The sequence below is a fragment of the Neltuma alba genome, unplaced genomic scaffold, assembly GCF_004799145.2.
Source record: "Neltuma alba isolate B1F8T4 unplaced genomic scaffold, ASM479914v2 tig00011748_pilon, whole genome shotgun sequence".
Classification (NCBI taxonomy): Eukaryota; Viridiplantae; Streptophyta; class Magnoliopsida; order Fabales; family Fabaceae; genus Neltuma; species Neltuma alba.
In genome coordinates this window covers 1,932-74,020 of record NW_021636376.1, presented here as the reverse complement: position 1 = coordinate 74,020, position 72,089 = coordinate 1,932, and the positions used below count along the sequence as shown (strand labels likewise).

The 72,089-nt window shown below is 32.8% G+C and overlaps 3 protein-coding genes and 1 pseudogene across 4 annotated transcripts; 1 reads left to right on the top strand and 3 right to left on the bottom strand.

Moving 5' to 3' along the window:
* Window positions 1-6,047: 6,047 nt before the first annotated feature.
* Window positions 6,048-8,257, bottom strand: LOC114717530 (heavy metal-associated isoprenylated plant protein 20-like). The gene is made up of 3 exons (XM_028902692.1): window positions 8,075-8,257; window positions 7,821-7,896; window positions 6,048-6,519 (listed from the first exon to the last, which is right to left on the bottom strand). The coding sequence occupies exons 1-3, from the start codon at window positions 8,144-8,146 to the stop codon at window positions 6,227-6,229; spliced, it is 441 nt and encodes a 146-aa protein (XP_028758525.1). The 5' UTR covers window positions 8,147-8,257; the 3' UTR covers window positions 6,048-6,226.
* Window positions 8,258-22,065: 13,808 nt separating this feature from the next.
* Window positions 22,066-27,692, bottom strand: LOC114717532 (beta-glucuronosyltransferase GlcAT14A-like; annotated as a pseudogene).
* A 7,263-nt stretch (window positions 27,693-34,955) lies between these two features.
* On the bottom strand, window positions 34,956-39,576 carry LOC114717531 (ELL-associated factor 1). 2 transcript variants are annotated; one of them, XM_028902694.1, is made up of 5 exons: window positions 39,495-39,576; window positions 38,901-39,325; window positions 38,357-38,721; window positions 37,492-37,534; window positions 34,956-35,727 (listed from the first exon to the last, which is right to left on the bottom strand). In XM_028902694.1, exons 2-5 carry the CDS (start codon window positions 39,016-39,018, stop codon window positions 35,288-35,290), a joined length of 966 nt encoding a protein of 321 aa, XP_028758527.1. In that variant the 5' UTR covers window positions 39,019-39,325; window positions 39,495-39,576; the 3' UTR covers window positions 34,956-35,287. The 2 variants fall into 2 exon arrangements, with proteins under 2 accessions (XP_028758527.1, XP_028758526.1); XM_028902693.1 differs by having other exon boundaries at window positions 38,901-39,573.
* A 12,627-nt stretch (window positions 39,577-52,203) lies between these two features.
* LOC114717529 (ABC transporter G family member 7) lies at window positions 52,204-58,972 on the top strand. The gene is made up of 11 exons (XM_028902691.1): window positions 52,204-52,538; window positions 52,948-53,138; window positions 53,239-53,386; window positions 53,666-53,783; window positions 54,656-54,857; window positions 55,640-55,916; window positions 56,349-56,480; window positions 56,646-56,866; window positions 57,383-57,595; window positions 57,725-57,809; window positions 58,375-58,972. Exons 1-11 carry the CDS (start codon window positions 52,269-52,271, stop codon window positions 58,672-58,674), a joined length of 2,157 nt encoding a protein of 718 aa, XP_028758524.1. The 5' UTR covers window positions 52,204-52,268; the 3' UTR covers window positions 58,675-58,972.
* Window positions 58,973-72,089: the final 13,117 nt, after the last annotated feature.

Below are 72,089 nucleotides of genomic sequence, written 5' to 3'. Positions count from 1 at the left end.
TAAGAAAGAGTGTGGTAAAGGAGAGAGAATAAATAATTTTTCATTGATGTTAAGTGCTCAATAATATTGTGCAAAGTTAATGGGTAATTTGTATTTTTTTTTAAAGACAATTTTATTCAAATCAAATATAAATTAGGGACAATTAATTTATAAGTCGTTATATGTTCTTATAGTTTTTAATGATTTATTAATGAGGTCTTTGTATTTTTTTTTTCTTTGAGTTCTTGTAATTTCCTCAATTATATGTTGCTTCCTGTGCTTATAATTCTCTCACCTTTGTTCTTGTCATATTCTGTCCACTGGACTAAATTTCTAGCTGAAAATACGTTGAGAAATTAACAAGTGTAAAGAAAGCCTGTGAAACTTGTTAACGTAGGCCCAAAACCTAGCCCAAGAAATGGCCCAATTAGAGAAGTTTGTGGTGACTAGGCCTCTGTTTTGACCCAAAAGCGAAAGGGCAAGTTTGACGACAATTGGTAAAAAATTATGCATCTTCTTAAAAGGTTTGCATAAATACATGGTTTGGATATAATGAAAAGTAGTTAAAATTAGTTTTAAAAAATAACCAACAGGGGTTGGTCCAAGTGGTAAGCGGCTTGGTACCGCTTAAGTGAGGTCTCGAGTTCGAGCCTCAGCATATGTAGAAATCTCTGTTGGGAGACTCACCCACCATAGCTAGGTGCGCGACGCGGGTCGGATCCAGATGTAGTCGGAGCAAAGCTTCAGTGAACTGGGTGGGCAACCAAAAAAAAAAAATAGTTTTAAAAAATAGGTAAGTAAGAAATATTTTTTTTCTAAATATGCCCTTATTTATAAATGGGGTAAAGAAAAAAGACAATAAATAAGAAAGAGTATGGAAAAAGGGAGGGAATAAATAATTAGAGACAAAAGTGGACAAAACACATTAAATGCTGAAATAAATTTAAATTGAAGCTTATAAAATGGACCATATTTTTCTCAAATTTAGAGATTATATATAGAAATGGTGGGAATATGTTAGTTATTTGGGGGGAAAATTTTTATAAATTTTTTTCTAAAAAATGCTTTCTTTAATTATTTATTTAAAACTCTGTAGTTAACTGAAAAAGCCCTCCTAATGCATCTTCCTTTGGAAGGAGATTTTTTCGGCTAACAATTTACCTAAATATTTGATTGTTGTTAGCACAGAATAATACTGTGCGATTTATATAGCCAACTCCATATTGTAAAATAAAATTTGTGCTCAATTTAATTATTTATATTAAAAATTATCTTTATTAATAAAGATTCCTCTTTATATAAGCCACCAATAGAATAATTTAAAAAAAACAAATTTGAAAAAATAAAATATAATAATATTTTATATTTAAAATAAAAACTAGCCTTTTAACTAACTCCTAAGAGTGGAAGGAATATTTTGAAAATATAGTTACTGAATTAATAATTATCAATTAAATTGAAAAGTAATATGGTAAGAGTTAAAAAGAAATACATTCAAGCATGAGACGTAGCATAATTGGCAATGGGCTCTTTAAGTATCTAATGAGGGGTTTGATTCTTGGTGATGTGTATGGAAAGGGTTTCATGGCCAACACTAAAATCTTTTATGGTACAAGGAGATTAGCCATTGTTATCTGCAATTAATATCCTGAGCTGAATCCAAAAAAAAAAAAAAAAGGTGCATTTACAAAGAAATGCAGTTGTAAAAGAGACCATTAGGATACTGGAAATATCCCCAAGGGACTTTATGGTAGATTCGATCATGGGATCCAAAAGTCTCCCTCACTAGTCATTCAATAACTTCAATCTAAGAAAGATATGAATATAATAAGTAAAAAATTGTTCCTTCGAATTCTAAATTTTTTTGGTAGACGAAGCAAACACCTTTTTTGTTCACCAATAATTAATCATTTAGCTAGGTACATGAAAGTGAACATTTTCTTTATTTTTAGGATGAAACTTTTGTTTCATTCCACCGACCCCCCTATCAGAAATGAGGAATAAAATTAAAGCATCTTCTAAAGTTCTTCCCAATATACCTAAAGTTTTCCCTTTTCAATTTCATATTCTCAAGAAGCCATGTCTCTTTTTCTCCTAAAACATATTTTCTTAACACATTTATCCATTTTCAAAAAGATCGTGCACCAAAAAGCGAATCCTTTTTTTTTTTTTTTGCCTGAACACCCAAAAGTGAATTCAATTAAGAAAGAATGTGGATTTATATATTTCACTCCCAATTGATATAAAAACTTCATTAAAAAATGGTTGACGATTTATTTTTTTGCCGACAATTGATAAAAATTATGCATCTTCTTAAGCTTTGAAAGTTTATGATAAATCCTCTCAAACTCTTACATTTATCTAAGTATATAACTCTAAATTTGAGAAAGTTATATACATATAAAAATATAGTTTAAGCGGGTATATAATTGATAGTCGGGATTTGTCCATACATGGTTGAAAGTTTAGGTAGGTTTATTATTAAGTTTTGAAAGATTAAGAAAGTTGTTTGTAAATGATTCGAAGTTTACACCAGTTTTGAGTAATTTAACGTAAATAATTTATTAGAATTTTTATAAGTACTCTTTGAATCGTAAAACCTGCTCTGTACTTAATACTACCTCCGGTCCTAATTATAAGACCTAGTTGACTAATTTGGAGAGATTAAGGAACTTAGTTAAGTTAGTTATTTGTAATGAATAGGTATTATTTTTCTTAAAATATCCTTACTAATCAAGTTTGTTATCTAGAACTATCATTATTAAAGAACTATCTTGGAAAAAAAATAGATAAATATAAAAGACAAAGTAGACTGGAGTCTTATATTTAGGACTAAAATAAAAGTCAAACAGGATCTTATATTAAGAACCGAAGGTAGTAAGTTAGAGACTTAATTCATCAAACTTTCATTTAAAAGAAAATCAAGACTCAAAAAAGGCAGAGAAAAGAGCTAAATTAAAGTAGAGAATACCTCTTTTTCTCTCTTCTTTTTCTTCCTTACGAAGACAAATCAATACATTTAGCTTTATTCATCGGACTTTAACTAACATCGGAGAAATTAAAGCAGAGAGCCTAAAAAGCCTACCTGACTTGGATATATACACACACACATCCATAGACACACAAGTGTATCCCATATAAATATATATATATATATATATGTATATGGATCCTAATAATATGAAATTATGTTGTTATACTTTGAATCATGCACTCTAATAACTTGTGGCCAAAATCTTCTACTTTTTCACTCGACAAATAATGGATCACCCACTCATATTCAACAGTGAGCTCGACAAAGACAACAATAACATTTGAGTAAGTGAACGTAATGATGATGATGGAGTTAGATTTGAAATTAGACATGAGATGATATAATTTTTTTTTAAAAAATAGTTTTATTTTTTATGATTTATATATTAGGCAAAATTGGGGAAAATCTCTTATTAAAAATCTTATCAGTAGAAAGAACTTAGATAAATTTGTATACAAAGAGAACACTTAGCTTGTGGTTTGCAAAATTTGTACGTACAAAATACTAGCGGTCTAATATTTAAATTGTTCTCATTAATAAAAATTTTTTATCTGAAGAATTTTTTCTAATTTCTATACCTATTTTGGTGGTGAAGCAATGAACATAGTTGGTGGGAAGTTTTGAAACGTGTCAAAATCTTATTAATTAGCGTAGACGTGACTTGTTCTTTATGGTAATGCAATGTCACGATCCAAGTTTTGCACAATAATTGCTTTATTTTTATATTTGTATACCCCCTCGGGTTGTCCTTATAATAACATAATAACTAAATTTTGGTGATTTAAAAAATAATTAAAAATAATAAATAGGTAAAAAAGTAAAAAAAATTTTCAAGCATGCTTTTATTTATAACAGGCAAGTAAGAGAGAAAAAGCATAGTAAGGTAAAAATGATAGAAATATATTAAATGCTCAGAAAATAATAAGTGGGATCTCCTAAAAAACAACAAAATAATTCAAATTTTAAGCTCTTATAAAAAAAAAAAGACCATACTGAAGTTTTTTTTTTTCCTCGCAAAGATACAAATATCTCAGAAAGTCAAACAAACACACCATTTTAAATATGTTTTCTTTTTCCTTCCATTATGTGCTGCTCATGCAATGCACTAGACATTTCCTCATGATGCTATAGTAAAAGGACAGTGATCGCCATGCATATGAAAATTAAAGAAAAAAGAACCACAATTTTTTTAGTTTGAATTTAATTAATTTCATATTAGTTGTTTGCGAAGTTTAATTAAATTTGGCTTGAGATCTTACAAGGGAGATGATATTATTGTTATTGTCAAATTAGTTACTTTTCTTTTATCTATATTTTCTTCTCTTTATCCTAACACCAGATAAAATGTTTTTTTTCCCTAATTTTTCTCTTCCTGCCATCTTCTTTTCTCTTATTTTCTCTTTTCATCTAAATAAAGCTGGTTATTCTTTTTTGAACCCACCTAAACCTAATCAATAAACTATTAGAGGCATTAATAAAATTTAGGTCAAGTAGAATGCACTCTATTTGTCTTTAGGAAAGTCAGGAATTCAAACTTTTAGAATAGAAAAAATAAAATAAAATTATGAGAGTAAACTTTAATTAGGCTCAACAATACTAAATTAAAATTGGAGCCTTCAAACTAGATTTTTTTCCCTCATACATTATGCCTATTTTATATTGATGATACTGATAGTCACTACTTAATATTATTTGAATATAAAACTATAAATTGATGTTAGGCGCCGTTAATTGTTGTCAAATTTAACATTATTTAATTATAAACATATTAAATCTCTCCAAAACGTAGTGCGCTTTGAAAGAAACATAAATTATAGATTTGGCTTCCTTCCATTTAAATAATTCACATTTAATATTTTATAAAATTATGAAAATTAGATAAGAATAGAGTTGTATCTAACACCCTAATCTAAAGAGTGTAACTAAAAAAAGATAATATTAGAGTGTTAAACGCACCTTTACCCTTAAATAAAAATAAATGGTGAAAATGTAATCTAAAAGTTTAGAATTTCAATTGAAAAATATTTTGCAAAATATTAAATTTAAACCGTTTAAATTTTATCAATCGTTTGTGATAAAAAGTGGGGAGAGAAAAAGAAATAGATAAAAGTAAAGTATAAATATGTTAACGCAAGATTTTTGACAAACTCTACCTTCCAATAATGCATTAAAAAAACCCAATATGCCTTGTCCTTTTGTCGTATAATCCCAAAATTAAAGGAAAAGCAAGATCCCATGATGTTTTACTTTGACAACAACAACTTCCCATAATTTTTTAGACACCCATTAATGATCTTTTGTCACAAAGTATTCAATAATGGATACAATTGGTTAAAAAAATTTTTAAAAAAATTACTCTGCATTGTTTTTTCAGTTGTTCTTATCTGAATGTTTAAGTCCCTTATCTGAATTCATGATTGCTCCGTTCTCAAACCTACGTCCAATTATAATATTTTATCCAACACTGTGATTCAGTGTTTTTTTTCCCCTCAAGAAAAAAATATGGGGTATTTTATTTTAATGTTTTAAAAATTAAAAATATAGGCTAAAGTTACTTTTAATACTTTAAAGTTGTATAACATTTTAATTTGATCCATTAAATTTTATTAATTAAATTATACCATTAAAAATATTAGCAACAAAAATTCATACATCAAATATATAAATGTAAATATATTTATAATTTAGGAAACTAATAATTTTTTTTATAAACAACTAACTTAATAATTTTATTAATATCTATAAATTGATTATCTAATTAGTGATCAGTGAGAGTAATTTATCTCTAGATAGAGCATTGCTCACAATTCCATACATTTCATCCATTATGATCAACAATATTATTTTTTTATGTTCATTTTTTTATTACAACAGCCACCCAAACATCACCCTTTTTATGTTAATTTATTTATGTTAATTTACATAAACACAAATATAAAAACTACTTTGAAAAGATTGAAATGATTGTTCTTTCAAAAGAGTGTCAATCAGGTTGCTTTGAAAAAGCAAAAAAAAAAAAAAAAAAACCAACCCAAACTAAGAAGTGATATGACTATAATTCTCAACTCATACAAAAGATCCTACACCAAAACAAGAAACTTTAACATCTCTACAAAACACAAAAAACAGAGGCAAAATCTTACATTACAAGAAGCAGAAAACAACAAATTGAATAAACAAAAACACACATAGTTAATAATTACTGAGTGGTTTTCACATAACAGAACAACCATTAGGGTTTTCATCACTGAAGAAAGAAGTGAGCTTTTCATCAGGAGCATGAGGGCTAGGAAGTGCTTGAACTGTGTTCCTGACATACCCAGAAGGAGCCTTCTTGTCATAAGCCTGAGCCACATAAGGATATGCCACTAAGTTATAGGGTATGTATGGCCAAAACTCTGCCCTCTTCCCTGTGCTCTTCACTTTCTTTAACACCTTGTTTGGATCCACATATCCTGTGACTGTTACCTTGCTTTGCTTTCTGTTCACCTCCACTTGCTTCACTCCTGCATTATTTATTCACATAAATATTGGTTTGGCTCAATCACTAGAATAATATAAACAGGAAACCCAAACATGACCTAAATGCCCTTGTCATGTTATACTAACATATTACAACATAACTCACTCAAAAACCTAGTGGTTATCAAATTTTCTGTATTAGTATGTTACTGTAGACCAAGAACAGCTAAGAAGACTTTAAGGAGATTGAAGATATTAATGGCTTCTATTGTGTGCAGTAGGGCTGAGCAATGGGCGGGCTGGGCTAACCCGAAGGTTAGCCCATAGCCTGCCCATTTATTCATAAATGGGCATGGGCTAACCCATAACCCGGTAGTAGCCCATATTAAATGGGCTACGGGGCAGCCCGTTTGGACTGACCGGGTTATGGGGTAATCCATTTATTTTTTTAAATTTTTTCAGTATAATTATTTTATATATGTAACCTTATGAAGCTGTCAATAAATTTTGCATGCCAAATAGCAAATCAAATATGAAATAACATTAACCATATTCAATCACACAACCTCACTTAGATTCGCAAACAATTAAAGTCTGATAAAATCATAAAAATAGTCACCAATCATAAAGTCTCATAAACTTTGAAAGTTCCAACTTTTACCTAAAGGATAAAATAAAAACTTAGACAAGTATGAAGGTTTGATAAAATATGAATGAGAAACAATATCATCAATTAAATAAAGAATAAAAATATTTTAAAAAACTTAAAACTTAAATGGGCAGGTATGAGCAGCCCAATACCTTGCCCATAGCCCAACCCGTTTAATGGGCTACCCCGCCCATTTAAGCCCGCCCGTTTATAATCTCTTATTTGGGCTAATTGGGCGGGCTTAAATGGGCAAAAAATTCATGGGTTATAGGCGGGCTAACGGGTAATGGGTTTATTGCTCACCCCTAGTGTGCAGCAGTTTTTATGCTAAGATGGTCAGAACTTTTTGTGCTACTTTACACTTGTTCTGATCTCGGTGTCTCTTATTTTTTGTAAGGATCCTTGAAGGAAATTTATGATCCTGGTCAAACACTGCTCCACATAACAGAGATTATGTCAGAATTCAAATTAAGGGCTGTCCTACGTGAGTTTATATCAGGTGTCTCTGATTGGTTTAGTTTCTGATTTTACTGTTTTTGGAAGAGAGTGAGATAGATAGGGAGATATCCTCCTTTGGTCTTATGTAAGACTTACTTGCACTATAAATAGTTTTTATATCAAGAAGAGAAAGTTGTATATACATATATATATATATATATATAGAGAGAGAGAGAGAGGAGGGAGTGAAGTATGAACCTTTCATGCCGGAAACAGAGTTCTTGACTCTTCTTTCACAGCCATCGCAGTCCATTTTCACCTTGATTTCAACTGTCTGGATAAACATAGAGAACAAGAAGAAAAATAAGAACTTGCCAAAAATTCTGACCATTTATTTGCATGCAATTACTTCTTCAGTAGAAATATGTCTATCATTAAGGCTCACACAAAACAGAGTGGAAAGTAACACAAAACAGAGTGGAAAGTAAAGTAGGAGCTGATAGATAATTAACCTGCATTGCCTTGCGTTTCTTCTTTGGGGTGGAAACTGAAAAGTAATCTGAGAGAAAATCAAGAGCACCCATCTCTCTTTGTTATTGTTTTAGCAAAGAAAAGGCTCAGAGAGAGTTCAATTTGAAACAACGGAACACAAAAGCAGAGTATTTGCAGAGAGAGAAACAGAGGAAGCTTAGAGAAGAGGGATTTTAAGGGCAGAAAGTGTAGGTTAGGAAAGGAGATGGCTCATTAATTCGTGTATATATAGAGGAGGAAAGTTGTGAGAGGATTGTGGAATAATAATAATAATAATAATAATAATATAAGATGGTTTGAATTTGATAATGACTTGTGTTTGTGTCTTTGTAAATCATACTTTCCCCCTGAAGATGAAGAAGGACAGCTGGGCCAGTGTTACCTGACAACATTGTCTAAATTATTGAGCGTAGTTGCTAGAATTTATTTTTCATCCCCACTTGCCCTTAATTTATTCAATTCTCATGTTGTTAATTTATGAACAGTCTCATTTATATTAAAGAATTTTTTAACATATAATGTCCGATTAATTCTGATATTCAAATGTTTGATATGCTTTTTTTTTTTTCCAAGACATCAACCTGTGTTTAATTAATATAATATTTATTTTAACAAGTTTTTTTTTGGTTAAAAATATTCTTATGTTATGGAAGTTTTTGACAATTTCTGATTATCATCAACCAAACAGCATTTTAGGGCTATTTGGGAGGGCTTAAGAAATTTCTTATAAACACGTTTCATGTAAGTCGAAATAAAATTCTTTTTACATACTTACCTCGTATTCCATAAGTTATTATTGAAAAGCTATTTATAGGCTATTTATAAATTGTTTCAGACAGGCCCTTAATTGATTTGATTAAGCGGATTTGCTCATGAATTTACTAATAAATGCCTTGAATTCAAGTCGTATATATGAAAGAAATTTTTGTTACGTAAGTTTTTGATCCAATTAACCTCACATGATTTAGTCGAGTCAAGCTCGAATGAGAGTTGCATCATCTGAATGTAATGCCAGCAATTTATTTAAAATTTTTAACTAATAAATTTTAAATAAAGATTATTTTTTTAAAAAATTGAGAATTAAGAGACTATTTTAATTTTAAATTTGTACACATTAAAATATTTTTTAAAAAAAGATAAAAGTGAAAAAAGAAATTTATATTGTCAGATGATTCAAATTTTAGTGCTCATCACGGAAACCACTTCCTGTCAAGTCCCAATAAAGTTAGTAGAAATTGGTTAGCAAGCTTTTTTGAGAAAAAAGTTGATCTTATCAAAGTTAATAGATCATATAAATCGAAAACTAATTATCTCAAAATTTCGATTGTTACATTAAAATATGAAGAAAGAAACTAATTATGCTTGAGTTATGTAACGTAAAAGTGATTTGATGCTCTCAAATATTAGGTCAAGGGGGATGAAGGATTTGAATCTTACGAAACTACTTTGAGTTAACCATCTCCTATATACTTAAATCTAACTATGTTTTGAATCTACATTGGTTCTAATTAGTACTCCTTTCTATGCAAAATGTACGGGAATTAATCTGTGTTTTTTTAAATATAATACTTCAATTTATTTTGTCTTCCAAATTTATAATTTCCCTCCAAATTATTTTTATTAATTGTACATATTAAAAAAAGGAGTAGTCTCCAATATAAATAATTAAATAAAATATTTTAGGGAAGTTGATAACTAACTGCCTTTATCTTTATAAATTAGCTTGTATGTTTTTTTTTTTAACTAAACACGTATATTCTTTTATTATAGGTAATCTTGTTTAAGAGGTATTATTGAGCACTAAATGTCGGCATTACTTTTCCAGTGGGAATTCAAGCCTTAATTTACCACATCGTAACAGAATAACCCTTCAAATTTGTAATTAATTAGGTCATATGTTTACGATAAGAGACGTGTGTCACATACTATTGTTTAAAAAACGAAGGAAGATCATGCATCCATGAAACACGTAATTAAAGTAAAATCTACAAGAAAAAACAATTGAAGGAGGCTAGCTGGTTCCTTTAGGCCCAAGAAATGGAGAGGAAGGTGTTATGAGCAAGTTGATAAGTTAGCTTAGCTTTGATTTTTCTGGAGAAAAGGCCAACGTCAACGTCATGTTCTGCACATCTGTATTACGTTAATTTGACTTCCTAAACCCGCGGTTTCTGTCGGATTTATTTATTTTATTATTATTTTTTATTCACATACTAATAATTATTATTATTAATTATTATTTATGGTGTACTGCTCACGAAATGTACTAAAATTCTTAATCAATTACCTACTAACAATTACATTTGGTAGAAATCATTGAGAAATATACATTAATTATCAATATGTCCTAATTATAACTCTATCATTGATCTATTTGACTCCATCTTTTCTTCACTTCATTCATTTTTTTTTATTTGCATATATAGTAACTTGACAATCTATTCAGTATCTCGATTATTTATATACCACATCGCTCTTGATAATTATATTTAAACTTGTAATTAAGGTTGAAACTTGAAAGGGGAAAATAAATAAAAAGGAAAAACAAGAAGAAAAATCTATCGTCTTAAAAGAGAAAAGGAGCCGTAGTCAATCATGAAATGAATTATTGCAAGTGGCATTCCTAAAAAATGTGATGGATCACAGAGAAGGGTCAATCTTGATATCTATCAAAATAATGTATATGTGAAATCAATTTCATGAGGGTGACGTTTGTTGGAAAGGCACATAAAACAGGTAAAAAATTTGAAATATGAAATAGCTTAGATTTGATTTTAGGAAAAATTAATCCTCAAGTCCTTATAATTTACTTCAATTATGAGTTTTGGTCTTTGTAATTTATTTTATTTGAATTTGCCTCTTATTGTTTGTTCTGTTAATTTTTATTTGAGGATTATATGAAATTTCATTTATGGAAATGCAAATTAAAAGGGTTAAAACAGTGCAAAATTAAAATAAGTTATAGGAATCTAATTAAAAACTTAATGTAAACAATAAGGACCCATAGATTAATTTTCCTTGATATTATATAATATAACACAAATAATAAGTAGGGTGAAAATGATCTGGAGCATGTCTGTGTTGCATGAGTTGGAAGCCATGAAAAGGTTTTGAAGGGACAACTATATATGAATGAATATGATGAGAGAAATGGAGAATTCAGAGCTTTCGATTTCGATTTCTCAACTTTACACTTTGATTACGCGTCTTCTTAGCTGTTGACATCATGATATATATGTCCCATGTTTTGTAATCTAATAAAATAATTAGGAGAATTACGATTAGGTTTCAGGAAAGATATTTAATTACCAAAAAAATTAAAAGACAAATGAGTAATCTAAATATGTTGTTATTGCATGCTCCTAATAAGTTGTCAATGGACTTCTAGGTAATTAAATCGTTTCTTTAGAATTTTCATAAATAATTTAATGTAAAGATAAATAATAGTAGTACCATAATATCCTTTCATATATAACACACGTTAATGTTTAAAATTGTGTGGACACAAACACACACATATAGGGACGTCTATTTTTATTTACTTTTTTTTATGTATAAGTATTCTTCTATTAGTGATAATCTTATTCGAGACACTATTGGACATTAAATATGATACATCTCCCAATGGGATTCAAACATTGATTGCGTTTCAAACATGATTTTTTATATGTAAATTCACGGTTGACCAATAAAACCCAGGTGTGTTGTAGCTAACACTTCAACCAATGGAGCTCTCAGAAAAGGAACAATCCTTAATCATGGATTAAGCGATGCTAATCGTATAAAGGAAAGATTGAATTTGTCAAAGATTACTGCAAATCTCTTTTATTTTTAGTAATTTTTTTGATTTTATTATGTATACATCAATCTAAACATATTTTAAACTTTCAATCTCTTTCAGTCTTTCATTCAAATATTTTTATTGAATACAAATAAATATTTGGGCAAAAAAATGGATCTCATGTGAAACTCGGCATCAATCAAACATTAAAAAAAAATTAATTACGATCTAAACTAAATCAAATAAGATAAGTCATAATATTATATGCAATAGATAATGTTCAATGGCATAAAACGAAGGAGGAAATTATCGAATACATGCTACAAATTAATACTCCCCCATTCCAAATAAAATAGTTAAATAATTAATTTATAGAAATTAAGAAACTTAGTTAAATCAGTTATTTATAATACTCTTTAATAATTTGTATTGAAATTACTCTAATTGATGAAAAATATCTTTATTATGAGGAATCAATATGATTATTTTGGAAAAAGATACTTATGATTTTGTGAGACAAAATAGATTGGTGTCTTATATTTAAGACAAAAAAAACTTATTTTTAGTCATTTAACTTTAGATAAAGCTTTAGTTTAATGCGTTAACTTTAAAAAATATACTTTTAGTTTTTTAATCTTAAATTTGTTAGCAAAAAATAATAATATTTATATCGTAAATGTTGGTAAAATATTCTCGAATGGTAACATATCAAGTTTAGTTTTTAAAACAACCATAATTGTTACAAAAAAAAATCATCATTTAAGACTAGTTATTTTAAAATTAAAGAGCCGAAAATATACTTTTGAAAATTAAGCAGCCAAACTAAAATTTGTATAAATTTAAAGAATTAAATGTATATTCTAGCCAACTAAAAACAAATACTACCTCTGGTTCTAATTATAAAATCTCGTTTGTTATCTACAAATGAATTCTTATTATTAGGATAGGGGGTAGTATCTTAATTAGCTAGTTTTTACATGTAAGATCGGATGAAGTATTAATTTGAAGAAAAATATCTAAGATTTTTGGGGAACAAAGCGTATTGTCAAAGCAGAAAGAAGATGGGTCCAGTATGAAAGTATTAATATATGAAATTCAAGTCCACATATGGTTGCTACTTGGTGCTATTCCCTCCATTATTAATGGGTATGCGTGTGACTATACCATTCCTGGTTTAATTTGTATGGAGTAAATAAGCCACAAAACATAACCTACGTGCATTAATTCATGGCACTTCTTCATTGGGTTTCTATAAACCAATATTATTTGTTTGGCTGTATTTCTCACGATTTTCTTCACTTTAATAATAATGTTGGTTCTGGATATATAGACGATAATGTGGGGAGATAAGAATGACATATATAAAATTCATAAATCATATGCATGAAATAATCACATTGGGCCCATGCGATATGTGAAGTTTCAACATTATCTTGTATAATTTTCTAATATTTAATATCATCAAATCATATCAGAAGTAAAATTGTTGTGAAATTCATTACTGAATGGATGAAATTATTTTAACTCATCATCATAAAATATTAAATATTAATCTATTTTGGTACACATACACGTACCATTTTGTGCTTGAAGCTCATGATGAGGAGCAAGAACATGTTTGTCTGCTTTTATTATCAATCTCATCTCGAGCATTCCAGCTAGAAGAAATGTTTCGCATTAAGTGTTTTAGTTTTAAGCCACGTGGTATTGGGCGGTGACCTCAGTACAAAACCTAGCTTGAGTTGGCTGGTCAGATCAGTGAACTGGTAAATCACTTCTTATCTAATTCAATTAAGAGTTTTGGATGGAGTCAACTAGATTGGACTATATATATATATATATATATATATATATATATTCCCTTCTTGCTGTATCTAAAACGACATTGTTGAATTTTTGAAAAAATTAAAAATAGCAATCCTTCGTGTTTTTGTTTTAGTAAATGCTTTGTTAGATTATGCGTGATTTATATATAAATGTCTGCGTGATAGGTAATTTGTGATTTGGCCTCTCATAAATTAGGAATATTATTTAGTATCTATACATTAATTTTATGACAATCATACTTTTCAAGTTAAAAATTTTTTTGATGTAAAACATATAAATTTATTTCAGTTTATTTCATAATCAAAATTTTCATGGTTTCACATAATTGAAGTTTATTCCATCAGTAGGGCACTTCAATTCCAATATATAAACCTACTTAGATCCTGAATTTTCAAAATAATATCAACAAAGTCAAATCAGCCTATAAACTTTGATCGACCAAAATTGATCCAATTGACAAGAAGTGACAAATAACCTAAAAACACGTGGGATTCAAATTTTACTACTGAGAAAAAGAAATCAACAGTTTCGATTTTACTCTCATCTCTTTTTGAAAGTTTGGTCATACGAGCTTATATAAAATTAATTATGATGCAAAACAAGACGTCTTAGGCCAATGTGGTTATTAGCCCTAAAAGTGAGACGACCACGTTTCCTTCATTTGCACAATATAATGCTAAAAGCTAAGGCATAAAATAAAGTAGGAGAATCATGGTCACTAGTTAGAAAAACACATAGAGGGTTGTAGAAGAATATCCTTATAGGGAACAAGATCATTGTCAAGATCAATAAGAGGGGTCCCAAGATGATTCAAGAAAGAAGTAATACTAATAGTGAAAGAAAGGAGCGTGACATTAATCTTTCATTCAAATTCATGGTTCCACTTTGGTAGTTGCCATTCTCCATTATTAATGTGCGTGTTTATGCGTGTGACTGTACAATATAATGAATTATATATATATATATATACACACACATATTCCACTACTGGTTTCTATTATGTGAAAGGAACTAGCTAGGTCGTGGCACTTGATCGTTGTTAGGGTTTCGACATCAATCAATTATCTCTTTTTCATCATTTGTTTCACCGTGCTTCTCACAAATAGTTCTCAGTTTCATACGAAGAAGCTTAACGGCATGACAAACACTAGAGAAGAAATTGTACGGAATCTTACGATGCTTCAATATCTGTGTTGCGAAAAAGGATTTCATAATAAATTAATTTATGTATAACAAAAAATTAGTTAAACGCGATAAATGGATAAAAAAATATTTTTTTCCAAAAATACCCATATAATAAATGAGAAAAAGAATGAAAAATTGTATAGAGAAATGTAGTGAGAGAGTGTGACAAATGAGAGAAAATAAATCATTAAGAATAACATCAGAAAAAATACAATAAATATTCATACAAACCAAATTGAAACTTATAAAATGAAGGGAAAATGACAAAAAAGGATATATGAAATTGTGAAATCCCAATTCAAGAAGTTAAGAATTGAAAATGACAGGAAGGAAAGTAAATCAAAATTGAAAATTTAAAATTTAAGTGAAATGACAAAAATATCCATTTATTTTTTTTTAATTTTAAAAACTTTAATCCCTTGTCAGACGCCGGCTGCCACTGCCACACCGGGCACTAACATGGTGGCTGCGGACATGATTTTTTTTTTTTGGCAGCTACTTGTTTTTTCATTCAGAAATTATTTGAGAAAAATAGTGGGACGGAATTTGATCCCATCACCCTATGGTTATTTGATGACCATTGGGCCACCAATAATTTCTTAACATTATAATGAAAAATATATATATAAGTTAACTTCTTTGCTCTGGTTCTAGCTCGTGACAATAATTTATCTGAAATGACAAGTCTAAATTTGAGATTAATAAATTTTTTTTATACATAACCTGAAATAACATGTAAATTAATTAAAAATGATAATAATTTATCTAGGAATGATAAGTCTTGATTGAGAAATAATAAATCTAAACTTAAGATTAATACATTATTTGTTTCACTGTGCTTCTGACCAGTAGTTCTCAGTTTCATAGGAAGAAGCTTAACGAGATGCTGACAAACACTAGAGGAGAATTTGTACGGAATCTTAGAATGCTTCAATATATATATGTGTTGGGAAAAAAGATTTCATAATAAATTAATTTACGTATAACAAAAAAATTAGTTAAAAAAATAAATAGGTAAGTACGCCCCTATAATAAATGAGGGAAAAAAGAAGAAGAAAGAATTGGATAGAGAAATGTAGTCAAAGTGTGTGACAAAGAGAAGAGAATAAATAATTAAAGACAAAATCAGGAAAAATATAATAAATGTTGAGACAAACATAAACTGAAACTTATAAAATAAATCATACATCTCTCCAAATTTAAAACTTATAAATAGGATAGAAGGGAGTAGTAGCTAGAGGAGTTCGTTTTGATCCTAAATATATTACTTCAATTTACTTTATCTAAAAATTTATAATTTGTTTTCTAAAGTATCACTATTAATTGGATTTATTAATAGGGTTACCATCACGGGTATTTTCAGTGTTAATCCTTTCCTGGAATATTTATGAGAGAAAATATCCCATATCTTGTTCGCGTTTTGGGCATATTGGATAAGTGGATGATCTTATGAACATCATCCAGCTAGTTACAATATTTAATTAAATAAAATATCTAGGATTTGGATATGATCAATCCATATATGATCATTTATTCAGGCAAACTGGTTTAACTGATATTAAATTAATTACTTATTAATTTAGTATTATTTAATTCAGCCAACAACAGCTTCATTAAATTGTTTGGACTAACATATCCGAATTCCAACAATGGATGTCTCTGATTTTTATATAGTCAAGTTGATGGTGAACCTGAGGTTGTAGACTTGTAGTTAAGAACTGAAGTTGTGGTGGGAACAAACCTTAATCATTAATTAATTGACCTTAATCGGATCCTATAAAGGAAGGAAGAATCATAATGAACAATTGAACTTGTCAAGATTACTGCAAAGCTCTTTTATCTATAGTCCTTATTTTATTTTATTAAATTCTATTGTCATGATCACCAACCTCAACGCATACCCCTTGGTACTATTTATAAGGTATTTTCAGCATATTTTATATAGATAAAGAAAAACTTTAAATTTTATTAATTTTTCTTTAAAATATAACAATTTTTTAACTTTATCCTTGTTTAATGTATGCATCTTTAAAAAATAATCATCCACACTATAATAAATGAGGGACAAAATAGTATATTCATACTAAAAATTTAATAAGGTGACTTATAAATAAAACTAAAAAAAACCTTCTCTCTTTGCCTTGCAAATAATACCAAAGGAGTATGCTTTAAACTTCTCTCATTAAGACCTCTTAAATATGACCAATAGGATTCGTGCATGAGAAAAGATGTTAGTCCCTCCCTCACAACATGACAAATGAGAGTACAAAATCTCGTTGGAAAAAGGCAATATCTAAAACAAGCCTCCTACAGAACCTATGCGCAATTGAGGGGGAAAAAACACTTAAATAGGAAAATGAAGAGTAACTAATAATATTAGTTTGTAGGAAGAATAGCTCAGATTTGTAGGGAACAAGATCACTGTCAAAGTAAATAAAATGGGTCCAAAGATGGTTCAAAAATATTAGTGAGGATGACAATCATTCAAATTTTGGGGAGCTACATGTTAGTGTTCTCCATTATCAATGTGTCTGCCTTTGACTTTACAGAGTGAATTCACAAAGTGGTTTCTATCGCTTTGGCCGTATGAACTAGGCAGTAGACACATTGATTGAAGGCATCCATCAATCTCTCTCACTTTTTTTTTTAATATAATTATTTGACATTTGATAGTAACAATTAATATAAATTCCAACATTATTCAAACTCAAATAAAAGGTATCTTTCTCAAAGCGAATTTTTCATTTGTGAAGTGTAAATAATAAAATAAACTTAAAAAAAAGTATTGAATCCCCAACCACTATTTCTACCCATCAAATGGTTAGTGTCAGTATTGGCCCAAGCCCATTTTGATTGGTGTGGCTTATTAATTAATTAAGTAAAAGCTTGGGTCTACGAAGGTAATATGCCCTATTTGTTTGAAAGGAAGGGGATGGTCGGGTTGCGTACATTTTTTTTTTTTAAAAACCAGCACACGTGAGGTGAATACAACTCCCACACCATGAAATTATTAACCACTAATATGTTCTTCTCTCCCTCTGCAATTCTCTCTCTCCCGCTTCCGTCAGGCTGTTTTTTTGTTGTACTATTCTGGTCCTTATTATTTTTTTAGGAATTTCTAACATATACCAATTAGAGTATTAAATAGATGAATCTTTTATTCTTATCCTTATAAAGAAGAATATTAAATACTAATATATATTTTTTCATCCATTCCCTCTTTCTTCACTTTGACTATAATTAATAGGAGTAGAACTGAAAATGAACATTAAAATTGGTACAAAAAACAAATAAAAAGAACCGACTTAGAGTGTCGCTCGTGCCCTTATGGTCATAAGATTTAATTGTATACTCATAGGGATACGATAACGATGAATAAAGGAATTAAGTGCGATCTATTAAGATTTATTATAGAGTATTAAATAAATTGCTTGTTTGGGTGTGTAAAGTAAATTAAGTAAAAAGTGATATTTACAAATAATTAATTATAGCTGGGCATATTTAGAAGGCAAGATAACACTAAATATTATAGATGTAAAATAAAAAAGGGGTAAAGTACAAATTTAGGTGTGATATATATATATATATATATATATATATGAGTTATATAATATTTAAGAGAATCTAATCAATTTGAGATATCTCCTATTTTTCTGGATATTAATTTATATCAAAGAGGATAGTTTTTTTTTTTTTTATATAAGCATAATAAGATGAGATAACATAAGTTAGTTTAATTTTTATTACTCTTGAAAAGTGTATTTAAGCACTCAAGCCTAGTAGTCAAGTTGTCCACTCGTCCAATATTTCCTTCCACAGCTGCTAGATTTGATTCCCGGTGGGGACTCATCCGGTTGTGAAGTCTAATTTTGTTTTTACGAAAGTACTTGTTGGAGTACTAGGTAACTCTCTTCCTAGTGAGGTTTTTTTTTTTTCCCAAAATCTCAAAATGAAAATTTAGTTAGTTGTGGATATATTGGATAATTAACTTCTATGAAAATTGTCGTGGTGGGACAACTGTTGGTTTAGGAAACCTTATGGTGTAACTTAAGTGGTTTAGCCTTTATTAGATTAACAGGTTGATTTGTTAATAGTTTGAGAACTGTCGTGCTAGGAAGTAGTTGCTTAGACTGTTTGAATGGTGACTAATATTGATTAATTAATTGTTAATACGAGAGGGGGCTTGTGATAGATAAATGATATTTGTGACCATGTGGCACGGTCACTATATGACGCTCTGTGATTGACTATTTTCTTTTACATGGTTAGCATCCCCTAAGCTTACAACACGCTGATGGTTCATACCTGGGTAGCATGTCTTACTAGAGGAACCCATGCCCCTGTGTGCTTTGCTGATTTTGGCCGGTTCCCATCACATCGGTGGGTAGCAATCAACCTATGGGTCATGTCGACAGGAATAAATAGGAGATAAGGTTGAAACTAGTAATAAAAGAAAATGTGAAATTGCATTATTGATATAATTGTTTGTTTTGCTTTACCTTGAATTGTTATGATTATAGCTCTATTACTGTAATAAATACACTAAACTGTTGATCTAATCATCTGCTTGAATTACGAGTTTTACCCTTCACCTCATAGGTGGTGTCGGCAGGTAAGGCAAATAAGAATTGAGTTATTTAGATGTTTTGTTTCACCCAATTACTTTTATCACTTTTTAGGTGAGAGCAGTAAAGGAGGTATAATAGGAATAGTTCTGAAGGCATGAGGCTACTCGCATCAATAGTTAGCCTTCATTAATTGTTATGCTTTGACTTACTATTAGTTGCTAAGTAGGACACTTTGATTTGTTTCTGTTCATCTATTTAATTTGAGGAATTGCATTTATTATGATTCTGTCGTTGCTGAATTGGACTGTACTTGATTAATAGGCTAGAGACCAGTGAACTTGCCTCTTTTTCATTTATTTGTGGATCCTAAAGAATGTGAACCAATTCATTTAATAAGTGAAATTTCTCCTTAAGATAGCAGCCCAAGACCCTTTTATGAATATTGATTATGATGTAACTATGTCTATCAAGTGCTTGTAGTTCTTTTTATAACCATGTTAGATAGGCAGCATCCCTTCCTAACATGGTTAAGGTAGTGATAAGTAATTGCCAAAGGGGCGGTGTCCCTCTTCTACACTATGTTGAAGGGCAGCACCCCCTTCCTTAGAACTTATTTGATTGCTTACTGTTAATTGATAATAGGTACCTCTTTGATAATCATGATGGACTGGTGTGTAAGTTGTTTCCTTTTCTATCATGGTTCTTGTTTAAAGAGAAAATTTCTGATTTGTTACTTTTACTATTGCAATAATAGATACTGAGATTATATGCGGAGCTAAGTTCAATGTTTTAGAGTAGAACGTTTCAAAAATCCCTTCATACAGTTGATAAATAATAAAAACCAAAAGTAGTATACCATAGGCAAGATATCCAAAAAATGACTGCTTTTTTATGTGGGCTGAAGCTTACATCCTCCAATTCTAAGATATATGCTATCTAATATAACAGTGGTATCAAAGCGATGGTTTTTCCCTGTCATGTGTTTTTCTGTGTTTCATTTTTTCTGTTTTTATATATATTATTATATATATAAACATATACATTTTTGTTTGGATGAACATATGTGTATGTATACATGTTCATTGTCTTCCTTCTCGGTTACTTACTGAGGTTATAATGAAAGTATTCTGGTCACTTGTTTTCATATTGGTTTTGGCTGGAATTTTGTTTAATAATAATGAGTTAGGAAAACCGAGAATGAACCTACAAATACACTTCTCTGTTTATCTTCATTAAATGATGGGGTTTAGATTTCTTGAAATTGCATAAAAACATAGTTTCCAGGCCAACTGAAATTTGTTAATGAGATGATAACGTCTTTATGGGTACCCAGAAACTAAAGACCACAGGTCTTTTTTTTTTTTAAAAAAAAAAAAACCACTTTTCAAAGCCTGAGACTCTCAAATGTCAAAACCGCGAAATTATCTGGCATTTATTTATTTATTTTTGACCAGAATCTGGCATTTATTCTACTTTGCAGCATATTTTTAATGTATGTTTGAATTTCCAATTACTGCGTACATATTAAACTCTCCCTCTCTCCCCCCATTTTGTAATTTCGACTAAGTATATGTATTCTTTTATTAAAGGCAGTTATATTGAAATATTATCAAATACTATAAACATAGACACTTTTTCTAGTAAGAATTCAAACTTTAATTCACCATATTGTAAAAAACTAGCTCCTTTCTATTAAATCTAACCGTAGTTGGCCCCATTTTGCATCAGAGGTAGCCCATGTGAGTAACAAGAGATTCTCGGTCTCTATTGTTGAATCCGTATTTTTTTCACTGAAATTCCAAGAAAGCATCCATTATAGAGGAGTCTCACTCTCAAAACTGGAGTTGGGCCAATATCAGTGCGCGTCCAACCCTCATGCCCAATACTGATGTATGGGCGGCCTCATCAAGATATTCTTAGAAGTGAGGTAACCTATAATGAGTTTTGAATTTGTTACAAGAAACCTCGATCAATAAGAAACCTATAATTCTTTTCATACCAAAACCCTTAATTTCTCCGCTTCTTTATATGCACAGTAATAACTCAAGTGGAGCCCCAATAAATTTTGAGTAATTCTCGTAAATTTGAATAAGTAAAGTGTGAATTGGTGAAAACACGTCGAGGGAGAATCCTGGGCACTGCTGTAATCAAGCATAAGATGCTTACTTGAAGGAACATGGATTTTCAGAGCGAAAAGGACACAATATTACAATCATATCTTGAAAGAATGAACTATCTGCTCTAATCGCTCAGAATCGCTATGGAAATGAGACAAATCAGAACATACAACAGACTGAAACATCTTCCTATTGATCATAGTACGTGTTGGAGGATCCATCTCAAATATTACCTTCCTCCAAAAAAAAATACAGCTCAAAAACTCAACACCATTTTCCCTTCTACTTCCCCAACTCTTCCCAGTTATGAACAACCATTTGCAAAAACTGCTATGAGAGGAGTCCCTTCCGCCCATGAACTGCTTTTACAAAAAAATTATATTACACTTGTGTGACCAAAGAATATATATATGTGCGTAGCAAACTGAGAATTTTAACCGGCCGGTGATCATTGAGGGTGCAAGATAATGCACGGCCTCTAAAATTGTTCCTATTCGTATGTGTTTCTTCATTGGCACTGATTGTTGTGTGAGCTCCAGTCATCAAGAAGATTTGAAAGAGTTTCTTCGAGCTTCTTAGCTTGTGGACCTGGCTTGAGGATATTGACATCACCCCACTGGGAGCAAGGATCCATCCACCAGGACTTACGTCCGGAGCACCATGCTCCAGGTACAGCATTATTACGCCCACGCCGAAGGATCTTTTCATCGATAAGGTCTAGCACAGGTTCATTAACTTCGAACTGCCTTGCAAAAGCAGCTCCACTTGTGCCATTTGATTATAAACAGAGGAATTAAGGAAGTGTGGCTCCATCTTTGGAGGGTTGTCCCAGATCATGTACCGTAGGTCAGCATTGACTGTTGTGTTCTTAAATTCCGGTGCATTGCAAACAACAGAATGGAAGTAACCTTCTTGGGATAACTTAACATTAGTAAAATACATCAAAAGTGTTCTAGGTAAGTTATCCCAGCCGAAAATGCAGAACTCCATAAATGATCTACTCAGGATAACCCACGGTGAGCCTGCAAGATAAGAAAAGCATTACACATACAAACACTACCCATAATTTGTGCTGCACGAACAGAAATGAGGAAAGAAAGTTGCCTGTGAAGAGTTTGAATGCATCAGGTGTTGGCCGCTTCTCCGTAGCTTGGAAAACTTGACTTCTTCTGGCTAAATATATACTTGGGTCAACAACAATTGGCTGAAATCTGTCACCTCTGCAAGGGTATATAACTATTCAAATATACAATCCAGAACACAAGTAAATGCAACATAATAGAGGCAAAAATTAGGAGAAATTTTCATTACTCTTTCCATCCAAGATCACCAGTGTGATCAATGAAGTTGAGGTCTCTTCTAACAGAGGAGAAAACATGGGAAAGATCTGATACAAATTAACCAGCATGCATCAGTAACTTCAAACTTTAAATAAGTGAAACATCACAATGATTATATGAAGAAAACTATCCAGGCCCTAAATGAATCATAATGAATGAAATAAGGCTGATGTGGGTGAGCTCGGTAACAGTATGCGCAGCAAATGTGCTCAACGAAAATACATTAAGCTCAATATTAATTCAAGCTAAAATTTGTCATAAAACTCAGCTCGTTAATAAATGAGCTGAACTCAATCAAATTCATTAAAGTACAACAAATACCATCTATACCAAGTACTGACACAAAAATTGAGTGATAAAATTGTTGCTCTTATCATCATGTACATCTGTGTGTGACTGTGTACAATGAAATATTCAAAGAAAATACATATCACAATTTGAAGGCCCTTATATATGCACAAATATCATTATTAAATAAATGGGACCATGATTGTCTTAGCCGTGAGAAAATTTATCTCATTCTCATGAAGACCTTACTCTCGGAATGAATCTCATCTCCCCCCCCCCCCAAAAAAAAAAAGTCTTATGATAGTATGATGAGTGAAGGTGGTTTGGGTATATCTAAACAAATTCTAAAATGTTTTAGAAGGAAAAGATGTTGACGAGAAGCGAGAACAGAGAGAGGCCAAGACATCCTCACCAAACCAGAAAAAATAAATGAAAAAGTCTCATACTCATAACTTTCCAACCTCTTTAAAGATCCACAAGGAAGCACACCCACCCCACCACCCTCAAAGGGGAAAAAATTGATTTGAAAATGTTGGTAGCACTATGATAGAGTTGGTAGTTATACATACTCATAGGAGTATTTAGGCCGCTTCTCCCCAGTGGAAAACCAACCTCGGCTGCTTCGTTGGATTCAATTAATAAACACAACTGCAACGGTTTTCTAAACATGATCATTGCACACAAGTAGGTGCAGTCAACTTTGGACTGATGTGCGGTACCAAGTATCGCAATTTACATAGCTAGTAGATTACAGTACAAATGGACTAAAAATGCATAAGATTCCCCAAATTCTTCCACTCGTAACAAGAACCAGGCTTCAACAACCTTTTTAGTTCAGTGATCCCTTGTATGGAGGAAAGAGCTGGGAGAATCTCTAAGCAGGCATCCAGTTTTGATAATATCAGAATATCAATAAGAATAATGTCGTTTCTTTTGCTCCTAAGAACACATTCCTTCATACTTGGACTTCGGATAGTTAATCCGTTGGAAAAACCAGATGCTTCTTTTCAGCGATTCTCATGACATAGCCCAAAAACATGGGCAGCTCCCTCTATGAAAGATCCATTCCAGACTCAAGAAGAAACACACTCGTTTCGTTCATAACCAAGGGTTGGACCATAATCCAACACTATTTCTAAGCCTAATCAAACAGAATTGCCTCAAAGGGTTCAGTCCATACTTACCATTCAGCTTAACCTTCACTTTAAGTTAGGTCTATATGATGAAAATGGCAAAAAACTCAACGTGCCATTACGGATTAGAATTTATATATATCTTGACAGGTATCTTCAATTATATACCACAGAACATGATGCACTGTTTTTCTCAATCTAATCCTCTCAGGTATCAAAGTTTAATTTTACAATAGGTAACAGATAGTAATGATCACTTCAAGCCCTATTACCATTCTCTACGATTGAGTCTACAACAGAGAAGGGTTTCGTCCACAGTTGTGCACAGGTATGACATAATCAGTTAACAAGATTAATCAGGATATTATCTCAATGCTTCCATGTTCATACGAAGATCTTGGCTGATACTTCTTATTTTAGTTATATACTTGTGCACCTATAAAGAACAAACATCTTCAATAGTTCTAAAAATAAAGGCTAAAAACATTTAAAACACCACTAAACTGAGTCAGTTACAGATAACCCCTTATCATTTGAAAGTTTAAAATTAAACCTCCTTGAGCTGTTATATTTTAACCACAGCACAGACTCGCTACTGTTAGTTTTGGTTACCTTAGTAACGGAAATTGCCATGCCAGATTATTGAAAGCCATATGGCATCGGACATGGAAAAAATTAATATTTTTAAATGGTTTGAACAAAGGGTCAAAATCTTGTTTAACCATTTATGATCTTCTGATTGTACCAGCAGCCTGGGTAGTCTTCAGCAAAATACAAACACAAATCAAGCAGCTCTTCCAATTGTTCTTAGCATATTTTAATCCTTTCTAACCTGTGAAGACCAAAGCGAAATGCATTTTGCAGGTATCACACCCACGAATACCAAACCTAAAATTTCCCACTAACCTTGCTGAAGGAACAAGACAGTTAAACAAGTCAAGTGGCCTTCCGCCCCCCCCTACATCAGGCTAACTATAGACCCCCCCCCTATACATCAGGCTAACTATAGATCCCCCCCCCCCACCAAAAGAAAAAAAAAAATCAGCAGCAACACTTAAAATTTCAGGTTTCAGCGCATGGTGGAAATCTGTGCAGGCAAAATCCAAGTCATAAGCAATTGTGGGTTGTATCTACTTGTTCTTCTTGCACAACAACTTTAGTTTCAGTCGTTAATTGAAAAATTGATCTATGTACAAGGAGAATTATTCTGGGTATGCTTCTTCGTGAGGAAAGTATTTTTGTAGGTTTCATTTCATTTGTTAAGGAATTTTAGCAAGTGGTATTGTTTTTCAAGAAGAAAAACAAGCAAGGATGATTCCACTTTTGCTATCAGTTCTATTTGTAGAGTGTGATGTGACTTTTCGTTTGAAATTGAAAATGGGGAAGGGTGCTGCTACTGCAAAACCGACGATGAATGGGGAAAAAAAAAAAAAATCTTGAGCCTCCTTGACGGTGTGTCAAAAGATTCTTATTTTTATTCCATATTAAATGCCATGGGCTCTTCATTAATCCGACATGACAATATCTGTTATCAAGACAACAGAAAATAACAGCAAAGGGTCTATGGTTAAAATAAAGAAGCTCAAGGACATTAATTTTAAACTTTCAAATGTGAGAGGGTAATCGCAGCTAACTCTCAAGAGGTTTGTACATTGCAGTCAGCAAAACATGACATATATATATAACTAATTAACAAGACCATTCAAGATATTGTCTAAATAGTTCCTTCCTTCTATGACGATAAACACTTCTTTTCTCTTCTATTCCCATCGGCTTCTCTAACTATCAAAATTGCAAGATCCCAGGCTGCAGGCTAGAATATTGTGGAGAAAACAAGAATAACATTAGACTACCAAAAAAAACAAAAAAAAAGAAGAGGCACGGAATGGAGAAACTCAATCTCAACTTGGAACTAGAATTAGGACCCTAAGAAATATAAATTAAGACATCTAATATTACTAGAATAGAATGGTACAATTCTCTTAGGAAAATTAAAAAAAGAGACTCAGCGGTTACGAGAACATTTTTCCTGAAACTTGGAAAAGCCAAAAACCAAATGAGAAGACAGGCATCTGTAACCAAACTCTTATGCATTGATGCTAAATCTAACATTACTTAAACAGAATGGTACAATTTCCTTAGCAAAATCCAAAAAAGAAACTCAGCAGCTATGAGAATGTTTTCCCCGAAACTTGGAAAAAGCCAAAAACCAAATGAGAACACAGGCGTCTGTGACCAGGCTCTTCTGCATTGATGCTAAATCTAGAGAAACTAAGTTTTCATTTAATACGATATTCTAAGGTCCGAAAGAGCTGAACCTATATCAAAATTCAGTGAATCTAGGAATAAAAACGAGGTACAGAGAACAAATCAAGAAAGAAAAGAAAAGGAAAAAAAAAAAAAAACACAAGCACAGATTACCGAATCAGCATACCATCCTGGGTGATGAGGGGATAATCACGAGCACTCAAAGTGATGAACCAGTTCCACCCACGATCCAATTTCAACATAACCGCCGCAGCTCGCAGGGTAATAGCAATATTGGTGGAGCCCAAGTAGGTAGCCCAATCAGACTTCCCCACCACATCTACGTTCCCAAAAGCGCGAATCGCAGGGACTGACCTAACTGACGCAATCAACCCGCGCCTTTCTTCATCCTTCGCATCCCGCCCCAAATGCAGAAGATACCGATTCCTTGGGTGATAAACTGCCAGCAACAACCTGAAGATCCTGTCTTTATCTTGGTGACCACCTGAAATGAAGTAAGCAAAAGCCGGGGGGTAGTGAGCACCGTGCTGAACCAGAGAAGGAAACGGCTTAGCGGAGCTGAAGGTGGATATAGAAGAGCGCAACAGTAAGATGAGGGAGAGAAATGCCGCCGTAAACAGCGTGAAAAGCCATTTCTTCTCAGCTCCCATTATAGTAATAGTAGTAACATTAACAACAACAATGACCCTGGTTTTTGAAGATGTTGATGGGCATATGGCTTCTTCTGAAATCTTCAGAACTGGGTTCGCATAAAACTTAGGTTCCGAGATTGTTTTGGTAAGCGGGTCATTGAAGATTTTGCTTGTGCCCTTTCAAACTTTGAAAATTAGAAAACAAACATCAATGAGGGGGGCCAAAAGGAAATAATTAATTATCGGAGACTGGAAAACCCAACAAAATTTCCCCTTCGAATATCTGTTTCACACTATCTCTGTGCTCAAATCTTTAGAAAACTGTGATGTGATGTGGGGGGTGGGGGCTAGGGTTTTCAACAGTGGAGATTTGTTGCGGGGGGTTACGGAAGAAGATGGAGATCACGGACAGAAGCACTCTCTCTTTCTCTTTTAAGAGAAAACATGAATGGTTTCATGATTTGAATCGTCCTTTCTGTTAATTAATTCAAAAATTGATTGATTGAGGTAAGAATTCTTCATGTTTAATTTTTAAAAAAAATAGCAAAAGAAAATTTCAGCAATGAAAATAAGGAACAGTGAATCAGTATATACTTTCCGTGCGACTGAGTCATGAATCGGGCTGCTACTCTCCCACGCGCCATGATGGCACGTAGAAACACCTACCTAATGCCTACTCTCGGCTGCGTTTTGGAGATTTGGCCCCACGTTTGGTATCCATAGATGGAAGAGTGCTCTGCACGCTCCTTTGTAGAGCGTGGGATGACGTAGATCGTTTGCGAGGCAATTTTTTTTTTATTGGCCAAGAGAGGCTATTTTTTTGGATTGAAAAAGACTATATTTTTTTTTATGGAATCTTTCCCGGTCTCACAAAAATAAATAAATAAATATATTTATATTGTCTTCGTTGGCAATATTTGTATATTGTCTAATTGTCATGTTCTTCTTCATTATCTCCTTCTATTATTTTTTTGAGGTCAAAATTGAAAAATGAACAGATAAATATATATTTGATGCCTAAGGGTAATAATAAATAAAAAGAATCATAGAATATTTGACGGCGGATGAAAATTGAAGGAAGCCACGAACAGGAACACGAGGTAGATAAGATCAAAAGAATAAGAGATAAAGAGAGACGTGTTGGGATGAGCAAAACATTAAAATTTATTCTAAAATTTTTATCTTTTTTTTAAAATTTATTTACGAAGTTAAAAATCGTAAAAATTTTATTTTTTATCATTAAAATAGTTATATTTGTTAACATTTTCAGCCATAAGAGATACCATTGATATTATTTTAAATTTTTTTGAGCAGATTTACATTCATAAAAACTTTCTATTGCCTAACACTTTTAAATGAAAACTTTTGAGACACGTTAGTTTAACCAAATACAACTCAATCTTTATAATTTGAATTCAATTAAATTTTAGTTACTCAATTTTAATCATTTAAAATATTAGTCCTAATATTTTAAAAACTAAAATCACAAGAACTTAAGTTATTTTTTTAAAGAAAACCTAGAGGTTAATATCATAAATAGTTTAACTACAAGTTGTAACAAGTCAAAGTTTATGAATTGAGTGGCAATCAAATCAAAATTACAAAAACTGCCAGGGGTAGTAGTTGGGTAAGGGACCGTTGGGAGTTGAATGTAAGATGACCACAGGGCAATCTTTGAAGGTTGACTTATTGATCTCGTATTAACTAAGACTGTTGTATTAGTAGAATAATGAAGACTAATAATATTTATGCGAAATTAAAGTTATGATTTATTATCATATTTACAATAATTTTTCTATTTTATGTTTTACTGATACATTATTCTTTATGACGAAAAGTATATTAGTAAGATGTAATTGTCATTTATGTTTTGATGAATTTCATGAACCGAGACTACTCAATTCAAAGTCTAACATTAATTTTTTCCTGAATACATTAAAGATGTCTTAATCCAATAATGTACAAATAACACTTTTTAATATCTAATTTTATCTTGAAAATGAATCAGTTTCCTTTACTCTATCAATTTGATGACTCTAGGAGGCTAGGACGTTCATGTTGTAGCCTTGCATTAATTTTTTTCTCTAAAAAAAAAAAGAAAAAATCCTAATTAAATTCTTAGCAAATTCCTAATCAGGCTAAGAGGTCTAGTAAGAAATTTTTAAATGTCATGACAGGATCAAAATGCCCCTTTGTAGTTAAAAATGAAAATTAGAATTAGTATGCTTAATATTGATTTTAATTATTTTAGTTGTATTTAATTGAAATTTTTCTCTATAAAAAAAAACAATTCATGAGCCCCGGTGTGATTTTGATGAACTTTTCTAAGGAAAAAAAATCACCTATATAGTGAAACTTATCTCACATTTCGAATAAAAACAAGGTACCCAGTATAGGTTTACACATAATTTTTTACATTTATTACAAAATTAATAGGTCAGACTATCCTTGAATAGTCTAAGCTGATGATATTCATTGAGATTTTAACCTGAAAAACAAACAAAATTGATCTATCTTCAGGATAAATATGTATTTATCAATCTAGTAAAGTTGCCTCGCTGCGTCATGACTAGTTTTTAGTTAAGCTAATCAATTGATACAATGTTTAGATAATAAATTTGCATGCAATAAATTTTTTTTTTAAAATTTTTTTTTAACCATGATAGATATCTTCATATATTGATTTAACTCTTTTTGATTGATTTTTCTTGTGATTCAAATTTTTTTTTATAACAATGGTAGCATTTTTAATTGTTTTACAAAGTTTCTTTTCTATCATGATTAAGTTTTAAGTATTGATTTCTATAAATCTATGTGTATTGGATAATGTGTTCATAAGTTCTTATAAACTTAAATCCAAGATTGGTTAAGTTGCACAAATTAACCTGAAAATTGGTTGAATGCAACCCGGGCCTAAGGTTCCTATTTCGAGTCATGTTGTTCTCACAAAGAATGTTCTCATCATCCTTACTTTGAGTCAATGTCGTGTCAGCCAAATTGCATGTTTAATCTTGCTATTACTCATAATGCAATTGAAGTTAAGTCGTTCCACCTAGACTCAAATGCTTCATATAAAAGTATGTTCTTAATATATTCCGACTCAATTTCAATCACTGTTATCTCGAGTCCTATGTCAGTACATATAATTGGAACTTATCTTTAAGTAATCTTGAGTTGTTCAATTCGATAACAGGAGTATGTGCTGTAATTGTCATATCATGTGCCATAATACATTCTAAAACACATTTAGCAGGTACATAAAACAATGATTTAAGTTACAACGACTAATATAGGTGGTAGTTAACATGTTAGAACAGTGACCTACAAAAAGTACTCCCTCCTGTTCAAAATATAAGCTAATATTTGGTAAGGGGTTTGGTTTTTTTTTTTAAATAAGATAACATTTCAAATTTGTCTCACTATTTAATGAATATTTTCTAATTGTACCCCTAACATATGTATTTAATTTTTTTTTTGTTATTGATGGCATTAATTACAGAAAGTGGCTGGTTTACGATGTATGAGAAGAGAGAAAGGTGTTTTAAACAAAGTGAATAGAGAAGAGAAGCTTCAATGAATATTTTTCAACCCACCTTGTTTTTTAAATTACATTGTGGTCGACTTTATTTTCCTCTACTAATTCAATTTATTCATAACACTCTTTCTCTCATTCTTTACCCCAATATATTCTCTTTCTTCTTTTTTTATTTATTATTTTTTACTTATTCTCTCATTAATAAGGATATATTTGAAAATATATATATGCCTTACATATTTATTGTTTTAAACTGCTTTTATTTCATGTCTTGATAAATATAAATAAGCTAACTTTAGCTTATATTTTCAACCGAGGGAGTATTAGGAGGATGCAATTTTATAATAGGCAAAAGTTTGAGGTTCAATGGTCATCACCAACCATTATTATCCATAGAAGGAATGGATTTCAATCAAGAAAACTAATTAAGAATTCTCAAACCCATGTTGAAACGCTTCTGCAATCGTCTCCGAGCTTCATTTTACAGATCTTCTTGTTATGCACTGAAGTGCTCTGTACTCATTAGAGAAGAAAAGAGAGTCCTGACATTGCGGTTAGGTGTTATTTATCACTTATTTGAAAGAAGAAATAAGTTGGGCTTTATATTTATTATAATCATTTGATTGTAATCTTACCTGAAAGTAAGAGAGAGTGATTGTCAAATGCCCATTGAAACCTAAAGATTATAAAGGTTCTCAAGCATGTGAGTAAACTTGACGGAGTTGATATGTTGTCGAGTACCTGATTAAATTTGAGGGAATTGTATGGTTCTCAAATATTCATGAAACTTCTTGAGCGATTATATTGAAGTGCAAAGAACCCGAACTGGAAAAATATGAAAGATAACCGCTGAAAATAAATTATAGTTAATGATGGTGAAATTTAAGTTACTATCATGTTAAAGATAACCAACTTGACTTCCATTTCGTTGGCAAAAGGGAAAAAAAAGACTTATATTTAATTTTTGAAAATGAATTAATTGAGTACTTGCATGTTAATCTCAATAGTAACTCATATTTAAACTAGTTAACTAATCTGAATAAATTAAAAAAATAAATTAAGTTAGTTATTTGTAATAAATAAGTATTGTCTTTTCTAAAATATACTTACTAATTATGCATATTAGCTAGAACTATCAAAACATTTAACATATACAATTAATACAAGAATTACCTTTAAAAAAAAAAGATAAAAATGAGAGATAAAGTGGATTGAAGTTTTTATATTTAGAACTAAACTGAATGTCAAACTAACTCTTATATTAATCATAAGAGGTAATAATACCTCCGATTCTTAATATAAGATGTAGTTAACTAATTTGAGTTGATTAAAAAAAATTAGTTAAGTTAGTTATTTGTAATAAATAATTGTTGTCATTTCTAAAATATTATTGTTAATCATGTGTTTATTAGAACTTAGAAGCCTAAAACAACCATTTGAGAAAATCATTAACATGCGTAACAATTATAAGGAATAACTTAAAGAAAAAAAAAGATAAGTATGGCAGACAAAATTAATTTTTTATATTTAGAATTAAATAATATGTTAAGTACCGGAGACAATGTTAATTATTTACAAGAGCTGTCAGACTAATCGGCTCCAAGGCACTACGAGAACTTTTGTCTACATTCGCGTTTGTCGTAGTATTTGTCATTTTATTATCCATCGAGGTGACATTCAATATAAAATACTCCTCCGGTTCTTATTATAAGACCCAATTTGACTTTTTATTTGGTCCTAATTATAAGACCCAATCCATTTTGTCTCTTATATTTATGTATTTTTTTCCAAGATAATCCTTCTAATAATAATAGTTTTAACCAATATACTTAATTAGCAAGGATATTTTAGGAATGACAACACTTATTTATTATAAATAACCAACTTAACTTACTTCCTTAATTTCCTCAAATAAGTCAATTGGGTCTTATAATTAGGACCGGAGGAGTAATAATAAAGTCTTTTTCCTTTGGATAGGGAAAAATTAATTAGATTTAAAAATCAAGAGCGTCATGTGCAGCAAGGTCATACAATAAATTGACGAGGTCATAAAGGAGAAAAAAACTTAAAATACAACAAAAGAAATATACTAATTGGCTATTGGAATAGTTCCGATACTACAGACAATGGAGCTTAATGACTTAACCACATGACAAGAAGACATAAAATAAACTAGTGCAACTAGCTCCATAGGTGTTGAGTATACCAAAGACAAAAGAATAATGCGCACACATGTAGGTTAACTTCTGTACGGAAGTGAGAATTTTAAAAGAAAACACGTAGAGCTTATTTAATTATGTTCCCAATTACCAACAGGGTTGGGTTTAGCGGAAGGGACTAGTCCCTCACAAAGTGACGAACCAAGGTTTGAATCCCTACTGGAAGAGGTGCTCACATTTAGTGCCTAACAGTATTTCAAATAAGATTGCCTCCAATAAGAGGATACCTATGCTTTAGCAAAAAAAAAATACGTTTCCAATTTTTATTTCTAACAACTATTTTGCAATTCAATTTTTTAAAAGTTGTTCTTCAAAGTAAAATAAAAGAATAATATGTTTGATTATGTTAATTTGAAAATAATTTTATAAAGTTACAAAACAATCGGTCGATGGTGGTGGTTGATTATGGTTGACATAATCAACCAAGCCAACGGCGGTGGTTAGCAATGGCTAATGGTGCTGGCTAGGGTTGGAAGTATTGGTGGTGTTCAACTACGGCAACCAATGGTGATAGCTGATGATGATGGTTAGCAAGTGACCACCTTGAAGAGGTTTCATGTGAGATTTTGATGCTTCGCTTTTATAAAGATTGTAAGGAGTTCAGGTCTGATCATCTACTACGTATTGCTGGTTGAAGCAAAGCAAGAATTCTTTCAATAATACAAGACTTTATATTGTTTATTTTATGTTAAATTATTTCAGTTTACATATTATTTTATCTCGGAAGAGAAGGTAGCTGCATTGAAATGCTATGAATGTGATGAAAGGAGATTAGTGGATTATTTATTACAAGTCATTCCTGTCTTCAGGATGCAATGTGATCTACTTGTTGTCCTCTTTCCATGCATTTATTTGGGAAACAGAGAAAGGATTTTCTGCATGTATATATTAGTTTTTTTATTTTATACATATAACTTTTTTTGCCATCTCTTCATGCATGTAGCTACTGCTTAGGTATTGTATAGTTGGTTTTTAACTGAATAAACTTATTGATGAAATATTCTTATCTAATCTCCATTGCGTCCCATCTTGAATGGGACAAGATGCTATCGGGATTGGAATGAGATGCAAGATGAACCCGATCCTGGTTCACCAAAATGGAATTGTCGTAGTCCCATCTCATCCTATGAGTACATCTAGGCGTGATTAGTCAATGACGACTCATAATAGTTAGCTGGTAACGACGGACGGTGGCAACATGTAACAGCGTCCGAGGTAGCAATTGGTGATGATAGGTGTCAACCGATGGCAATTATAGGTAGACTAATATCTCTGTTGGTTATTATAGTTTAATCGAATTTTGTTTTTCATTTTTATAGTTTCGAACCTTGATTTTTGGTCTCGAAAATCAAAATTAGAACTCGTTAAAAATATATAAATTAAAACCAAAATTCACCTAGTCCTATACTACGACGTATATTCCCCCAGCCCCTTCCACCTTAGATTGCGATGTGCAAGACATTAGACATTTACTTGTCTCATTGCGCAAGATTCAGAATCTCTAGGTATCTAACACTAAAAGTTCGTATTCCAATAGCACACAACTTTTGTAGCCAGTCGGCCGCCTTGTTCATAAACCGAGGAATCCCCCACAACCTAAAATTGAGAAGACCAGCTAAGTCCTCCAAACCAGCAGGACATTCCTAACGCAACATAGAACCTTCCACAACTGCATTAAGCAGCGCTTGATTATCAGATTTCAATCTCAGTTCTCAACCTCATTCAAACCAAGATCCAAAGCCATCAAGGAACCTCTCTAGAAAGCCATACTTTCAATCATGAAACTGCAAGAAGCATAGCATTTAAAACCATTCAAATCCAACAAGTCACCTGAATGGTTCCTTAAAATGATCCAAAGCCATCGAGGAACCTCTCTTTAAAGCCATGCTTTCGATCATGAAACTGCAAGAAGCATAGCACTTAAAGCCAATCAAATCCAACCAATATAAAAGTCACCAGATGATCAGGGTCGTTACTGCCACCTTTAAATCAGCTTTACATTTGAACATCAATGCAAAAATAACAGGATTATAAGAGAATATTTCATACATCAAATCATTGAACACCCCCACCAAATTGATAATCACATCGGCATCAAGGTTAACAAATTCCCTCCCCTCTGAACCAGGATGGTAAGCCAGGCATTACTTACCAAATACATCCCCCCCCCCCCCCCCCCAACTCTTCTGAATGGCTTTAAGCCCAGCACTACTTAATAAATACCAACTTGGCATTCTATGTCTGAATCATCTGCATGGAATTACCAAAAGAGGAAAGGGAAGACAACACCATTGACCCAATCTCTCAGACTGAGGTAACTGAGTCTTCATCACTGCCTTCGCTGTCACTGCTGCTGCTGCTGCTCCCACTACCACTCCCGCTCCCACTGCTTCCACTTCCACTGCTACTGGTAGAACTAGAAGACTGTTCATCCCTCCCCTCAGCATTCACCTGGGCTCTGAGAGCTTCTGCAGCATTGGGTCCCTTGTCAACCTCATCTCCGCTATCATCAACATCAGCAATCTCATCATCAGTGTCATTTTGATGGGGAATATTCATGTCAAATCCAACATTATCTTTTTCTTCAACAATATTGTCCTCCTCAGGTGATCCACTACCAAAAAGATCATCAATATCTATATCTTGATGTTCCTCAACTTCATTTTTGCCTGGTGAGGTGGTACCAACAGTAGGTGGTTCAGTTGGATTATCAGCCAACACCTTTGCACCACCAGATTTGATACCTGCCATATGAGTAAAACATTGCAATTGGTCAGAGAAAAATCAACAAAAATTTAAACTATCGCACAGTGCTTCTTATCAAAATTTATGGACATATCGCACTTCAAAGGACAGGAATGGCATAGTAAATGGCCAAAATAATCTCTGCATCATTGGAGACTATCTATCTAGTCATTCGTGACACACTCTTTTTTTTTTTGGGGGGGGGGGGGTTTAGAAAAACCAAGACAAAGAATTCAATAAACAAAGAAGAAGGCTGACAGCAGAGACAGATGTATCATAGCTAGTTGGGAGGTTGGATTTCATTCTAAATATAAGATATCAATTCACTTTGTCTCCCAAATTTATAATTTCTTCTCTAAAGTATTCTTATTGACTGTAAGGGGTTCTTACTAAGAGATAGCTTCAATGCACATGATTAAAAAAGGTAGTTTAAAGAAACCAACACACATTTTTACAAATAACTAATTTTCTTAATATCTCCTAATGAGTTATCTAGCTCTTGTATTAAGACCTATAGGTAGTATGTCATAGCATGTATCAATTGATGTAAAACGAGATGGAACAAGAGGAGAGGTAGAATATAGAGACTAGAGAGGAGGAGGGAGAGAAAGAAAGGAAGAAGAAAAGAAACTCAAGGGAAAGAGAAAATATTCAAATATCAATCTCATTCAATTCATAGTTAAAGCAATACAATAAAAATATTTCTTGCTCTATTTATAAAGCCCTAAGCAACGAAACCCTAACTTAATCTTCAAGCAAAAGAAATTACACAAATAGGAAACTCTACTAAATAGAAAATAATTTCATAAATCTAAACCTAATCTAAATCACTTATTTAAAAGATAATTATAAAATTAATGATACATCATCCTAATCTAGGGTAGATTCCAATTATTACTCATTAATAAATATCATATTCCACCGCCAATTCTTAGAGAATATGTTACAACTGCAAAAGTGATGTTTACAAAGTTATTTTCATCCCACATCTTCAATTGCTAGGTATTTAGATATTAATGCCAGGGTAGGATTTTTATTTTTTTGAGGGGGGGTGTGCTGCAGCTGTTTTATTCACTTAATCAACATGAAGAGGACCTTTGATATCAGGTTTTCAAACACCCAAAAAAAAAGCCCTATTGAGTTTTGACATCCCGTGTTTAATTGAGTTCTCCCCCACCCAAATAAATATTTCTGGATTCGTCTCTGGTTAGTACTCATTTGTTGTCAACTGGAAAGATCAAAACATAGGGACACTAGGAAGAAGTAATGACAATTGTAATTCAGAGGTTACATTAAAAAGTTGGTAGAAATGAAGCATAAAAATAATTCAAAAGACTTCAAGTCATAACATAGCAAATGTTCAACAACATCATTCTTTTGTATATAGAAGATCCAGCAGGCAATTGCAACAAACAGCAGAAATAATGACAACACTAAAATCATCAGGTTGGAGAATACAATAAAAATAAAATATAGATTATAAAAGCAATGAATTATATAACACATAGCTCCTCTCGGATTAAAGCATATATCAAAAGATCGTATCTGGCAGCATCAAACCATGATAATGAAAATGAGCTACTTAGAACATACATCTTGTCATCAACTCAAAGGAAAGGTTACCAGTCATAGGATAAAATTGAAATTAAAAAAAGACCGAAGCTAAATAATGTAGCCTGATACTCATGTAAGTTTCTCTGGAGTATTGACTATGATTCATAAAATTCAAGATATGTATAGAAACCTAATAACATTATACATACCAGTATTCTCCGGTTCACCAATATCAATACGTTCCACCTCAATCTGCACACAATCAAAGCAGACATCAGTTAAGGCACTGAAAGGGGGGGGGGGAGGAGAGGGAGGGAAGAAGAAACAAACTATTTGCTTTCCTTTTACAGTCACAGAAGAGATGACCAAGACCAAGATCAAAATCCAAATAATGCCTAAGAAAAGAGATTCAAAGGGCGTTTATACTTCACTAAGACCACGTGGTGGGTCTCAGAAATACATGTGTACAGGTTCACTACACTATTAATCCTCTTTCTTTCCCTCAATCATGGATTCCACCAATTATGTGAACAGAAACCAGCAAAAGTACTAAGAAAGCGGAGTACTACTCATTCAAAGACACAAATAATCAGCGTTATCATAGAATGAGGAGTAATCCCATGGAAAGAGAAACAACATATCAAGATTATCTCTCCTTTGCTTTTCTATTTTTGAAGGAAGAGTTATTAATGAAAGAAAATATCTAGTCGCAATCAGACAGGGGGACTAGACTGGCAGAGTTGGATAGGGCCTTGGCGAGCCATGAACTGTAATGCAGGAGAGCTAAGTAGCAAGAAGTTAACATTTCTCCTGTTCCTAGGTCATATTCCTTCTGCAATCCAAAGCCAAATCTTCAGCACTGAAAACGAACGTGTACCAGCATCCAGGCTACTTAGTTCGTACACATAACAATTGATAGATTTAAGCAACATTCAAGACAACAAAGCCCTTCATCTATTGTAATAATAGACTTTCCATTACGTCATTTTTTTCATAATCAGTGGGACTGAAACTGAAGCAATGAAACACTCAACCAGCAAAACCATTTATGCTAGATGGTTAGTAAGAGCTTACTGGTTGAACCGAGCTTCTACTTGAAGCTGGGGGTTTTGTGGGCTTCCCAATAGGAGATGACCGAATATCCAAAGCTGGCCCGGATGGAGCAGCCACAGCTGCAGCAGCAGCAGCAGCTGTAGACTCACCAGGCAAGCGAAGATGCCGCAGTTGCTTTACAGCCCTATGAAGCCGCTCCAATCGGAATGTCTCGCCATCAAAGAACAATACAGCATCATTTTCCTTGTATTCCTCGCTACTCCCCTCAAATGTCACCTTAGGTTTTCCAATTTGGTTATTCTGAAATTCCACAGAGACCCTATTTTCCTTGGTCTTGCGAAGTAATCCTGGCTTAGTCTTATCAACGGAAGCCGGTTTAAATTCATCTAAACAACACAAAGTTCAGAACTTTCTCAGGTTAAATCCCCAAATAGGCGATAACGAAAACAAATGAATACGGCAAAATCCTAAAAATAATTACAAAATCAAACATAACCTTCGTATTTGACTGCCATAAACCAATAAATATGAAAGAAGGATCCAATTTTTCTGTACAATTACTTACAACGCAGAGTGCAGTATTTGTTGGAAGATTCATCTTTGAAGGAAGGACCAAGCGTGAGATTGTACCAGCGATCAGATTGGGGAGCGGTTCTGGGCTCTTCTTTGGAGTTGTTGGCCATGGCGGAGAGAGAAAATTGAGTAGAAAGAAAATAAAATCCCCTAATAAAGGAATCCTTATTCCATTGCGAGGCGATTGCTAGTACTGGAGCCGAGTCCAGCACCCTAGAAGATCTGGCTTACAAGGCAAGGTCCTGAAACAAAGCACTAAGACTAAAAACGTTCAAGTCGTCTGCGGAGCAAGACGCAGAGTGTGTATCTCGCCGAAACGATGACGTTTTTGTTGGGCAGTCGCTTTTTTTTTTCCCCAAAAAAAATCAACTCCTGGAAGTTGCGTTAGGCTTTTGGATCACGGCCTTCTCTTGGTCTCTGTATATTCATCGACAACTAAAAATCAGCATGATTATACAACTACCTTGACCCCTTGAACTCAACTAATTCAAGTTATCAGCACAAAAAATCCAAACAAAATGAAGAATCAATGAAACATTGAGCCAAAAAGGAATGAATAGCGAGGAAAATGCAGAGACTCTTCCACCTAGGGTTTGAGACAGGAGCAGTTGGTGATGTCAGCGAATTCAAAAGTATAGGTTCAAACGCAAGGAGACGAAGGGGTTCGACCAAAGAAGCTTTGAGCGACGACGGGAGAAGACGGCGGCCAGATGACGACCGAAAAAGGCCCGCGAGGGGGACCCGTTGATATGACGGAGAGCTGGACGGACAGGATTAAAAATGAACAACGGCTATGATTTAGTTGCATGGCTTTGAATCATGAACGGTTGAGATTGGACTAGATGATTCCCAAGACGGACAGGATTAAAATAAGCGCAGTTGCCCCTATTCTTTCCTTCCACTCTAGAGTGAGCAAATTTAATTTTAGTTTTTCTATTCGGTTATTTCAGTTTTGATTATCTATTCGATTTTTTTTTAATAATTTGGTTTTTAGTTTTTGATTTAATTATTAAAAAAATATTTCATTAAAACCAAAAAACCAAAATAAATATATACTATATTTATATTTAATAAATGTTATTATAATAAATACATATGTGCATGTAAGTGAACTCTTTAAATATATTTATATTTAATAAATATGGTTATAATAAATATTATTATAATAAATCATATTGAAAAATGAAATATAACTAATTAATGGTTATGATTTTGTTTTATTATTTCTTAATTTGAATTCATTTTTCACATTTATATATTCGGTTAACTGAATAATCGAAGCAAAATATTTTAGTTAATTCAATTCTGGTTAATTTGGTTAATCGATTTTGATTCGATATTTAAAATAGACTCTATTCGATTGTTTCAGTTCTTACCAAAAATCGAACTGAAAAACTGAATACTCATCCCTATTCCACTACCTTCCTTTCCCCTTCACCAATCACAATTGTTGGGTGAGAATTTCAAGAGTCCATATTTAATATTTTATAAAAACAAATATTATTATAATTTTAGATTAAAATAAATAAATAGATATAAACCATTAAAATTTGATATGAACAATTCACACTGTAATGAAAAAATTGAAAAAAAAATTGCTTCAAAATAATAATCTATAGTTGTAAATTATTCAAATTAAAATTTAACAGTTTAAATGTATTTATTTACTTATTTTTGCCAAAAATAAAAATAATTCTTTTAATAGTTATTGAAATATGAAAGGAAAAATAGTGGAGGGAAAGAAGATAAGAAGGGTAGAAGAGAAGAGGACCAAGCCATTGTAAAGGTTGGGGGCTCGAGGGCTGGAAAAACCCACCCCTAGAAACCAACCCAAATCAAGTTGAAGGACAACCTCCACTCTTAGCAAATCAGCAGTCTTCTAGCAAGACTTTGATATGAACAAGGGCAAGTTTGATTTCCACTTTTAGCAAATTAGAAGTCCTCTGGCGAAAATTTTAAAATTCGAAAGCTGTTTAAATTCTTTTGTTTTTTTTTTCTAATGATTAAATGAATCACTAACTAACAGAAAACAAACAAAAAAACCCAAGAAACAAAAGAGAGAAACAGTAGGACTCTAAGCAGAAAACTCTAGGGGCATCTCTTTCGGGTTTGAGTAATATAGGAGTTTATTTAACAAAGATTAATTTCAGTTTTTTTAAAAATAATTTAATTTTTAAATAATTTAAAGTTATTTTTCCGCTAATAAAAAATAGCATGTGAGATGAGCAGACTGCACTGTACCAATTTAAGGTTGTGTTTGTATTAGTGAGCACAAAAGTAATTTTCATTTCATCTGACTCTTAAAAATTTAAGTTGGAATAAAAGTCAAATAGTGTAATATGATTTATGATTGAATAAACTTCTATAAAAAAAAACTGAAACTTGTTTGGATTACATAATTAAAAAGTAAATTTAAATGCCAAATGACAAAAAATGATATGAGTTTTTTTAGTTATAATTCAAAGTATCATCAAACCACTTTGGGTTTAAAACTAATCTCTATCAAGTCAAGAGCATTAAAGTTAAAGCCTCCAACAAGTAAAACATTAAAATTAAAAAGATAAAAGGACCTGAGTTTTATTATATATATTATGTACTCCTCCGGTCCTAAATATAAGACCTACTTTGTAGTGTCATTACAAAATGGTCTTATATTTAGGACTAAAGGAGTATATAATTTGATTAATTTAAGAGAAACATTAAAATTAAAATTATAAAAATAAAAAGAGCTAATATATTATTAAAAAAAGTATAAATACTAAAAAAACACTAAATTAGATATATTTAAGTGAAAATCACAGAAAAAAATGTGAAATATACAAATAGCAAAAAAGATAGCTAAAATTTCATAATGTAGAATGGGAATAAAATCTAAATTAAAATTTTGAAATTAAAATGAAATAAAAGCTATGCTATTTATTTTTTCAAAAAAAAAGTCATCAAACCAGCCACTAGACTCATTGGCAACTAGTTGCCCTAGGTTTTGACACGAGGGATTTGGGGGGTGTTTGGTTTGCAAAAAAAGAAAATTTGAAAAGTGTTTTTATGCAAATTGAGCTAAAATTTCTCTAACATACTTATTTTATACACAATAAAATTACTTTTAAAACTATGATTTGGTTTTCAATCAAATTTGATCTTGAAAAGCAAATGGAGCCACTTGGTGATTTGATCCAAAATTGATGACCACTAAGGCCCTATTTGGCACAATGATTAAAATTACTTATAAATACATTTCATGTAAATTGAGACAAAATTTCTCTCACATATTTACCTTGTATCCCATAAATCACAATTGAAAAGTTGTTTATCAGTCATTCCAAACAGATCACCACCAATGTTTTACTATTAATATAACGCGAAAAAAATATAAGTTAAATACTTAGCTTTGACTATTGATTGTTCACAATTTGTGTATAAATATTGATTACATTTCAATAGGTATTAATAACTTTCGTTTAATAAGTAATAATGCTACTCTTTCAGAGCATTCACAACTTTCATTTCAGTATTAACTACATTTCAATGTAGTATTAAACAATTTTGTGATACAAATTAAAAGTCACATTTTTTAACTCGAATACTTGAAAAAATGAGCACAAAGTAATATCTTGAGAAGATGCTTAATTTCTAAACATGATTTAAGAAAAAGGGTATTTCTGTCATTTTGTTTCAATTTTAAAATCTCAAATTAAGTTTTTCTTCCCTTTTTGTCAATTGCAAACTTCTTTAAACTTCCTAATTTAAGTTTTCAAAATCCCAATTTATATTCCCTCTTTGTGATTTCATATTTTTCAAGGTTTTTTCCTTTCATTTTCCCTATGTTCATTAAATTTTATTTGTTAATTTTTATTCTTTTTAGAGTATTTTTGCAAATATTAAGTTATTGGGTTTTAAAGTGAAATTTTACCTTTTCTTTCAAATAATGCAAGGCAGTTAGATAGAAATTTTTTTTGTGACATAACAAAATACAACTTTATTGTTAGCACACGATAAGACCAAAAAAGTATATTTATAAAAACACTAAGTCAAACGAGTAGAAAATATGGTTTTCGGACTTAACCACCTAAAAAGCGACATTGGGATGGCTAAAACACGATCCTAAACACAGCCTAATTTAACCATGCAAGTTGTGCCACCTTATACTATTATTGAAATGGAGTAATAATAGCCCTAGTCCTTGTGAGCCCTAAATCTAACTTACCTAAACTTTTATTTACAAAAAAGGAAGAAGTAATAATATGTCACCAAAGAATAAAGGATTTAGGTGTATTTAGCAACCCGAATTATTTTCTTAGACATGTCTAGTATTCTAAAGTATTTTGTATTTTATCTAGTATCCTGAAATATTTTTCAGGTGCATCCAATATCCTAAAATATATCTTATATAATTTTGCTCTTAAAATATTTTATAAGTTAATTTTTTTGGATTAAGATGCATCCGCTACTTTAAACTATTTTTTAATGTGCATACAGTACTCTAAGGTATTTAGTGGTGTAATTTTGCTATCTAGTTGAAAAAGAAAACAAAGCTTCCACTCCTCCGATCTCGCCTTTTCCTCCCCCACTGCTCTTCCGTGGCCCCTTGACTCTAAACCTCGCCCTTTCTCATTGTTGCTTCATTGTCGTCGATGCTCTTTTGTAATGCCCTACCTAACTTTACCAGATACTTAACTATTTTGCCACTTCTTCATTTACTTAAGATTATCTATTTACAACACTAGCCATGATAGGAAAAGAACTCAACCAATTGATAAATCACTACGATGGTTTTAAAATCAACACTGCATATTAAACCACTTAACCAGACACAACTATAATTAAAGACACGTCACTAATTGATCACAATATAATTCAATTAAAACAAAGAAAACCCTAACACTTGTTCATAACCTATACCTTATAGTGCTCAAAGTCTTGCTACTAGAGATTTGAAAATTGTAGTACTCAAGTCCCATCAACAATTCATAATAAAGTCACAACAAATAAATCATAAAAGAAAATACAACAAATATTTTATAGGTGGAAATATACTAAATTCAACACAAATGAAAGTAATGGCAATACTACAACTCATCAATGTAACTTTACTCTCTTTAAATCTTTCTTGGCATGCCTTCTCTAGAGCTCTCACATGAAAAAATGTAATAGCAACATAGTGATACAAATATGTCAATAACTATTAGAGCCTAATATTGTAAATTATATTTGTTGTAAAGTGTACAACCATATAGTGCTACTTGTTTGTATCTCATAGGAGCTACTACTCTAAAATACTTTATTGAGCATTATAAAAGAAGAACATGGGCCCTATTAGTCATTTGGATTCTAGCATATTTTATTCATCTTTTACTGTTTCTTTTTCCTTGGCATCAGAGCTAGTTGCGGTCATGTCTACCTTAGCATCCAACGAATCGTCCTCTATTACCAAGACCTACTCTCTATTTAACTCTTCTAATACAGCTGTATAGTTGGATCACAACAATTATTTAGTTTGGGAATCAATTGTTCTCCCATTGATGTAGAAAAATTGTCTCGAATCTCATGCCCAAGGCACTAGTAATGCACCTCTGAAGCTTGTTCTTGATGGTGCAAGAACTGAAACGAATCCTGCCTGTGCAGATTGGTTTTCAGTGGATCGCATGCTTGTTGGGTGGCTTAGAAACACATTGACTCAAGAGATTGGAACTTAGTCACTTTATTATCGCACTACTATAGATCTTTGGAAAGGAGCTCGAGAACTCACCTCTACTACTTCCAAAGCCAGAGTAATAGTGGTGAAGAACGAGCTGCATTAAAGCAACAAATTTAATTTAAGATAATTGGGAAAAAAAGTAATTTGAAGCATAATGTATATATATTACTTACAATCCTCTCAGCAACAGCAGCAGACTCTAGAGTAATATATTAACCCTCTTTAATCCTCGTCGCCTTCCATTTTTCTTGACGAGAAGGACGCTCAATGGGTGAAATGTAGCCAGTAGGATTTGAAGTAGCAGCCATCTGTGCATTCTTCATCCGCTCCTCTATCATACTTCTTTCCAACCCACCATACCCTACACGAGACATGGTATGTGGGTGCACATTCTGCTCAGATATTTGCTTATTATTTTAACTCAATACCTATGAAAATGAAACAAATTCAACAAAGTTAATTTAGTTAAATAAAATATGAACTGATTAAAAACTAAGTTTGAAGAAACCAAACTTGAAATGCAGGGTCTTTACATTGCTTCACAAAACTCTCCTATGCCTTGTTGCTAATGAACTAGTATCGCTCTTTAGAATGCTCACCCTTTCTTTTTCCACGAATATAGTGTTTTGTAGGTGTGGATTTAAAATCCCTCCACCATTCATCAAGTTGCTTAAACAAATAGTCTCTTATTTGCGTAGTGATGGGAATATCAAATGTCAGCTGCAATACAATGGCATAGGGTTATAAGTAAATAAGCAATTATAATTGAAATAAGTAGAGAAAAAAATTCGTAATGTACCAAAATATCCAACTAGGAATGTCAATCCCAATCCTACTACATACGACATAACTGAAGGGAATTGAAAGACGCGCAACGGAAAATAAATTTAAAATTTTCAATCCCTTGCCCAGATCTACCGATTGTGTTTAAATCAAGTAGTAAGAAGTATTACCTTCGGTGTTCGATTTCTTGGTGGCTCGGGGATTCCGCCGTCCATAATGCCTCTGCTCGCCTCTTTTATCGCTCGAAGTCGACAATTCGGATCAGCTTCCTCTACCGATATCCACAAACAGCGTTCCGATCATGAATGACGTGCTAGCGCCTCTTGTCCTTCTAGGGTTTATGTTCAAAGAATCCGTCCTCCCTTCTCTATCTTTGGCCGTCTCTTATCTGCAAGTTTTTTCACTCTCACACCCAAAACCCTAGCTCCTAATATCAAATATATAGGATGCTATAGGTATTATGAAGGATATTTAATTTCGAAATTAATCCTAAATTAATTCTAAAATTAATACAATATCAAATATTGCCTAATCAGATAAGAAAACAATTAAATAAATATGGTTTATATCAAATCCGTCCCACAGATTTAATTCACCTATTTATTTAATTCAAAATAAAGATATGACGGAATTATATTTGATTTATTCTCATAAATCAAATTTGAGATATTATATTATATCTTACCAATTTAAAATTGATATAGAACTAATTTATCCTTATAAATTAAATCTAATAATTAATATCTCTTATATTTATATAATATGTATATATATATGAATTTATTTGGTTTATTAGGGCACGCATGTATCTTCTCATATTCTAAACCCATTGGATGCAAAATTTTCTTTGTTTCGTACATTCGTTTTGGAAGTGAATTCCCCTTTGGAAGAATATTGTTCAGCAGTTTAAGCAATTCCGTGAAACTAGCATCGGTCCAACCATTTTTTGCCTTCAAGTTCATCAATTTCAAAACGGTTGTCAACCTTATGTAATCATCTTTGCACCCTGGGTATAAAGGCGTCTCTGCATCACTACACAAAGTTTCAAAAGTGAGAGAGTACTATGTAGAGGATTCAAACCTTATGTCACGAAACATATCTGAAATTCTATCACTAAAGTCTTCATTCACAACCTTATCCTTTCCAGGCAATGTAGTCTTTCTAATTTCTCCATGCCATATATAATTTGTATACCTCAAATTTATCCCATCACAGATAAGATACTCTTTTATCTTAGAAATACTCTGCCAACTATTGTTTAAGTATTTGACACAAGGACAATAGTACAATCCATCTCTTTTACTAGGGGCATTTCTCTAAGCAAGCTCATGAAATCTTTCAATCCTATCCTTATATTCTTTGCTAATTCTCTTAGCTTTCATCCAATTATGATCGATTGTTCGACAGAGTCAATGAACATAGTTATCAAACTCAATTCTAACTCCTCAATTCAAATATTGATCAAATAAAATAAGCAAATGTTAGTCAATAAATTAAAATTGATTAAGATTTAATTACAAATTAAAGGGAATGTCTCTTTTTTAAAATAAAAAATTCTACAGAATTTCTTTAAATATATAACAAAGGGACAATTATAATAAAGGACCAAGAAAAAGTTATATTTATTATAACGAATCTTAAAAATTGTAATTATTTAAAAGGACCATAAATATATTAAATATATTATAATAAAAAATGAAATATATATTACTTTTAAAAATTAGATTAAGTAATTTCTTAAAAATTGTTTTATATAGTGAATAAGCGAAAATATTGATGAAAATATAAAATCAAACAAACATATATAAGTTTTGTAAAATAGTTAAACAAAAATTATTTTAATCAAAATTAAAACTATTCTTCATAACATATTTCAACATGCATAAAGTTTTATAAAAATATTAAATTAATTTAATATAATTTCTTTTCAAACACTTGTTTCTAATTTAAAGTTATAGAAAAAATAAAATAGATTTGTATATAAAATTTAGTTTTTTGTAAAAATAAATTAAAACACATATATACTTAAAGAAGTAAATTTTTGTAAAAATATTATTCCCTTTAGGTCCTCCATTCTAATTCTTCCTATAACAAATCTCAAATTATTTAAAAAATAAACAAATCAATCAATCAATCAAACCAACTTAACAATGTAAGAAACAAATTAAAGACAGGATAAATTTGAAGAAATATAACAAATAAAACAAAAATAAGAATTCAATCTCAAACCAATTCAATAAATAAAGATTCTTAAAGCTAAAACTTCTGAATCCAAAACGGGAACACAAATGATATCCATTTGCAATGAAATTTTAAATAACACTTTATTATCAATCAAAGTTTATAACGAAAAAAAAATCACAAAACAATGAACAAATTATTTTTTTACTAAATTATCAAATTTATTATAAAAAATACCAAAAATTCGAAATAAATATAAAAAAATTATTAAAAAAATCAAAAACTTCAAAACTAATCAACTTCAAATATTTAGACATGTTTCTAATACCATATATAGAAGAAGAAATTGAGGTTTTCTCATACCAAATGCCACCAATCAACAATTCAAGCACATAAAAAACGCAAAATCAACAATGTAAGCCAACCGCAATGTAAAACTAACAAACCTATTCAAAATACAATAGATTTTTATGGTTAAAACATCTAAGAAAACTAAGAAAATTTGAAAAGATTGAAAGAAGAGGATACTCACACAGTAGTCACAGGCGCAAAGTTGGGTGTTCAAACGGCGGTTGATGGCGGCAAGACACCACAAGCTAATTGAAAGAGTTTTAAACAGTGGAAAAGGTTAGGGAATGGCTGGTAATGGAAGTTTATTGGTGGTGGGACAGAGGGGAACCACGGCGCATTGATACGAAACTATGAAAATGAGTAAAAACTAAACCCTATGGTGGGTTATTTTAAAACTTTTCACGGCAATTTTCTTAATAATTGCCGTGAAAAATCAAACATGAGGCCACTTATTCACAAAAATACCACCACCTTTTTTTCCACTGCATTTTTCTTCTTAACCACTGTTATTTTGCGACGTTAAATATCTTTTCTAGTAGCGTAGGTTGATTCATAATAACCCAACTGATGTGCATTTTTCTAATCACAGCTGTACTGTGAGGAACAAGGAGATAGGACAGCTTCTGATACAAGGGATGCCTAGACAAGGAATGTACCCCATAGTGCATAGTAGGGTCAAGATGGAGCCTCGAATCTATGCAGTAAATTATGAATCAGATGCAACTAGTGAATTTCTTAGGTGGCATTATGCTTTAGATCATCCTAGTATTAAAGTTTTTAAGCAAACTATGAATAAATGTAATATGAAATTTCCTATCAATGAAAAGTTTATTTGCGAGGCTTGCCAATATGGAAAATTGAAATTATTGCCTTTTCCAAGTTCTGATTCACATGTTTCTTCTCCCCTTGAATTGATTCATAGTAATTTATGGGGTCCTTCACCAATACAATCATCAAGAGGTTATCATTTTTATATTCATTTTTAGATGATTATAGCCGTTACACTTGGCTATGTCCTTTAAAGCATAAAGGTGAAGCAGTGGCTGCTTTTAAATAGTTTTGGGCATTTGCTAGAAATCAATTTAATTTTAAAATTAAAGCATTAGAATGTGATAATGGTTTTGAATACAAGCCATTCATTCCTATTGCCTAGGAAACTAGAATTAACCTTCAGTTTACATGTCCATATACCTTCTCTCAAAATGGCCAAGTAGAGAGGAAACATAGACACATTATCGAAACTAGACTTACCTCATTAGCTTAAGCAAGCATGCCTCTTGTATATTGGGTTGATGCCTTTCAAATGGTAGTTTATCTCATTAATCATTTACCTACTCCGGTCTTGAAAGGTGAAACACCTTTGTTCAAGTTGTTTAAAATAGAGCCAGATTACAAACAACTTCAGCCTTTTGGATGTGCTTGCTATCCATGTTTGAAGCCTCATAATAAACACAAATTCCAATTTCATAGTTAGAAATTTGTTTACCTAGGTCTTGCTCCTGAACAAAAAGGATACAAATGTCTGAGCAGTTAGGGAAAAACTTTTATTTCAAGACATGATTTTTTATCCTTCAATTTTTCCTTTTGTTTTAGGATTTTTGAATCGTCAAGAAGGGATTGTAGCTCTAGAATATGTAATCCCCCTCATCATTCAAGCTAACGAAGGTTCTTAACCTTGTTTGGCAATTCAAAATTTGCCATCCAATAGCAGTTCTGTTGGTTCTATTTCTGATTATGCAAGTAGACAAGGCTCCCCTGTTCTTCATGAACCTGATTCTCTACTATCTCATCAAAATCATGGGTCACAACTTAACAATCAGAAAGAGCAATCTTCTACAAATAAGCTTAATGAGTCATCTGATTTAACTTCATCTACTTCTTTACCTCGAGCCCAAAATGTGCATCCAATGGTTACTAGGGCCAAGGATGGCATAACTAAGCTTAAACATCCATATATTGGACTCCTTAATGCTGAAGACCCAATTTCTCTATCTAAGGCCACTGAACCATCTTCAATTAAAGATGCCTTATCATCTGATTGTTGGGAAGAAGAGCTTACTACGTTGAGCTGAAACAAAACGTGGGTACTTGTTCTTTACCATGGACAAAAACTTGTAGACAACAAACGGATTTTCAAAACCAAATTCAAGGCAGATGGGTCGATTCTCAAACACAAAGCTCATCTTATAGCTGAGGGGTTTCAGCAGATAGCAGGGGTTGATTATGGAGACTTTCAGCCGTATTGTTAAACCAACAACCATTCTAGTTGTTTTGTCCATTGCTGTGACATTTAATTGGGAAATTCGTCAGCTTGATATGAATAATGCATTTTTGAATGGCTTCTTAAGAGAAGATGTCTATATGAAGCAACTAGAAGGATTTCAAGATCCACAGTATCCTAATCATGTATATAAGTTGATTAAAGCTATTTATGGATTGAAACAAGCTCTAGGAGCTTGGTTTGATAAATTGAGATTTACATTGTTGCAGTGAGGTTTTCAAAATGCCAAAAGTGATGTTTCTCTTTTTATGTTGAGAACTAAAAACTTAACTGTGTTTGTTTTAATATATATATTGATGATATACTTGTCACTGGAAATAGTACGAGCTATTTATAGGAATTTATTGGGAGGTTGAATAAACTATTTGCTCTTAAAGATTTAGAGCGGTGTATTATTTTTAGGACTTGAGATATATCGTGATTACTCTAGAATTTATCTGAATCAAGCTAAGTATACCTTAGACTTGTTGAAAAAGTTTGATATGTATGACTGTGCTCCAGTTGCCACTCCTATCGTTGTTGGCAAACTAATTTCAGCTGAAGATGGAGAGTTTAATACCTGATCCAACAAAGTATAGACAATCCATAAGGTCACTTCAATATTTAATTACTACTCACCCAGATGTTGCTTATGTTGTCAATAAACTTAGTCAGTTTTTGCCTCAACCTCATACCAGTCATTTTCAAGCTGTTAAGCATATTTTTTGATATCTAAAGGGATCTTATAACCTTGGTCTGCATATTAGGCCATGTCAATCTCTTTTAATTACTGCTTACACAGATGCTGATTGGGCTATAGATATTGATGATAGAAAGTCAATGGATGGTATGTGTATTTATTTGGGTGATATTTTAATTTCATGGTCATCTAGAAAGCAAAGAGTTGTCTCTAGATCAAGTACCAAGTCTGAATATAGGGCTTTAGCAAACTGCGCAGCTGAAATTTAGTGGCTAAAATCACTAGCATTTGAGTGGGGTTTATTCTTAAGAAGTCCCCCAGTAATCTGGTGTGATAATTTGAATGCTAGAGCCTTAGCTGCTAATCCAGTACAACATGCAAGAAGTAAACATATTGAGATTGATGTGCATTTCATATGTGAACTTGTGTGAGCTAGTGTCATTGATGTGAGATATGTTCCTTCCTCTTCTTAGATTGTTGATTGCTTCACTAAAGCATTATCCCACACACAATTTCAGCAACTCAGGACCAAACTCGGGATGTTCATCACACCCTCTCGCTTGAGGGGGAATGTTATAGCCTAACATTGTAAATTATATTTTTTGTAAAGTATACAGCTGTATAGTGCTATGTGTTTGTATCTCATAAGAGCTATTATTCTATAATACTGTATTGAGCATTATAAGAGAAGAACACGGGCCCTATCATTCATTGTGGTTCCAGCATATTTTATTCTTCTTTTACTGTTTCTTTTCTGTAACTAGTTACTTTGCCTACCACACACGACTGGACGTCCCAGCATGTGCTCATGAAATATTAGGTGGGATAGGTGTAAACATTTATTTACATATGAACACATGAATACATACATTACAATATAATCATAATACACATAGTAATTTGGTTCATAGTGTACAAGCAATCAAAATCATGATACTCAATATAATCGCGATACTCAACGTAGTCATGATATTCATAACCTCTCTTTTATGTAAATTTTTAAGGAAGCAAATTTGGTGACTGATTGGGTTACTAGAAGTTCAGGGATTCTGTTCAGTTGATTGGAATTAGGCATAATTTTAATACCAGATGATATTAATGGTTGTCTTTGTGTTCGTTTTCTTGTTGCTGGATTTGAATGCTTTTTGTGACAAAAATTGAAAATAAAAGGAGTGCCAATGTCACCTCAAAATCAAATTATCTTATCCGCAGGTGGACACGCGTCACTCATGCTTGGCGAAAGAGACAAAAAATGGGAAAACGGCTTAGTCAAGCAACGGTGTCGTTTTGAAAGATGACTGTTTCATTCCTAACGGTTTCCGCGGCCATCGACTTCTTCAGTCCGGGCTTGGCCAGTCAAGGACCAGGAAGGCAGAAGCGGTAGAAGATAATGGCTGGTTTTGGCGGGAAAAAGGTGCGCCAAATGCTCGGAGGCAATGGTCTGGGCCACGTCATCGCTGCGGCGGCCGTTACTCTCCTCCTCCGCCTATTCTCTAGTCCTGCACCTGCCGCACTCTTGCCGGAAAACGAGAATGACGACCCCTGCGATAAGGAGGAGGATGCCGACGCCGGTAAAGCTCCGGTTTCCGGAAAAGTTTCTCCAGTCACAATCCGTTGGAGCAATATCACGTGCTCCCTGTTCCGTAAATCCTCCGAGCCTGTAAGTTCCCGCAGTTTTATTCCTCTTCTTCTTATATAGTTCATCATTTTCCCGTGTGGCCAGGGCATGTGGAAGTACTATTTTGTTGCTAATAATTGATAATACGTAGATTTTGAGTTCGGATTTCTGTTTTGCTGCGACATTTAATTTCACTCAGAGCTGTGTAATTGTTTTTCATTATTGCTGGATTAACAAAGCAACCCTGTAAACTGTTCATAATGCCGTTCTTCGCAGTCTGATATCTCAATCAGAAAAATACCATTACCTGGAAATTTTATTTCAACAGTTTAAATAATTTTACATCATGACCCTAAAGGAAGTTGTGGACAGATAAATTAATAGCGTCATGGGAGTTTCAATCTTCTATTTTCTTTGGGAATAATGAGAAATGCCGGGGTTATTTAAACAGGTGAAATTTTTGCTTAAAAATGTGAGTGGGGAAGCACAACCTGGAAGGCTATTAGCTATAATGGGGCCGTCGGGTTCAGGAAAAACTGCGTTGCTTGATGTTCTTGCAGGCCAGCTGGCGGCATCACCTCAGTTGCATTTGTCAGGCCTTTTGGAGTTCAACGGAAAGCCAAGTTCAAACAAAACTTTCAAGTATGCTTGCCTTGGCTGTAATTTTCACTTCATGCAACTTTCTCAGAATTTCCTTTTAAATTAATGAGGAGATAAATTGGTGTGTTGTTTTCTGCTGCAGGTTTGCTTATGTAAGACAGGAAGATCTATATTTCTCTCAGCTCACGGTGCGGGAAACACTGTCTCTTGCTTCAGAACTACAGCTTCCTGGCATTTCTGTTAAAGAGAGAGATGAATATGTGGATAATCTTCTGTTCAAACTAGGCCTGGTGAGATGCTTTCTTATGTAGTGATTTGAAAAAGTGGAGAAGTTCTAGTAGGTTTACCCATCAAACTCCAATCACACTCTTCCATTTGTTCAAAAGAATGAATTGAATCCTTCTGTTTTCTGTTCTGCCTTCTCCTTGTCCCTAATTATTATTTTCTGTTCTCGTGTAATTATTGAGGTTGTCCTTTAAATTTTATATATTAAAACGTGATATTCTTGTTGGTGGCCCTATGTTACTGATCTTAACTACTTAATATTCTTGAATCTCTGTCTTAAAAAGGTCAGTTGTGCTCATACTGAAGTTCTTGGAATCAGTAGTGGTGAAAAGAAGCGCCTAACTCTAGCAAGTGAGCTGATTGCATGCCCATCTGTAATATTTGCTGATGAACCCACCGCCGGTAATCATGCCTCTTTGAACTATTCTTTAAATGGAGTTGACCCTTGCATGTGTCTTCCTCATATTGTTAGTATAAATAATATTATAACTCACCTTGAATGAGCCTCCTTTTCCTAGGATGTTCTAATATGTAAGTGGAGGGGGTGGCGGGCGAGAAAAGAAGAGCAGTATGAAATTCATATATGCAACTTTAGATTCAAATGCTCTGACCATTTACCAATCTGATATTTTTTCTATTAGAAATCCCATATTAGTGAAAGGATGTAATACCAGAGTCAGATAGATAATTAATACCAGTCAGATATATACTAGATATAATATTTCACTCAACTATGCCATCCTTAGCTCCATTTTTTTACTCTTCATAACAATATACTTTATTAGGAGTGTATCTTAGAAGTCCAGGGTTGTAAGTTAGTTGGCTTGTGTTATACTCAACCTAAAAGTATATTCCATTTTGTTTTGGTCCTTCGCATATCAACTCTGATGCTTCTATTCCGGTCATGCATTTCTTGAGATGCTAAACCTACGTCCTTTTTTTCTTTTTTTAACATGAATAATTCGTAAGTGAGGATTAAGGCAGGCTGTGTTAACTATTTTGTTATTTTGTTAAAGGCGCCAGTTTCATCTTCTTAGTAGCATTCATTTTTTTCTTAGCCCAACTAGTTGCCTATACTTAATTCACATAGCTATGGACAAATATCACGCATAAGGTAAAATAACTAAGATCACCTACATATGTAATTTCTGCCTTTAACAAATTAGACATTTGAAGATATTACATGGATAAAAGCATATACATTGATTTTAGAATGTCTCTGACTTCTTTTATTTTACTCTTGTTCGTCAATAATTTATATGCGGTGATTTCAGGACTTGATGCCTTCCAAGCTGAGAAAGTCATGGAGACTCTTCAACACCTGGCACATGATGGTCATACGGTAATTTGCTCTATACATCAGCCAAGAGGTTCAGTGTATAGCAAATTGGATGACATTGTCTTGCTAACAAAGGGTTCACTTATTTATGCTGGTCCTGCTCATAAAGAAATATTGACGTACTTCTCAAAATTTGGGTAATCAGCTAAACTTTCTATATATTGTGCCATCCTGCATTCTTCAAGTTGAAAATTCTCCTTTGAAAAAGCGAAAAAGAAAAACGTATTTAAAGAAAGAGGCTCACTATAAGTTGAATCACTGAAATTGATCTCTTAATAACTAATCATGGTTTTTGCCATCAGGGCATCATACTCTGAAACAGAAGGTTTAAAAATAAGCCAAGAAACTGCTATTACAAAAGTTATCAAATTTTCAACTTTGATTTTAAAATGTCTCTAATTTGTTTTCTCAATTTGGATAGTAATATTGTGACAATCCTGCTTCCTAGAGAAACATCATACACCTATATTTGTCTTAGTTAACAGATCAATCGACTATCAAAGTGACCAGCACAGAATTTACCGAAGTAACAAGCCAGTATTATGAGTTATAAATGATACTTTTGCCTCAGTTCTCCGAAGTTTGAAAAGCACTCATTGCTGGCCTTAATGCTAACTATGCTTGTGATCAATTTATACACATCTGGTGATCATTTCTCTGTTTATGATAAATATGATTTGGTGGTGAACTTGCTTTTCTTGTTGTGAATTCTGATTATAGAAGTTACAAAATCCATATTGGAAAATCTTTCAAAAAAGGTTTATCCAATCAAGGCATTATACCATTTGCTCATTGCTAACGTCGAAAGAAAATGCAACCAAGAATTAGTGGATGGGGATGATACTTTTGCACCTTGAATTTTAAGGCTATGACTTAATGACTGTTATTGGTCGATAGTTGTTTATGACTCAAAGTACAGGTACCACTGCCCAGATCATGCGAGTCCTGCTGAATTTTTGGCTGATCTTGTATCCATTGACTATAGTTCTGCTGAAAGTGTCCATTCCTCTCAAAAAAGAGTTGATGGTCTTGTAGATTTATTCTCACAAAGACTACCTACGATAGTTTATGCAACTCCAATTGCAAGAGATGAGCTCTCCAAAGGTGTTAAAAAAATCAGCAAAAGAACTTTAGCTAGGAAGAAAGGAGGCTGGTGGAAACAATTCTGGTTGCTCCTCAGGCGAGCATGGATACAGGTCTACCTTTCTTTCATTTTTTTCATGGTCACGGCTCATTTGTAGACATGCTTCTTAAATTGCACCAGAGGTATTTTATAAATGAAAACCAAAACCATAAGAATCATGGCCTATAATGATGATATCGCGTGTTTATTTGGTCTAATTACATATCTTCCTGGTAGGATCCACATTTGAAATATTCCTTAAATTTTATGTATAGAAAAAAATGGTGAGATATTACTTAACAAAGGGTATTGCTTTGATTATCCTTTTCTCATCTTATATTTTTATTCCCATTTATACGTACAGCTTAAACAAGATGAGTTAAGTCCTTCAGTTTTTCATCCCTTCTCACTGACAAGATGCATACAAATTATTTAGATCTTCTGCTGAAGGAGAATAAAAATCTTCTCTCATTCAATGTAATGAATAATCCTAATGCTAGAGCAGGTCTTCCGTGATGGGCCAACAAACGAAGTATGGGCAAAAATATCATTTACATCAGCAATAACACTTGGGTCTGTTTTCTGGAAAATGGGAAGATCTCAGACTTCAATACAAGACAGAATGGGATTGCTTCAGGTTTGTAAAGTTATTTATTCTTTCACGTTGCGGAAGTTCAGAACAACTCTGAAAGATTCCTAATTAATATCTCATGCAGAAGAGAACGCATTATAGCAAAACTTGATTTTGGTTTAGACACCTTTGGATATTCTAAGTTTGAAATTGTATTTCATACAAATACAGGTTGCTGCAATAAGCTCAGCTATGGCAGCTCTCACAAAGACTACAGGACTGTTTCCAAAGGAACGTGCAGTTGTTGATAGAGAACGTACTAAGGGCTTATATGACGTGGGTCCTTATCTCTTTTCAAAATTGTTGGCTGAGATTCCCGTTGGAGCAGTGTTTCCATTGACGTTTTGTGCTATTTTATACCCCATGGCACGTCTTCATCCTACTTTGCTAAGGTCGTTTTCATAACTTGAACTCTGATAGGAAAGCTTCCATGCAATCTGTAGTTATTTTTCCTTTTCTTCAAATCTTGTGGATGAAGATTGCACTTTTCTTCACTCGCCCACAAAGAAATGCAACCGAAAAATGATAAAAATAAGTTATTTCCTATGCAAGGAGCTTCAATAATTTCCAAATAGCTGAATGACTTTCCTAGTACACTATGGTACAAGAGTTAAACGATTTTATCAAATCTTGTGCACAAATCAACAGAAAACTGTAAATATGCATAATTTCACTTATAAATATCCATATGGAAACATGATATGGGCCAATGCTGTGCTCATTAGAAAACCTAATCATATGAACTCTTGCTAGATTCTGTTTGACAGTCCCTGCAGTAAGAAAGCAAAGGGAAACAGGAAAAAGAAAATTATTGCTGTCCTTCCCACTCTCTTTCCGCCTCTCGGCTGCATCATTCCAGTTTATTCCTTCCATTCAAACACAACTGACTTAGAAGTTTGACATTATAGATTTGGCAAATTCTGTGGTATTGTCACTATAGAATTTTTTGCTGCATCCGCAATGGGACTTGCTGTAGGGGCTATGGCTCCAACCACTGATGCAGCAATGATAGTGGGTCCCTCTCTTATGACAAGTTTTGCTGTATTTGGAGGCTACTACGTCAATCCTGAGAATACTCCAATCATCTTCCACTGGATTCCACGTGTTTCTCTGATTAGATGGTAAGCCGAATTCATATTTGCGACTATGCAAAAGGGGTTAACCATTCTCATGATAAAATTCTTCGATGTTAAAGGTTACTTTCCCTTAATGTCACACTGAATAACGAATTCTGTTATGCATGCTTTCAGGGCCTTTCAGGGACTTTGCGTCAATGAGTTCAGGGATCTTCAATTTGATCATCAGCATCCATTTGATGTTCAAACTGGTGAACAGGTAAGGGGAGAGCCATGTATCTTTCAATTTTAATTCGCTACTGACGCCTTGTTGAATATAATTTAACTAACAACCACGGCATATGTAGTCTTCACAAACAACCAGAGCATTTAGAATGACCAGGGCACAAATAATCTAAGTTTTATCAACTACTGAGAATAAATAACTAAAAGGATTGACCCAATATTCTGCTGCCAGCTTTGGGGGCATTAGAGTAAGTCCGGGGCTCAGATTCAGAAATCAATTCCATAAAAATTATTTAGTGTTATGACAGAAATGTCACTTCTCACCCTTCAAATTAGGTGTTTATATTGGGCTACTCACAGATGCTAAAATTTAGACTACCGTACAATCTTAATGCACCCTTGTTCAACCATTTGACTTGGTTTAAAATCGTAGTGAACTATCTTCGATGATTCATGGACAATTTCTACAGCTACAGACATTATAATATACGATCACACAAGATCATTATGATATATGTATATTTAAAAAAATAGTTGTCATATTTAATTGACGTTTCTTGCTTTGCTGATCAATTTTTGTTCCTCCTCTTCCTCCACAGGCACTAGAGCGCATATCCTTTGGAGGACTTAGAATCAAGGATACGGTGATAGCACAAAGCAGAATACTGGTATTTTGGTATTGCACTGCCTACTTTCTCTTACGGATAAATAAGCCCAAGTACCAGCAACTTGAGCCACCCCTTTATCCCAACATGTCCCATGTAAAACTTGAAGAGTTAGACACAGATCATGTTGATCAGCCTCTTGATTCTTCATCAGTAGGTCAAGTTGAATCCAGCCTGCGGCTTCAATCTCCTCAGCTTGATCTTGTTGGATCCTTTATCCTAGAAGGTCTGTAACCAGTTGGAAACTCATGTTCTTGTGTACCTTTGTAATTTAATCTTATGAACTTGTACCTTTAGAAGTGACCACAATTATGATGTGATTACTGCACCCCAGCCATACGCTTAGGATGTTTTATAGAACATTAACTGTAATATAAATACACTGTATAGATCATAGTCTTTGTCTGTATAGCAGCTCATCCGCTAGATGTACATGTATTTAAGGCATAAATAGAACTTGGCTCCTGAGTTATGCAAAAAGTACAAGATGAGACAAACAGTTTATAACCTATAAATAATGCAGCTTTCTATAGATTTTATATTCTTATATGGACATCTACACACGCGCACACGCTCTCTCTGTGTGCTAAACTACACTGTCAGATTGTGGCTCTGTTCACTAAACTTGGGTATCATTATTCACTTGCTTTTATGGAAGTTTTGGATTCTGACTCTGGAGAACCATGAGTAAACTTTTTATGCTTGGAAGTTGCAAGTATATGTTTTACAAATCGCTTGGAAACAAGCTAATACCCAAATGACGCGGAATCAAGATTTCAATGATTCCTCAAATGGAATGCAATGCAGAAGGGTGAATTAGCTCAGCCCGGATATTACACTTTGAAATTTGAATTAGAGAAAAAGCTGAAATTTTATTAATTTTATGCTAAAGAGCAAGTTGAACTGCGTCAGGGGTAAAGTTTTTTGATGTGCCAACGACCGATTTTTGTGAACTTAAAGGAGCAAGAGTATATATTTTTTCTTTTTGGTTATAATGAGGGAAATCTGTGAACCAAACGAAACAAAAGTACGCCTTACTCTATTTTGCAACTTGGATAAAGTTCCTAGTTGATTTATGACTAGAAATCATATGAAAAGTATTAAATAAATTCAGATATTACCCTTTCTGCTATCAACTTGAGAATAACCAAGCTCGTTGTAGGAAATAAGGATGAACGGCAAATTGCTTGATGGGTGCATCAAGCATGTTTGTAGGTGTTTTAGTGGGGATGACAATTATATTTCAAAAGATTTATTTAATAGCATTTTTGCTGAAAAGATAAGTTGAAAAATTATCAGTTCATACAGTTAAAAATATGAGAGTCTTAATGGCAATTAAAACTCTCATATTTTTTGGCCAGCAATTAAAGCTCTCATATTTACAACTATCTAAACCAATACTTATCTTTTAATAAAATTTTTCGAAACTTCTTATGATCAGTAATTTAGTCTTTCAGAACTAAAATATCATTTCCCGATGTTTTAAGTATTAAATATCGCATCTTACGTATGATTTCAAATGGTTGCAATAAGTATTTGTTCACTTTCCAAACAGTGGCCTTTAGAAGAAGGGGATGCTTAAGAAACCCAACGAACATAAAAAGCTTGTGAAACCCATCCAATAATCCTTAATACCCTAATTAACTCTAATCACTCTTTCCTATCACAACGCAAAATCCTCATATTAACTATGTCGTTTTTTTTTTTCTTTTTGAAAAAAAGAAAATGTGCTACCTCACCTATATATTCTACACCAACACGGTGTGGTTAAAGTAAAGAAAGACAGCGGATGGCAAGAGGTAAAGGGGCGAAGCCGGATCCCCAAAATTGATATAATGGTGAAGAATAAAAAAATGGAGGGAAGTGAACAGTAAGGAAAATACTTTTCTGGTCTTATTTTTAGTATAAAGAGAGAAGAAAGTTTTTAGTCTTATTTATAAGGCAGAGAGAGAAAATTTTCATATAAATATACAATTTTACTTTTCGTTTATTATTATGTTGATTTTGTTTCCATGGAATATACTATATATTAAATAGGGATAAAGTTAGAAATTTATTAAATTTTAAATGAAAGCTGATGAAGTTTAAAGTTTTTCTTGATTTGTGTGATTGTGTGAAACATGTTGTAAGTTACTTATAAATAGGATCAAAAGAGTATAAAGGTTATCTTCTCACTTCTAATTGTAAATCCTTTTTATCATCACACGCGGCACCAATAAGGCTTAAGTGGCAAAAATTATGAACTAATGCATCAGGGCATTTTTCTTTTATGGTTAAGGTGCAATTTTGACTATAATCTTATTTCTAAGATGCAATTTTGCTCCTAATCTTTTAGTAGTGTAATTTTATCCCTGGTCTTATTTCTCAGGTGCAATTTTACCCTTGATCTTTTTTTTTTTAATGCAATTTTGCCTCTGATCTTTGGGTGCAATTTTGATCGTGAGAGGCAAAATTATATCCAAAAAAAAAGATCAAGGTCGAAATTGCATCACTAAAAAAATCAAGGATAAAATTGTACCTGAAAAATAAGATTAGGGTTAAAATTGCACCTCAATCCTTTTATTTATTTATTTATTTGGGTTGTTATTTTTGTTATGAAGAAAAACAAAACAACCCAACAAGTCTAAGCGGTTAAAGTTCTAAGATTCCATAGCAAAAGATAATACAATACTCCTCCCCGTATTATTTGAAAACAATTTGTTTGATGTTTAATTTTCAATTGAGTGTTCTGTAAAATAAAAAAATAGAAGCTTATTTTAAAAAAAAACTCAAAATAATTTTCACATGTTTTGTAATTTTTTTAAATTTTTTCCCCTTAAACTCCGCCTATATTGTATAGCCGGTCCCAAATCCGGATAAAGGAGGAGGATTGTTTTAGGCCCCCGACAGCCAACGTAAAAACCCATTAAATCTCACGAACATGGATCAACGAAGTAATTATGCTAATACTAGGTCGTTGCCCAGAAGTGACGCGTTGTATGACTCGAGTACAGTGAGAAGTGAGTTAGAGCCGCCACATCGTTGCTCGAATGTAGTGTTAAATGAGCGAGGCTACCGCACTTCTTAGATGGAGGCGGCTAAAGAAGTTAGTTCATGAGACCAAGATTAGATTTGGCACTTGGAATATTGGGACACTAAATGAGAAATCTATGAAAGTAGTAGGAGTTATGAGGGACAGAAAGATTAATATCTTGTGCCTCCAAGAAGCCAAATGGACTGGAGAAGTTGCCAAGGAACTTGGAGAGTATAAACTTTGGTACACAGGAAAGGTAAGTGCAAGGAATGGTGTTGGTATCATCGTTGATGGAACATGGAAAAAAAATGTGGTAGAGGTTAAAAGGTCTAAGGACAGAATAATATCTTTAAGAGTAATTGTTGGAAAGGATACTATCAATATCATTAGTGCCTATACACCTGAGGTTGGGGTAGAGGCACACCTTAAAGATAAGTTTTGAGAAGATATGGAGGGGTTGGTTCAAAGCATACCACTCAAAGAAAAAAATTTTATCGATGGGGATCTTAATGGACATGTTAGTAAGGAAGCAGGACAATTCGGCGAGGCTCATGATAGTTTTGGTTTTGGGGAGCTTAGTAGTAGAAGATAATCTATTCTTGACTTTTCTCTTGCATACAATTTCAATATTGTCAACACTTGTTTTAAGAAGTAAGAAGAGCATTTAATCAGGTACAAGAGTGGTGCCTCAAAATCATAGATTGATTTCTTTTTGGTTAAGAATCCGGACAGAAGATTGTGTACTAATTGCAAAGTAATTCCTAAAGATAGGGTGATTACCCAACATAGAGTACTTATCTTTGATGTATGTTTTAAGATTACCAGGGAAAAGTACCATCAAGTGGTAAAACCCAGGGTTAAGCAGTAGTAGTTAAAGGGTGAGAAGCAGGAGTTATTCAAAAGGACCCTTTTGGAGGAAGGGATTTGGGAGTTGCAGGGAAATGCAAACATGATGTGGGAAGAGATAGCTACAGGGGTTCGTATGGTAGCTAAAGCAATTTTGGGAGAATCCAAAGGTCCTGGTCAGAGAGATAAAGAGACTTGGTTGTGAGATAAGAGTGTGCAAGAGAAAGTCAGACAGAAAAGAGATTGTTTTAAGGCCATACATTTGTGTAATAGTGTAGAAAACCAAGAAAAGTATCAATTGGCTAAAAAAGAGACGAAGAGAGCAGTGAGCGAAGCACGTACTAAAACATATGAGGGGTTTTATCAGGAATTAGGAACAAAGACAGGAGAAAGAAATATTTACAAGATTGCAAAAGAAGAGGAAAAAGAGAGATCTAGACCAAGTAAAGTGTATAAAGGATGAAGATGGTAAAGTGCTAGTTACTGATGGTGATATTAAGGACAGATGGGAGGCTTACTTTTACAAGTTGTTTAATGAGGGAAGCAATTATGTGACTCAAGACTTACAGGACTTGCTAATTAACGAAGATGATCAAAATTTGGCTTTTTACCGTAGGATCCACATCGGAGAGGTTAAGGCTGTAACATCCTGAGTTTTATCGGGTTTTAATAGCCTCTTTTGGTTGATTTTGAGGATAGATTAGCAATTTAATCTTGATCTTGGTGTTTGGGTTGGATTTGAGGTATGTTGGAGGAATAGGTGAACGTACCCCTCTCAGGGCGCACTGGGAGTTCCAGGGGAGAGTATCCTTTCGGGAATGTTTCGCCGCAGCGAAGGTTAGGGCATGCCGCGGTGAAGTTTTTCTGGGCGAGTGAGAATTTCCTCTCGGGAAGCTTTCGCCGCGGCGAAGATTGGAGTTCGCCGCGGCGAAGTCGGGTTTTCAGGCGAGTAATCCCTCTCGGGATTAGTTCGCCGCGGCGAAAGGTCGCGAATCTATATAGACGCTGGAGGGTTCAGTTGTGCGAAAATTAAAAAATCTGAAGGAGGAGAGAGGAGCTCTGCTAGGGTTTCGGTGTTGAGGCTTGGGAAAGATATTTCTAAGGATCCATTACCTCAAGTAAGTGATTTTAACCTATAATCTACTTTCTTTCTTGGAATTTCTGAGGATTTTTGGTGGAACCCTAGGATTTTCTAGGTTGTGATGAAACTAAGGTTTTTGACCAATTGTTTTGAGTTTAATTGATTGCTTTGGATTAGTCTAAGTATTTAATCGGTGTAGTTTTCTTGGATTTAAAGAATCTTGAAATTTTGGAGTTAGGGTTTATGGAAATGGGAGGTTTGTGATTGAGGTTGATAATGTAGAGGTTGATTCTGAGTTTTGTGATTTGGGTTATGTTAAGGAGGGTTAAATTGGATGTTTAATCGATTTAGATTGTTGTTAGAACTTCAATTGTTCAAAATAGATGTTTGGGTGTAGAATTCCTATAGTGGGTCCTTGAGGTTATGGATTTTAATTGATGTTTGGAAAGGTTGGTTACTGGGACTTTGTCTCACCTTGTGGTTTACAATATTTTCAGGTGAAGTTTCTAGGCGTGCGCCTTCGGGAAGAGACGCAGATGCTTGAGCTTGGTTAACTTTAGGCCTCTAGCCTTTGTTTATGTATGAACAGTTGTATATTGCCACAGTTAGGGTCCTTTTGAAATATTTTGATTACCCGGCCTTCTTGTAAATTGGAGAATATGTTATCTCCTCGTTTTAGTTGGTCGGAGGCCATTTCTATTGTGTTATGAAACTTTGTTACATGGTTGAAAACTAATTGGATGGGCTGCTTTTGATGTATGTTGTTACCCGGGCCGGAGGCTCGGAGGCCCAGTGGATTATGAATGGATGATTTTAGTTACATGCAACAGAGTACGGGTTGACCCGAGTTTGAAAGTCAATTTCTGAAAATATGAAATTTTCATTCTACTATGGTAGCTCATTTTAACAGCTTTCCTTTTCTACCATAGTAGTGATTTTGTGATGAGTTATAATGTTTTGAGGTTAAGGGTTTTACAAAAGCGGCTCTCAAGAAAATGGACAATGGTAAAACCGTTGGGCCTGATGGTATCCCTATTGAAGTTTGGAAATGTTTGGGCGATGAGGGTGAGGTGTGGCTAACCAAACATTTTAATGAAATTTTACGCTCTAAGAATATGCCGCATGATTGAAGGAGAAGCATTTTAGTTCATATTTACAAGAATAAAGGAGATATTCAAAACTGTGTAAGCTACAGAGGAATAAAACTTATGAGTCATACAATGAAGTTGTGGGAAAAAGTGATGGAATATAGGTTGAGGTTAGAGACTTCTATTTCAAAAAAATCAATTTGGATTTATGCCAGGAGATCCACAACGAAAGAAATCTATTTACGAAGGCGTTAATAGAAAGATATAGGAGTAAAAGAAAGGATCTACATATGGTTTTTATTAACCTGAAAAAGGCTTATGATCGTGTGCCAAGAGAAGTAATGTGGAAGGCTTTGGAAAAGAAAGGTGTACGGGTTGCTTATATTGTCACACCCCAAGTTTTGGGCCTAAGAATACACAGATTAGCCTAAGATAGGTAGGCTACTAAATCCTTATGAGCAGAAGTCCCAGAAATATAAAAGGAATGTTGAAGGGTTTCACGGACTAAACTGTAGATAGAGAAAGTTCTAGGGACTAAAATGTAAAGAAAGTTAGAGGCTCCACTGAAGTCTTAAGGCCCAGAAATGAGAAAAGAGGTTAGTTCAAACCAAAGGTTATGATAGAGGCCATAATAGGGTGATTTATGAGGTTTACTTGACCAAGGGAAAAACCGTAATTTTGGAAAGTTTCGAGCCAAGAATGGGGTAAAAATGGAAGTAATACCCGAAAAATTCTAGAAACTTTCAGAAAATAGAAAATGACAGTTTAAGGCCTGTATATGAGGAGAAATGACGAAAATGCTCTTGAGTTGACTTAAAAGGAATTTATAAATTTATGGCTCAGTTTGAGATGTAGAGCTAGATTTAATTGTTTGAGTTATAAAGAAATCTCAGAAAATTATGATAAAATGACGATCTATGATCTAAGAGGCTATAGAATTTATAAAATTAGTCTCAATCCCAGAAGGCCAGCACAATGGCTTTAATATTTTTTTAAAGCCAAAACTGCAGTTTATGGGTTTGTTATGGGAAATTTAAAAAGAAATACTTATGGTTTGAGTTATGATCTGAGAAAATTCATAGATTTTCTACAAAATTAAATGAATTTTATGGTATAAATAGATGAAGTATGGCATGGTTAAAGGTTAAGGATTAAGTGATTACATGTTAGTTTTGTTGAGAATCCTTTTCCCTATAATTATATATATGGTTCAGCCAAATTGAGAAGTGTAGGAGGGAAGATGTTTCAATTCAATTTGATGCGTCCAATGTTAAACTCATTGGATTAATATTGTTCTGTGAGTCTGTACTTGTTTAATATTGTTCTGGATGTTCTCACTGAACTTATTCAAGAAAGAATTCCAAAGTCCATGCTCTTTGCGGATGACATAGTTCTCATGGCCAAATCAAAAGAAGAGATTAACACTAGATTGGAGTTATGAAGAAGGACTTTGGAGTCGAAAGGTTTTCGCTTGAGTAGGAACAAAACAGAATATATACATTGTAATTTTGGGGGGAGGCAAGGCAATGGGGATTTGGAGGTGAAGATGGGGGACCAAATCATTCCTCAAGTATCAAAGTTTAAATACCTAGGATCCATTATACATGAGGATGAGGAAATTGATGGAGATGTTTCTCATAGAATACAAGCTAGCTGGTTAAAGTGGAGGAAGGCTACCAGAGTTATTTGCAATAAGAAGGTACCTGAGAAGCTTAAAGGGAAATTTTATTAGACTGCTATAAGACTAGCTATATTGTACGGTAGTGAATGTTGGGCAACAAAGGAAAAACAAGAGCACAAATTTAGGGTAGCAGAAATGACGATGTTGAGATGGATGTGTGGTCATACAAGAAAAGATAGGAATCAAAATAAAGATATCAGAGCAAGAGTCAGTGTGACACCTATCCAAGAGAAAATGATTGAAAATCGCTTAAGATGGTTTGGATATGCGCAGAGAAGGCCATTGGAGGCCCTGGTGATGAGGGTAGATCAAACAATATGGAGTTCTATAAAAAGGGACAGAGGAAGATCGAGAAGAACGCTTAATGAGGTCATTGAACGAGACCTCCTGGTCAACAACATATCTAAAGACTGGGTTGTTGACATAGCACAATGGTGTCGTGTGATTCATATAGTTAACCCCACCTAGTGGGATAAAACTTCTTGTTGTTGTTTTTTTTTTTCCTAGTTTCTTCTTTCACTCGCGATCCCATACTCCTCTTTGCGTCTCGTGCTCACATTTCTGATCACTTGTCTTCATCTATGTTGTCCCTCAATTTTTTCAACTCTTTGTTTATTATTGATACACTCTCTACTCAGTCTTTTGCCTTCTCTCAATTATCTAAATTGATTTTAAAAACAATTCTTCTAAACAAATTTTATAGGTTTTTTTTTCAAATAAAGTCTTTTGAAAACTATTATCCAAACAGAATTTTTTTTTAATTTTTTTCAGAACTTGTTTTAAAAACAACTTCACAGAATTATTCTAAAAATATAAAAACAAAAAATAGAATGAAACAAGGCCGTAATTTCCCTTTTCTTATCCCTACCTCAGTTTCCAATGAACCAAGCAAGCCCCTAGTTGATGTTATGCAATGAACTTTAGGTTGAGAGGACTTGTCGAGAATATATAGTGGATCTTTAGAGATGATACCACAGAAGAACGAAAAGGAGTTTTGAAGATGGAGAGTGATTAAAAAAAAAAGAAAGAACCACCATAGATGTTTATGCAATTGTCAATATTTGAACCTTGAAGTGATAGAAAGGAAACTAGAACAATTGAGAAGATATATCCTTAGCCAACTTATAGCCTTAATGTAATATATTACCTCTCTAATTTTATATAAAGGTTCGTTTAATTTTTTTTAATTTTATAAAATATCTTTTCAGTCATCTAACACTGTTGGTCCCTAATAATGATTTTTTTTTTAATTTGTGACAATCATCTTAACTTCGCATATGAGCATTAGAGAATATTTCAAACTTTATATGCAAGCATTTGAGAATATTTTTTTCAACATTTAAAATTTTGATTTCAATTTTTTTTTGTTACAATGCTAGAATTAAAAGATTGGACAAATGGCAAATAAAGACCCTTGAATATATAAAATTGTGATTTGGGTTCTTGAATTGATATAATTTCTGTCAAGGACCCGGTCTAAAATAGGAATTATGAAATGTTGGTTAAAAGATAGAAATACCCTTCTGCTTTTCATATCCTCTTCCCATATCCATTTCTCAATCTCTCTCGTCATCTCCATCTTCATTTGCTCCATCCTCCCAAACTCATCTCTTAAAACTTTAATTGCACTTATCATCTCTTTCACTGGATCAATCTCTCTCTACCCTCAATTTGGTTCCATCTTTCAAATTGTCTTTATCATCATGGGCAAGAGAGATAGAACACCATTAACAGAACCAAAGGATGCAACTGGATCTAAGAAGAAAGAGAGGTTGACCCTTCTTCTTCAACCTTCAAAGGCGAGAGCTGGAATGAGCAAATGGGAGAAGGATATCATTATCACTGTTCATCTCCACCTTCAATGCAGAACCAGAGAGGATGCTGTGGAGGCTGGATCATGAAAATAAGATTTATGAAACTAATAAGGAATTACTAACTCTTACTCTTTTGATATTTGCATAGTTAGCTTGAAAGATTTTATTTACTTTTTTATTTTAATTTGTTTTTACTTATTTAAGTTCAATTTCGCTTGCCAAGTCACCATCTTTACATATTATTCTTGAATTGACATACCGGATTGATTCGTCTAATCTTCTTTGACTTGCACAGTCTCCATCTTTCAATTATTTCATACTCAATTTAGCTACAAGATGGGTTTTAAGAGTTATAGATATTGTATGGTATCTTTGCACTATTGTTAATGACATTAGACTTGAATGGTTAACAAATTTTATGTTTTGTTTTGTTTTCTCTTCTTACTAACTTGTTGTTTCAAGCATAGAAGTTGTTATTTTCATAATTTAACATATTATTTTGAATAGTTAATTTATTATTTTTATAACTTAACTTGTTATTTTGAATAGTCAACTTGTTATTTTCATAACTTGTTATTTTGAATAGTTAACTTATTATACTTCACTTATTATTTAAAACAGTAAACTTGTTATTTCTATATTTACTCTTATCACTTGGAATAATTAGTATTCGTAGAGTTGTAATTTGTTATATTTCACTAGATGTGGCTGTTAATGATTGTATGTTGAATGTTTTGCTAAAGCTGGTATGTGATTTGCTGAATGCAATAGTGAAGTTGTTATTTGATATACTTAACTTACATATAATACTTAAGTTGTGATTTGCTAACTCAATTTGTTATTTGGAGCAATGAAGTTGTTATTTGATATCAGTAACTTGTCATGTACTATATTTAAGTTGTGATTTTCTAAACTCAATTTGTTATTTACTATATTTAAGTTGTTGTTTGATATACTTGTTTTATGTAATATTTAAATTATCATTGGCTAAACTCAACTTGTTATATGGAATAATTAAGTTGTTATTTGATATACTTAACTTGTTATTCGCTATACTTGATTTGTAGGAGTTGACAAGAGATGGAAGACCAAAAGAAGAGGGAAGTCTATATAGATAGTTTTAATAAAAAAAAAAAAGGGGATAAATTATACATACTATTATTGTATTTAAGATAGGTTTAATATTTTTTACTTTGTTGATAATAAGTGACTACTGTTATGAATTATTAATGACAGTTATGTATTACTGAAATGACATTTGAATTTGAGACTATCGAATATTTTAGTTTGAATTGTCATTATTTTCACATTTTATTGCCAAACGATAAGAACAGTAAGCCAAATAACAAGTTTAGTAAGCAAAATTACAAGCCCATGACAAGATTTCTGATGAAATTAACTTTCATGAAAAGTTACCATTATTTTCACATTTCACTACCAAATGATAAGAGTGGTAATTCAAATGATAAGAGTCATAAGCCAAATAACAAGTTTAGTAAATGAAATTATAAGCCTGTGATTGGGTTTTTGATGAAATTAAGTTTTATAAAAAGTTGGCATTATTTTCATATCTCGCTACTAAATGACAAAAGCGATAAGCCAAATGACAACAGTGGTAAGTGAAATAACAATTCTGTCATTAGTTTTCTCACGAAATTAAGTTTCATAAAAAGTTGTCATTATTTTCACATTTCACTGCTCAATGACAAGAGTAGTAAGTCAAATGACAAAATGATGAGCTAAATAACAAGTTCGGTAAGTTTCATGAAAAGTTGCCATTATTTTCACACTATGAAATGACAAGAGCGATAAGCCAAATAACAAGAATAGTAAGTAAAATAGCAATTCTATCATTGGGTTTCTAATGAAATTAAATTTCATGAAAAGTTGTCATTGTTTTCACTTTTCACTACCAAATGACAAGAGTAGTGAGCCAAATGACAAGAGTGGTAAATCAAATAACAAGTTTGGTAATTGAAATTACAAGTCTATGACTAGGTTTCTGATGAAATTAAGTTTTATGAAAAGCTGCCATTATTTTCACATTTCACTATTAAATGAGAAGAATGATAAGTGAAATAATAATTTTGTAATTGGGTTTCTCATAAAATTAAGTTTCATAAAAAGTTGAGATTATTTTCAGATTTCACTGCTAAATAATAAGAATAGTAAGCTAAATAACAAAAGTGGTAAGCTAAATAACAAGTTAGTAAGCAAAATTATAAGCCTGTGACTGGTTTCTCATTAATTGAGAACCTTAAATAGATCTACATTTTATCATTTCAAACTGATAAATATAAAATATTAACATTATTCTACCCACAAACAAAAGACTAATACTTTTATATCGTTATGTTATAATGCCACCATCATAATAACAAATCTGCAGTTACAACACCACCAAGTGAAACTACAACAATAGTAAGCTTATAACAAAAAACTAGAGATGCTTTGACATCAACTAGTTTCTACAGTTAGCCATCAGAATTCGAAGGATTGGCAGAAAATCATGCTTAAAAAATGCTGTGAAGCTACCAACAAAAGATAGTGCACTCTTCATCGTCACTTTCTACTCTATGGGTTAGTGTGGTGACTCCATAATCACCCATTCAATGTTCACAATGCCACAAGTAGGTGAGAGAAGTGGAGGGGGACAATTTAAAAGAAAATACAAGGGAGACTATTGTAAAAAAAAAATCACCTCCTTATTATCATGTGAAAATACTACTAAAGAGACAAGAAAAAAAACAGTTACATAAGGCTACCATAGTAGAAAGTTTTCAACTCATCCTTTGAAAATATTCTTCAATAAGAGATTTGAGTGATTAGAACATACACAACCAAGTTATGATTTAATTCCTGCTAACATGATTATAAGAAATAAGCCCCTGATTAATGCAATCAATCACAATTCCCAACGTCTCAAATTGGGCTCTTGAGTATCAAACCGAGAGTGATACCAATACCAAGCCTAAACATAAATAGAAACTGAATAGCCAGTATCACATATCCTAAATAATCAATAAGTTCCAAAACAATCATAAGCACAGCCTTAAGGCCTCCGGCCTACTACTAGCACTAAAATCCACAAAAACCAGTTTAATAATCAAATCTCTAGTCACTAGAATATGCAAAAGAAAGGGGCCCTAGGTGGCAATATACAACCCTTCAGCACATACAAAAAGAAAGGTGGAGGCAGTACGGGAAACTATAAGAGCTTAGGCCTTTGGATTCTTTCCCTGATGGCGTGACCCTAGAACTTGCACCTGAAATATTAATAACCACGGGGTGAGACATAAGCCTCGGTAACCAACAGTCCAGCTCATCATACTCACCAATATATGCTTGTGAGATGTCAAATGGGACAGTCATAAATAATAAGTAGTCATGCATCACTATACTCAGTTTAAAACATAATTCTCAAGTCTCATATCAATGTATCAATGCTATCATGCAAATACAATCCCAATGACCACATTCCCTCACTATGAGGGAAAACAAGAGCCAAAATGGCTAATCTCTCACCTTAGGAGATAATCCTAAGCCGATCCTCACTTTGGGGGTTACGGATAAAGAGGACGTTCTCTCACTATGGGGGAAGCGCCAGAAGCCAACCATCATGCAAATAGAGGCACTCATCACGTGACGGTAATAAACACAATTTACTCTCTAATACCCATCATCTGCATCGTGCTCAAGAAATTCAACAAGTGGTCAATCTCTAATTTCATAATCCATTTCCAAATCAAAATCCAGAGTAGTAACATATTATCATGAACCTCAGGGTTGCATTTCAAAATTCAATCCCACAAGACATAGTCATTTCAATGTATCACATAATTCCAATTGTATAACAAAATAACTTTTATAGTTCCAAAATGATAAAACTACTCACAAACAACATATTAGCATATACAATGAGTGAAAGCTAACCTCTCGCCTAAGCAAGGATAATTACCACAAATCAAGTTGTCTCGAGCACAACAACACCAATTACAAACAATCTACACAATCATGCAATCACCACATATTAGTTAACAACTAATTAAATGGTCAACAATAACAATTGGGGACTCAAAATCCTAACTCAACCCAAACTCCTATCAACTTCCAATTGACCAATCCA

Coding starts and splice junctions, on each gene's coding strand:
- LOC114717530 (XM_028902692.1), bottom strand. CDS start 8,146: ATGGGTGCTCTTGATTTTCTCTCAGATTACTTTTCAGTTTCCACCCCA. Junction 7,897..8,074: donor AGAAACGCAAGGCAATGCAG/GTTAATTATCTA, acceptor ATGTTTATCCAG/ACAGTTGAAATCAAGGTGAA. Junction 6,520..7,820: donor CTCTGTTTCCGGCATGAAAG/GTTCATACTTCA, acceptor TAAATAATGCAG/GAGTGAAGCAAGTGGAGGTG.
- LOC114717531 (XM_028902694.1), bottom strand. CDS start 39,018: ATGGCCAACAACTCCAAAGAAGAGCCCAGAACCGCTCCCCAATCTGAT. Junction 38,722..38,900: donor CAAATACTGCACTCTGCGTT/GTAAGTAATTGT, acceptor TGTGTTGTTTAG/ATGAATTTAAACCGGCTTCC. Junction 35,728..37,491: donor TGGTGAACCGGAGAATACTG/GTATGTATAATG, acceptor CTCATATGGCAG/GTATCAAATCTGGTGGTGCA.
- LOC114717529 (XM_028902691.1), top strand. CDS start 52,269: ATGGCTGGTTTTGGCGGGAAAAAGGTGCGCCAAATGCTCGGAGGCAAT. Junction 55,917..56,348: donor TCAGGCGAGCATGGATACAG/GTCTACCTTTCT, acceptor ATGCTAGAGCAG/GTCTTCCGTGATGGGCCAAC. Junction 56,481..56,645: donor ACAGAATGGGATTGCTTCAG/GTTTGTAAAGTT, acceptor ATACAAATACAG/GTTGCTGCAATAAGCTCAGC.